The 72089-nt window shown below is 42.8% G+C and overlaps 1 protein-coding gene across 25 annotated transcripts; it reads left to right on the forward strand.

The window, feature by feature from the left end:
• The first annotated feature begins 2373 nt into the window (after nt 1-2373).
• On the forward strand, nt 2374-43252 carry cntrob (centrobin, centriole duplication and spindle assembly protein). 25 transcript variants are annotated; one of them, XR_016483824.1, is made up of 21 exons: nt 2374-2699; nt 3328-3595; nt 3756-3945; nt 4029-4116; nt 9895-9961; nt 10089-10218; nt 10499-10615; nt 12073-12189; nt 12412-12510; nt 12604-12807; nt 13107-13274; nt 13473-13566; nt 15927-16031; nt 16132-16273; nt 16526-16700; nt 17132-17332; nt 27698-27897; nt 41031-41085; nt 41173-41304; nt 41404-41503; nt 43013-43252. XR_016483824.1 is itself a non-coding variant. In XM_036933364.2 (21 exons), the coding sequence occupies exons 2-21, from the start codon at nt 3330-3332 to the stop codon at nt 43179-43181; spliced, it is 2832 nt and encodes a 943-aa protein (XP_036789259.2). In that variant the 5' UTR covers nt 2374-2699; nt 3328-3329; the 3' UTR covers nt 43182-43252. The 25 variants fall into 25 exon arrangements, 19 of the variants coding, with proteins under 19 accessions (XP_036789259.2, XP_036789262.2, XP_036789261.2 ...); XR_016483823.1 differs by having other exon boundaries at nt 41194-41304; XR_016483825.1 differs by having other exon boundaries at nt 27701-27897; nt 41194-41304.
• The last annotated feature ends 28837 nt before the right edge of the window (nt 43253-72089 follow it).

The following is a 72089-nucleotide window of genomic DNA, read 5'->3' on the forward strand; positions in this document are numbered from 1 at the left end:
GCTGGCTCCTCCGTCGCGACGTTACCTGAACGCTCATCTACGGCCCGCTAATCGTTAGATGTCTTATCGGCTGCTATCTGAATAGATCTATAGGACAATTTTTTTTCTTGGACCTCTATAACTATATCTATTTTTTTTTGCGAATTGGATTGATCCCCTCTACCACACGGAACCCCAATAATCCTACTGACAGAAACGCACGAGGTGGCTAAAAACAGACCCCCATCCTATGCTAGCTTGCTACCGATGGCCCGGCTAGCTGTCTGAATCGCCGTGAGCCCAACCAACCTCACTACTCACTGGACACTTTTGATCACTCAACTAAGCATGTCTCTCCTTAATAATGTCAATATGCCTTGTCCATTGCTGTTCTGGTTAGTGTTTATTGGCTTATTTCACTGTAGAGCCTCTAGTCCTGCTCACTATACCTTATCCAACCTATTAGTTCCACCACCCACACATGCGATGACATCTTCTGGTTTCAATTATGTTTCTAGAGACAAAATCTCTTTCATCATCACTCAATACCTAGGTTTACCTCCACTGTATTCACATCCTACCATACCTTTGTCTGTACATTATACCTTGAAGCTATTTCATCACCCCCAGAAACCTCCTTTTACTCTCTGTTCCAGACGTTCTAGACAACAAATTCTCATTGCTTTTAGCAGTACCCTTATCCTACTCCTCCTCTTTTCCTCTGGTGATGTAGAGGTGAATCCAGGCCCTGCAGTGCCTAGCTCCACTCCTATTCCCCAGGCACTCTCTTTTGATGACTTCTGTAACTGTAATAGCCTTGGTATCATGCATGTTAACCTCTCTGAACCACCCATCCCGGATCCGGTGTAATTGTCATCAGCAACGCTGAATAGCATAGCGCCACTGTCAAATAATATTACTAGAAAATATTAATATTCATGAAATCACAAGTGCAATGTTGAAAAACACAGCTTAGCCTTTTGTTAATCCACCTGTTGTCTCAGATTTTAAATTATGCTTTACAGTGAAAGCAATACAAGCGTTTATGTAAGTTTATCGATCGCTTGACAAAACAATAAGTACACTTAGCATCAGGTAACTTGGTCACGAAAATCAGAAAAGCAATCAAATTAATAGTTTACCTTTGATGATCTTCGGATGTTTTCACTCACGAGACTCCCAGTTAGACAACAAATGTTCCTTTTGTTCCATAAAGATATTTTTTATATCCAAATACCTCAGTTCGTTTGGTGCGTTATGCCAAGGAATCCACCGGAAAAACCGGTCATGACAACACAGACAAAAATTCCAAATTATATCCATAATGTCCACAGAAACATGTCAAACATTTTTTATAATCAATCCTCAGGGTGTTTTTCAAATATCTATTCGATAATATATCAACCAGGACAGTTGGCTTTTCACTAGGACTGGGAGTAAAAATGGCCACCTTTCTCTTTTGCGCACAACTCCCTCTGAGAGTGGTCACCATAGCATCACCCACCTGTAGCACACGCTCCAGCAGGTACATCTCTCTGGTCACCCCCAAAACCAATTCTTTCTTTGGCCGCCTCTCCTTCCAGTTCTCTACTGCCAATGACTGGAAAGAACTACAAAAATCTCTGAAACTGGAAACACTTATCTCCCTCACTAGCTTTAAGCACCAGCTGTCAGAGCAGCTCACAGATTACTGCACCTGTACATAGCCCATCTATAATTTAGCCCAAACAACTACCTCTTTCCCTACTGTATTTATTTTATTTATTTATTTATTTTGCTCCTTTGCACCCCATTATTTTTATTTCTACTTTGCACATTCTTCCACTGCAAATCAACCATTCCAGTGTTTTACTTGCTATATTGTATTTACTTTGCCACAATGGCCTTTTTTTGCCTTTACCTCCCTTATCTCACCTCATTTGCTCACATCGTATATAGACTTGTTTCTACTGTATTATTGACTGTATGTTTGTTTTACTCCATGTGTAACTCTGTGTTGTTGTATGTGTCGAACTGCTTTGCTTTATCTTGGCCCGGTCGCAATTGTAAATGAGAACTTGTTCTCAACTTGCCTACCTGGTTAAATAAAGGTGAAATAAATCAAATCAGAGTTGAACCAACCAATAAGAATGCTTTAAATACACCTTTCTTTAGAGGCAAGTGGAAACATAACCAACATTTGGACCCCCGAAGTAGCCTTGGACACCCCCTGGCCACCCCATGTATAAAACTCTAGTTCCGCCACTATTAAGTAGTACTTGAAATTATTTTTACTTGAGTACTTTACACAACTGTTTGTATGAAGGTTCCCCAACCACCACAAATATTTTCAGTTTTTGGGATATTTTCAACATGCGCAGTAGGTGGCGGCATGCACATTCGAACGCCATTATTATACCAGAGAAGAAGAAGGAAACGACTGGTGTGTGGACTTCAATACCGGACGTGTCGTATCTTAAACAAGCGAAGTGCCGTTAGTTAACACAACCAAGCGCTATTTTTTTTATTATTGTTTTTTAAAATCAGGCCCCGGGAGTTTTTTTTATTCTTCTTCTTCCCGTTAGCTAACGTTAGTACTGTACCAAAGAGCATCAATATACTGACTAGATGTTGATAGCCTCCTGGTAACGTTAGCTAGAAGCTACCACTGAAGGATAGCTCGGTACAGTAGTTAGCTATCCACTACCTTTTCGCGCCCGGGAGTTTTCCAATTGTAGCGGGTACGTACACAGCCACTCTCAACCGATAGGTAGGGTGGGATTGTGTGTTTGTTAGCCTAACCAGAGTAATACTAAACTAATGTCGCTTGTTAGCTAGCTGAGCTTGTTTTACCGTTATGCGTCACTATAATCTACAGTACGCTAGCTTGATTTGAAAATGTGAAGCTAGTTAGCTAGTAATGTCTCACTTGTTGGTCTCCCATATATTGCTAGCTGTCGTCATAACTTTATACAGCCAAATCTTAGGGTTAGTCACTTTCCTGTTGCTGGACTACCGACGTTGCCACAACAAACAAACGGCATCAAAATTGCCTAGTTAACGTTAGTTGACTAACATTACCTCTGTGTTATTTGCTCACTAAGTTGGTTAATGTTTTGGTTTATTTTGTTGCTAATTAACTAGCGAATTAAATAGGAACTTTTTTTAGAACAATCAAATGTACTGCAACAGTTAACGTTGGTTAGTTTGCTAGCTAAGTAACGTTAGCTGACGAACGAGTTCACTGCGAAAGTTATTATTTGTGAACATAGGTAACTAGCTCAACTGTAACTAGCTCATGTGGTTGGTGATTGTACAGAAACTCTGACTGATTCAGTATTTTCTACACTGACTGTTTACTCTGTTCAGGGATGGCATCAACCAGGTGTGAAGAACTACTAAGTGACAAAGAACCTTTGCATATATCAGCCCCCACCTCTCCTCCCCCCATTTCTATCCTCACTGCTTCCCTTTCTAAACAAGCCCCCCCCTCCCCCTCTCTGATCCGCTCCTGGCCTTCCTCGCACCGTTCCCCATGGGATGAGTCTTGTGAGGTCACAGCCCGCCTCTACTCCTCGCTGCAACTCACCCGAGATCTCCAGGCCAAAGGTCAACCATCACCAGGCCACACTCACAGGTAACCCTGGCCCTGTCCAGAAACAATCCCTATGCTCCCAGAAACAACCTCACCCCCCTCTTGTCAAGAAATAAGACTGAACCCAACTCAACATGCAAATAGACAGACTGGTTGATGGACAGTGTCATGTCTCACTCTAACTATCTCTGTGTGTCTCCAGACAGGTGTCATTTCAGTTTTCTTCTCCTCAGCTGGGGGGGGAGGAAGGTGGTATGGCTAGATCCCCCCTGAACCTTCACACCCTCTCCCCCGGGGGGAGACAGGAGGAGGAGGGGGAGGAAGATAGGGTGTTGGTAGAGGAGATGGGTGATAATCTCAACACCAGTGTGGACTACAGCAGCAGACTCACTGTAACTAACCCCTTACATCCGACACGTGTTTGTTGTATGTGTGCGATTGTGTGTGTGACTTCATGTTGGTGTGTTGGTTGCAGAATGGCAGGAGACATATCCAGGACATGGAGAATGTCAGAGCTCACCTTCAAACCATGCTGAGAAGCACACCCACATTGGAGACAGAGGGTGAGACCCTGGAGACTCTCCTTCTATCCCAAACCAACCCATAGCCTGTACCCCCCCCCATAGGCACAGATCATAGAGGAATGGATGGATGTCCACAATATGTAAAAAAATATATATATATAAAAAAATCCACCTGACTTGTCAGAGGGCATGATGGAGGTGAAACTAGGGTTGGGCGATATTATGAAGGCATTATCTATTGACGATGATTGACAGCCATCGTCTATGGCGACGACATGTGATCGACGATGGTTTAGCGTATTTGAACTTGACTGGTGCCGTGGAGTAAAAAGTATCGCAGGACAAGTGACATTCTAATTTGCCTATTCCTATTTGCTATAGCCCAGTGGTCACCAACTTTTTCAAGCCTAAGATCACATGCCAAGTCCAAATGTAAACCAAGATCTACCTCTTGCAAAAAAAATTACGGAAAACAAGGCCACAATGGAGTTCCACTTTGACGTTCTATATTTTGTTACCTGTCAGTCACAAGCAAAGTATTCATTTAATTATGTAAATAGTATAATCAGAAGTGCAACTGTCATTGATAAGTCATAATACATTTTTCAATATTTCCACAGGCCTATTACTCATTAACCATTCATATACAGTTGAAGTCGGAAGTTTACATGCACTTGGTTATTAAAACTTGTTTTTCAACCACTCCACAAATTTCTTGTTACACTATAGTTTAATTTTTCATCTTTACAGAAAGATGATTTCACTTATAATTCACTGTATCACAATTCCAGTGGGTCAGAATTTATATACACTAAGTTGACTGTGCCTTTAAACAGCTTGTAAAATTCCAGAAAATGATGTCATGGCTTTAGAAGCTTCTGATAGGCTAATTGACATCATTTGAGTCAATTGGAGGTGTACCTGTGGATGTATTTCAAGGCCTACCTTCAAACTCAACCTGAAGGGACCACGTTCATCTGTGCAAACAATAGTACGCAAGTATAAACACCATGGGACAACGCAGCCGTCATAACGCTCAGGGAGGAGACGCGCTCTGTCTCCTAGAGATGAACGTACTTTGGTGCGAGAAGTGCAAATCAATCCCAGAACAACAGCAAAGGACCTTGTGTAGATGCTGGAGGAAACGGGTACAAAAGTTATACACCTGCATTGCTTGCTGTTTGGGGTTTTAGGCTGCGTTTCTGTAAAGCACTTTGAGATATCAACTGATGTAAGAAGGGCTTTATAAAGACATTTGATTTGATAATTCCACAGTAAAACGAGTCCTATATCGACATAACCTGAAAGGCTGCTCCGCAAGGAAGAAGCCACTGCTCCAAAACCACTATAAAAAAGCCAGACTATGGTGTGCAAGTGCACATGGGGACAAAGATCATACTTTTTGGGGAAATGTCCTCTGGTCTGATGAAACAAGAATAGAACTGTTTGGCCATAATGACCATTGTTATGTTTGGAGGAAAAAGGGGGAGGCTTGCAAGCCGAAGAACACCATCCCAACTGTGAAGCACGGTGGTGGCAGCATCATGTTGTGGGGGTGCTTTACTGCAGGAGGGACTGGTTCACTTCACATAATAGATGGCATCATGAGGAAGGGAAATTATGTGGATGTATTGGAAGCAGAATACTTCCAAAGTTGTGGAAAAATGGCTTAAGGACAACCAAGTCAAGGTATTGGAGTGGGCATCACAAAGCCTTGACCTCAATCCTATAGAAAATTTGTGGGCAGAACTGAAAAAGTGTGTGCGAGCAAGGAGGCCTACAAACCTGATTCAGTTACACCAGCTCTGTCAGGAGGAATGGGCCAAAATTCACCCAATTTATTGTGGAAAGCTTGTGGAAGGCTACCGGAAACATTTGACCCAAGTTAAACAATTGAAAGGTTATGCTACACTCAATTAGTATTTGGTATGTAAACTTCTGACCCACTGGGAATGTGATGAAAGAAATAAAGATTAAATAAATCATTCTCTATTATTCTGACATTTCACATTCTTAAAATAAAGCGGTGATCCTAACTGACCTAAGACATGGCATTTGAACTAGAATTAAATGTCAGGAGTTGAACATTTTTTATGTTGAGCTTGAGGTGATTTTAATCCTTCAACCGCTAAAGAGTGTCCGAAGTTAGGGGGTGTCCGATGTTGGTAAAATTAGCTAGGTGAAAACAAGTAGGTTTGCTGTGTGCCTTCACTCTGTTTTCCTCATCCCTGGGCCTGCTGTTTCAACAGGTTCTTGGCGCTGTCTGTCTTCCTCTTTTCTCACACTTTTTACCTTTTTGTAGTATGTGAAGCTACACAATGTCTTGCAGGAACCTGCACAATTTTATTACAAAACTGAATTTATCAAAATAAAGTACTTTCCCTTATTATGCAAATTAGGGGAGGAGCACAAAAAATAAATAGCTTTGCATGTGTGACTCCTTACCACAATCAATCAGTATGGCAAAAATGATCTCTGCTCAGAGGGCCTTAGAAATTATTTTTGTAGAGAGCGGAGTGTCTTCCACTTTGGAAGATTAAGAATTTTCATGTGTCTGTCAATTCGGAGTCTGACAGTGAGTTGAAAGAATAGGATGAGATTGACCCTCAGCCAGCCCCAGGACCAGCCCGTCAGCAACCAGCTCATCAGCAGCCTGCAGGAGGAGAAATATTGTCATTCCCGGGGAATGAGCCACACTATATGGCGTTGAACCCAGATTGGGACAGAGGGAAGCTCGGCCGACGTGTCTTACGTGCCAAAGAAAGGAGTAATGTGGTACTCATGAGTGCCCTGAAAAAGAAAAAAAAAATCACAATGGATTATAATGCCACAAAAGGTGGGTGGACCATTTAGACAAGCTGGTGACTGGCTACAGCTGCGAACATTGGGTGAATAACAGCATGAACACTACACAAGGGGTAAGCTTATTAAGAAAGAAATCCATGCGGGCTGGGAAAACCCCTACATGCAAGGTTGAAATCCAAATGGCGAATAACCTTGGGGTCCATGGGATCTTAAACACTCTTAAATGAGTTTAAAGGCCTTAAATCTTAAAATGTATTAAATTCAGTTTTCAAAGGTCTTAAATGCGGCAGTGGTGACTGAAGTTTTTCCGTTATATTGTGCTGCAACTTTTGTTTGTTTCCACTGGCAAAAAAAGAGGAAAAAATATACAAAAAATACTCCAGGCACACTTTCAAGATGCCTCTTTGTGTGCCAGTGCTAGTCGGGTGGTTGCCAGAGGAGAGAGCAAGGTAGCCTAAACAATTTGATAGACGACAACACGACATCATTTTTGTGCGAGAGTATGTGCTAGCATTGTGCTAGACTGCTGCTTCTCCTTGTTACCTGTTTAGCAACAGTGTTTACTCGTTAACTTTTATTTGTTAGTTATTCTTCTGTTTTTCATGTAAGTTTACTTTTTTAAATTTTTTTTATAAACTTTTCAGCCTGTTTGAAGTAGGCCTCTGGCTAGTTATAGGGCCTCTCCACCGAAGCGCTTCCCGACCTAGCCTCCACTCTTCTGCCACTTTTTTTTGCAGTATCACTTTAGTGTGCCTTGTTGCAAACAGGATGCATGTTTTTGAGAACCCCCTCACAAATAATCTGTACAAGTTTCCTTTTCACTCTGTCAATTAGGTTAGTATTGTGGAGTTACTACAATGTTTATCCATTTGATCTTATCACAGCCATTAAACTCTAACTCTCTGTAAAGTCACCATTGGTCTCATGGTGAAATCCTTGAGCGGGATATTCAATGCTGCTTTTTTATTTATTTTTACCCATCTACCAATAGGTACCCTTTGTGAGGCATTGGAAAACCTCCTTGGCCTTTGTAGTTGAATTTGTGTTTAAAATTCACAGAGGTCTGAGAGACCTTTAAAAATAAATGGGGATTTCAGCTTTTCATTTTTAATTAATTAGTAAAAAATGTGTTTTTTTTAAACGGAAAAACGTTCCACTTTGGCCTACCCCATAATGTTAATGACAAAAAAATCTCAATCCATTTTAAATTCAGGCTGTAGCACAACAACATTTGGAAAAAGTAAAGGGAATACTTTCTGAAGGCACTGTAATGGTTTTATGAGTTCCCACTTATTCAGGTGGTAAATTATGTAGCATATATGCAAAACCTAGGCCAATATAAAAAAACAAAATGCAGGCAAACGAATCTGAAGAGCCCAAAAATATATTATTCTGGATCCTATTTTGACATGTTGCAAATCAAAATATCGGTCATGCTTTCCCTGAAGATGTTAGATGAAATAGCTAACTACTTCCATGTCTTACTTGGCACTGGAAAAAGTCATTCTAGAGTCCTCGTGCTTAGCTACTTTGCTTAAAAGTAGAGCCATTGATACGAAATTCAGTGAATGAGAATTATTTTTTAGTTGTAGGCCAATGTTCTAATGTTATAGCATAATACCTCCAAGAGAGTTACTGGTTGTGTAGACTTTTGTTCCAGCCCTACTATTTTATATACCCACTTCAACAAATCAAATGCTCAACAGGAACTTGTCAAGCTGACTCAGGTGTGTTTGAGCAGTGCTGGATCAAAAGGCTGCACACCCAGAACCCTAGCTCTCCGGATAGGGTTCTGACCATGTTTTATACAGTAACAGTGCTGTATATTTGACTTTAAGGCATTTTTTACATAGTGGTATTATCATTCTAAGCTGATATTGGTATCAAAGGAAACATTTTGACCACTTAGTTTATCTAGTGAATGATTAGTCATTGGGAAACCCCATGCTTCAGCCATCTATAGTCTAGCCACTATGCTACAACAGGCTATAGGATATTGTTCATTGCTAAAATAGCACACCTGCCTGATATGAGCCATGTAGGCTGTAGCCTTTGGGGAACGAGCCAGCCCTAAAAATACTACTTTTTGCCAACATGGGCTTCTTTCTAGAAAGGAATATAGACAGTTGTGTGGCACACGCAGGCCTGATCATTTTTATTAAATTGCATTAAGTGGCATTAAAAAGGTCTCGTCTTAAATTCAATTTCATGGGACCTGCGAGATATCCTGAAGCTGTTCTCCGACTATCATAAAAGCTTTAAGATAACTTTAACTTATCAATACTAGCTTATTTCCCAAATATTCTAACCTACGAAGATGTCCTAAAGTTGTGGCTTTCAAAAATAACAAGAATGAAAGTTCATAGACTAGGCGTAGTGTATTCTCAATCACAGCTTTATGAAAGATGGAACAAAGCTTTATGAAAGATGGAACAAACAATATTATTATCCAGTTCTGACGACTATAGACCGCTTCTACCCAGCCTGTAGGCCTATAACCTAGCTCACTATGATAAGACAGCCCGTTCCTCGTCGGTCACTGCTGCATCATGTGTGCGCCACACACAAACCTTTTCTGCTCCTCCACAAGAAAGGAATATTAGAAAATATTTGCCATTGCCTGCATTTAGCCTCTGCTCAGGCTTTCAACAACGTTATCTTTCGCCATGATACGTCCAGTTGCATATTTTTTTGCGTTATAGCACAACTGTAGTTTTAGCACACTTTTTGGGGGGTGATCGCATCGTATATAACAATGTTTTATGGGAACATAATCACGATAGGACAGAGGTTGACATCACCCAACCCTAGGTGGAACCACCACCATATTGCTTACACCTATCCAATCCTCTTAGATCTGTGCCTAGGGGGTAGGAGCTGATTTGTATTTGGGATTCAGGGAATGGATTACACACACTGAAGAAAAAGGAGACAGACAGACAGACACGCCACTCTCACAAACACACACACACAAACTTTGCCAATATGGTATTCCCTCTTATTGTCCTGCAGGAGGCAGCAGTGTTACAGAGAGTCCCAACCAGTCATTTAACAGTGACAGCACCTCACAGCTACTTGGGTAACACTATACACCTTCTCTATTTTAGTTTTTTGATACGTTTTTGTGTTCTCTATAATAGCTATGTAGTCGGTACGTATTTGTCTAAATGTAAAACAAATTGCACTTTTCTTATTCTCTTCTCCAGTGGTGGGGTAGGAGGTTTAGAGGAGTTGTTCCCGCGTTATTCTTCTCGTCTGCGTTCTGATGGTGTCTTCTCCTCCCCGGAAGCCACTGTCCTTAGGGAGAGCCTAGACAGGGAGAGGACCAGCCGCAAGGTAAACACATGATCACTGATCCTGATATGATCTTTGGCCCCCAATACCTTCCAATTCCTGAGGATCAGCCCTGCTTTAGCCTGGTGTCTAACCCCTCTCTATGTGCCAGTATGAGGGGCAGATGTGTGTGTGTGGGGCAGGTGCTGCCTGGTGTGTAACTGTGCGTCTGTAGTAGGGTTGTCACGGTACCACTATCCCAATATTGGTATCGGGACAACCCTAGTCAGGAGCAGTGTGACGTGCAGGGGCTGCAGGTTTGTGACGTTAAGTGTGTCTCTAGCAGTGTGAGCGGCACGTACTGGTTTTGCAGAGTAAGGCTCTGGAGCTGCAGCAAAGATTGGCTCTCGCTTTGTCAGCTGACCGGAAGAAGGACGTCATGATCGAGCAGCTGGATAAGGTGTGGACACACCTTACACTCATACACACTCTTGCTCTCTCTCTGTTTCTCTCTCTCTAGCTCTCTCCCACACACATGCAAATCTTTAGGATGGGTGTTATCTACAGTACCTGTCAAAAGTTTGGACACACCTACTCTTTCAAGAATGTTTCTTTATTTGTACTATTTTCTACATTGTGAAGGCCAGGTCATCTGATGCAGCACTCCATCACTCTCCTTCTTGGTCAAATAGCGCTTACACAGCCTGGAGGTGTGTTTTGGGTCATTGTCCTGTTGAACAACAAATGGTAGTCCCACTAAGTGCACACCAGATGGGATGGTGTATCGCTGTGGTAGCCATGCTGGTTAAGTTTGCCTAAATAAATATAATAAATCACAGATGGTGTCACCAGAAAAGTACCATCACACCACCTCCATGCTTCACGTGAGAACCACACATGCAGAGATCATCTGTCCACTTACTCTGCATCTCACAAAGACATGGCGGTTGGAACCAGAAATCTACTAATTAGACTCATCAGACCAAAGGACAGATTTTCACCCGTTTAATATCCATTGATTCTCGCAGTCTTCTCTGAACAGTCGATGTTGAGATGTGTCTGTTACTTGAACTCTGTGACGGGCTGCAATCTGAGGTGCAGTTAACTCTAATGAACTTATCCTCTGCAACAGAGGTAACTCTGGGTCTAACTCTGGGTCTTCCTTTCCTGTGGTGGTCTTCATGAGAGCCAGTTTAATCCTAGCGCTTGATGGTTTTTGCGTCTGCACTTGAATAAACTTTAAAAGTTACTGACATTTTCCGTTTTGACTGACCTTCATGTTTTAAAGTAATGATGGACTGTCGTTTCTCTTTGCTGATTTGAGCTGTTCTTGCCATAATATGGACTTGGTCTTTTACCAAATCTTCTATATACCACCCCTCCCTTGTCACAACACAACTGATGGCTCAAATGCATTAAGGAAAGAAATTCCACAAATTAACTTTTAACATATTTTGATTTGTTTAACACTTTTCTGGTTGCTACGTGATTCCATGTTTGTTATTTAATAATTTTGATGTCTTCACTATTATTCTTCAATGTAGAAAATAGTACAAATAAAGAAATACCCTTGAATGAGAGACACAGGTACAAAAACATGCTTACGCACACATTGATGTTGTATGGTGGTATTGAAAATGTTCTGTTGTGGATATGCGGTGGTGTAGGGTTTTATCTTTAGCTCATTCAGTACAAACATAGTTCACTGTTTTATATTTTGTTTTATATGTAATGTGGGTGCTTTGGTGTGTTTGGACCCCAGGAAGAATAGGCAGCAGCTAATGGGGATCCCCAATAAATACAAATGAGTAGGTGTGTCCAAACTTTTCACTCATACTGTATATGGTGAAAATATCAGAGGCCAAGGTGAAGCTGTCACCATATATTACTAATAACCTGTGTGTGTCTATCTATCAGACCCTGGCTAAGGTGGTTGAAGGCTGGAGGAAACATGAGCAGGAGAAGAGTGAGGGAGTGAAGAGACTACAGCAAGAGAAGGAGCTGGCGGAGAGACGACATACAAAGCAGCAAGAGGTAGCACAAACACAGTATTTATGTGCTTACAAAGATTTAACAAGTTGCTGCCTTGCATCCATAGCTCTGTTTGAATTTGACAGTGGTTACATTTCCACACCACCATCCCACATCTTTATACCAAACCAAGTGGCGCGACTGTCATTGGCTGTTGTTATCATCACATATACATAGGATTCACAAATGTCACTACGAGTGTGTGCGTGCATGTGTGTTTTCCAGACCCTTGGTCAATTAGAGCAGTCTCTGGCTCAGGTTGCCGATGCCCTGGAGCAAGAGCAGAAACGCACTGAGGAACTACAGAGAACCAACAGACAGCTGGTGAGTAACTCACACACACAGTCACATTCTCTCGAACTATCATTTACACCTATCTCTCTGTGTGTCTGTGTGTGTGTGTGTGTGTGTGTGTAGGAGCTGCGGTTGGTGGAGTTGGAAGGGTCTCTGTGTGATTGTAGGCGTGAGTGTGAGCTCTTGTGTGTGGAGCGTGACGGGCTGCATCTACATGCCCAGGAAGCCCAGACTGCTCTGACCTGCCTCCAGGAGCAAACAGCCAATGAGAGAAGATCGCTGGAGGACCAGACAGTCCAGCTAGCCAATCAACTACAAGAGGAAAGGGTGGGTTTGTCTCTCCTGTCCAACATTTTGGAATGTCCGTTTAAATCATTCAACTGAAATTGTTACTAAGTAACATGTTTGCCGCAAACGGAAGCCTTGAAAGCAGCTCTTATTTAGCAACTAACAGCAGTCTCTAACTAGCATTTCCATGTATTAAGTGTTTTTTTTAATTGTGTATTAAGTGTACCTAATGGAATCAATGTCCTTTAAATAACTTTAAATAACTCAAAGCATCTTGAATTGGAGTTCATTCTTCTTGACACCATCCTGTGTGTGTATGTGCATGTGTTTTTTTGAAGGAGTGCAAGCAGCGAGAGGAGCAGCATTTGTTGGAGGTAAGACAGGTGTTGGAGGAGGTGAGGGGAGAGTTGGCCAAAGTGAGGGGGGGACTGCTACAGCTGGAGGAGGAGAAACTGGAGGCGCGGAGAGAGTGGGACACGGAGCGCATGGACTGGGCTCTGGAACAGGTACATATCTATTTGTCTGTGTTTACAAGATCTTATGACTCTGGGGGGTTGTTTACAAATTTGGGGGTCTGGGGGTTTGTTTACAAAGTGTGTGTGTGTGTGTGTGTGTGTGTGTGTGTGTGTGTGTGTGTGTGTGTGTGTGTGTGTGTGTGTGTGTGTGTGTGTGTGTGTGTGTGTGTGTGTAGGCCCGATTTGAAGCCCAGCATTCTCAGTTGGAAGTAAAGCTGAAACAGGAGACTGAGAGACTGTCAGCTTCACAGCAGGAACACATTGCCCTGAAAGAACAGCACAGGTAAACACAAACGCCACTAGGGGGTGATAAAGTCCTAGACCACAGTTATTTTACCCACAAGCAAGCATACAAGGCCCTCTCTCGTCTGTCATTTGGCAAATCAGATCATGACTCTGTACTCCTGCTAACTGTTTACAAGCAGAAACTAAAACAGGAAGTACCCGTGACTTGCTCCATTGATAAATGGTCACCAGAAACAGAGATTATGCCTCAGGACTGCTTTGCTAACGCTGATTGGAATATGTTTTGAGACTGTGCCGATAACATTGACAAGCTAACCACCTCTGTTACAGGCTTTATTAGAAAATGCATCAGCGACGACGTCCCCACGGTGAGGGTTCGCTGCTTCCCCAGTCAAAAACCTTGGATTAACACCAATGTTGGTGCTAAACTAAAGAACTGGGCTACCACACACAGCTATCATAGACAACCCTAAGGCTACGGCCATAGACAGGAATAAGTACAAGAAGTCCTGCTATGACCTTTGCAGAGTCATCAAACGAGCAGGACAATATAGGAACAAAGTGGAATCATATTACACAGCCTCCGACGTCCACCACATGTGGCAGGGGCTACAGTCCATTATGGATTACGAAGGAAGACCCAACCGTGATCTGCCCAACGATGCCTCTTTACCAGACTAACTCAATGCATTTTATGCATGCTTTGTGCTGGGTGTGAGGGCCTTCCCCGACCAAGAGGATTGGGTGATCTCGCTCTCCGAGGACCACATGAAAGGTCTTCAATCAGGGCAACACCCACAATTCCGTGGGGCCCGACGGTATTCCAGGGTGTGTTCTCAGAGCATGCGCAGGACAGTTGGCAGGCATTTTCACGGTCATTTTCAACCTCCTTGTCCCAGTCTGTAATCCCCACATGTTTTAATATGACCACCATCATGTAGCACTCACTTCTGTAATCATGAAGTGCTTTGAGAGGCTGGTTATGGCACACATTAACTCCACCATCCCAGACACCCTAGACCCACTCCAATTTGCATACCGCTCCAACAGATCCATAGATGACTCAATCACTCTACACACTGCCCTCACCCACCTAGATAAGTGGAATACCTATGTGAGAATGCTTTTCATTCTCACATAGGGCGACTCACAATTGGCCCGGCGTCGTCCGAGTTTGGCCTGTGTAGGCCGTCATTGTAAATAAGCTCATCAAGCATAGGACACTGGGTCTGAACACCTCCCTCAGGAACTGGATCCTGGACTTCCTGACGGGCCATCCCGTGGTGGTAAGGGTAGGCTACATCACCTCTGCTATGCTGACACTCAAAAAAGAGCTCCCTCCTGTACTCCCACGCACGACTCTAACACCATAATCAACTTTGCTGACAACACGACGGTGGTAGACCTAATCACCGTCAACAACAAGTCAGCCTACAGGGAGGAGGTCAGTGACCTGGCAGTGTGGTGCCAGAGCAACAACCTCTCCCTTAACGTCAGTAAGACCAAGGAGCTGATCGTGGACTACAGGAAACGTAGTAGTCCACATTGACAGTGGAGCAGGTCGAGAACTTCAAGTTCCTCGTTGTCCCCCTCAGGAGTTTGAAAATGTTTGCATGGGCCCTCAAATCCTCAAAAAGTTCTACAGCTGTACCATTGAGAGCATCTTGACTGGCTGTATCACTGCTTGGTATGGCAACAGCACCGCCCTCGATCACATGGCGCTACAGAGGGTTGTGCGGACAGCCCAGTACATCACTGGGGCCGAGCTCCCTGTCATCCAGGACATCTATATCAGTCAGTGTGGAAGGAAGGCCCGGAAAATTGCTAAAGACTCTGCTTCTGCATAGCAAGCTGTACCGGTGCAACAAGTCTGACACCAACAGATTCTTGAACAGCTTCTATCCCTAAGCAATAAGACTTATAAATGGCTAACAAAATAGCTACACGGACTATGTGAATTAACTTTGTTTTTGCACTGTCTGTGTGCACTCACAGGGCCCTACATACTCACTCCATCATCTGTTCACTCACACATAATATGCACATACATTAATAGTGTCTACACACACGCACACCCACTCACATACAAGCTGCTGCTACTCTGTTGTCTTATATCCTGTTTCCTAGTCACCTTACCCCTATACATATCTACCTCCATCACTCCAATATCCCTGCACATTGTAAATATGCTTTTGGAACTGACCCTGTATATAGTACGCTTATTTACTTACTTATTGTGTTCTCCATACTTCTTCTTTCTCGTGTGTTGTTTATAGTATTTCATTGTTATTGATTGTTGGGTTTTGAGTTTGCAAGAAAGGCATTTCACTGTACTTGTGCATGTGACATTGAAACTTGAACCCACACACTTCCACAGTGTTTGACGTGTGTTTTCAGGAATCAGCTGCTGGATCTGAGTGCTCGCCATGAGAGAGAACTTTCCTCCCAGTTACAGCAACACCAGCAGCACACACTGGCACTCACCCAGGACTACCAGACCAGGTAACACACACACACGGAAAGTTTATCACACCAGGTTGGTTTTTGCACTCGTAGTGGTTTCTGACCATTTTGTGTGTGTGTGTGTGTCTCTCTCTCTCAGGCTGGCCCACTCCAAGCAGCAGTCTGTTTTGTTGGAGGAGAGCAGGAGGAGGCTCGAAGGGCAGAGAGAGGAGCTTGTGAGCAGACTGCAGAGTCTACTACGCTCCCATTGGACAGAAGCACTGAGACTGCTCAGCACACAGGTACATATACTCACACTCAAACAGTGTTTCTACACAGATCATTTATGTCACCTCCTGTTAACAGAGATACTGACTTGCACTTTTGCTTTCTGCCTCTGCAAATGTTGGTTCTGTGTAGCATGCCAAAAACTATACTTATGGGACTCTTGAATTAGGCTTGTGGTGTAGTTGATTTGCTATCATCCGTTTTTTTCAATGGTCAAGGCCTTCTGAGCCAGCCAGCAGAGGTACCTGTGTGTGTTTGTTTTGCAGGCAGAAGGGTCTTCTCTTCCTTCGCTGTGGGACGAGCCCAAAGACTGGATGAACCAACATCTACTACAGGAACCATCATCTAGTTCACACATTACAGTACAGTACAGAGCTGCAGCTGACACGCACATGGTACAGAGAGAGCAGGAGGTGGAGGAAGTTGCTCGCTTGGCACAAGGTAATCAATAGGAACATTTTATGTTTTAAACCACTCTGCTTAAACTCACTGATTGGACCACTCAATTCTGAAAGTGCTAGCTTCTCAAACCTTCACACGGTGCCAGAGATCAAGCACTGATTCTCTATTCCCAAGAATGTCTATCTGAGACTATATTCAAATCAAACATTAACTTTCAAGGTAAATGGAGGCAAATCCACAAGCCCCCATTGCCATCTTTTGTCAGTCACTTTTATTTAGCCATTTCTAAGCTCCAAAATAATTTTGCAAATGTGCTCATGTAACATCAATATGGTTTGCACCGGCCCAAAAGTGTGTATAATGATTGCACGGTAGAGTCCTGCAGTGTCTTTGTTGAGAGAAGTGCTTTCTCTATTGTTATTGTTATTATATTTTTGTTAGTATAGTTATTATTATATTTGTTTCACCAGACGCTCAAGCAGTGGTCCTCCGACTCTCCAGAGAGAGAGGTGAATTAAGTGGAGAGGGTGAAGCAAGAGCGATAACAGAGGGAAGAGAGAGAAGTTGGGAGAGAGGGGCAGGAAAAGAAGAGAGTGGAAACCTCAGCGTGCTGAACCACACTCTCTCCTTCAACCTTCTGGAGCCACAACTAGACACCACCAACATGACAGGTACCCACACACGTCCAGCTAGAAACCACCAACATGACGGTAAGGGCTGGGAATTGCTAGGGACCTCACGATAGGATATGTGCTGTGATTTTTATTGCGATTCGTTGTTCCAATCTTATTGCTCATCATATGTCTGCTGCTCAGGGGCAAAAGAGAGAAAACAAGTTTTGATCAGTCATCGAAATAAAAGTGCTGAAAACAATTATTTAAAAAGATGGAGAACAGGCTATGAAGGAAAAATATTGGAGTTTTTATAGTCCATACAATACGAGATATTGTCAAAAATAGCATCCTTTTATTTTAACCATCACATTCCCCCCCCCCCGATCGGTTACACACATGTTCGCAGGCACAAACACACACTTGCACGTTTTGTTCTTCTATCCTCGTGGGGACATAAAATGAATTTATATTCAACATTTTATTTACCCTAACCTGTAACCCACACCCTAAACCTCTTACCCCTAACCCTCATTGTAATCCTAACCCTAATTTTAACCCTAAACCTAACCACTGAGTTTAAAATAGCATTCCCTACAAGGATATAAGAACCAACCACACACACACAGCCAGAAACTACCAACCTGACAAGAACTCAGGTGTGTATGTATATTGGGTCGGTATCACAAGAGGTTGGTGGCACCTTAATTGGGAAGGACGGGCTCGTGGTAATATATATAGGTATTATAGGTATAGGTATTCAACACATTCAACACATCAAACACATGATTTCCATGTGTTTGATGCCATTCCATTTGCTCCGTTCCAGCCTTTTATGAGTCGTCCTCCCCTCAGCAGCCTCCACTGGTATGTGGTTGGTTCTTGCACTCACACATTCGGGTGTGTGTGACATGACTGTGCAGTAGCCTAATTGTCATCTCACCTCTAATCTGTTAATGTCGGAATTGGATTTATGCAGTCTCCCTGAATCATGCCACCAGAGTCCAAAATATATACAGTAATGCCAACACACTCTTACACACACTATCACAATTTTGTCTGCCCACGTCCTTCTGCTACCAGAGCCAAATATACACTTACACACAATGACACACACTAACACAATTGTCTCTTCTGCAACCTGAGCTAAATATACGATAATGCTGCCCTGGGTGTGACCAGGGTGAAATCAAATGTAATTAGCCACATTCTCCGAATACAAAAGTGTAGACCTTACAGTGAAATGCTTACTTACGAGCCCCTAACAAACAATGCAGTTTAAAAAAAATCAGAATAAGAAATAAAGTAACAAGTAATTAAAGAGCAGCAGTAAAATAACAATAGACTGTACTAGACTATACAGGGGGGGTACCGGTATAGAGTCAATGCGCGGGGGTACCGGTGTCGATGTAATTGAGGTAAAATGTACATGTAGGTAGAGTTATTAAAGTGACTATGCATAGATAATAACAGAGAGAAGCAGCAGCGTTCCAGAGGGGGGGAGGCAATGCAAGTAGTCTGGGTAGCCATTTGATTAGGTGTTCAGGAGTCTTATGGCTTGGGGGTAGAAGCTGTTTAGAAGCCTCTTAGACCTAGACTTGGCACTCCGGTACCGCTTGCCATGCGGTAGCAGAGAGAACCGTGTAGGACTAGGGTGGCTGGAGTCATTGACAATTTTTAGGGCCACGAGTCGGTAGTCATTTAGGCAGGTTACCTTAGTGTTTTTGGGCACAGGCACTATGGTGGTCTGCTTAAACCTCTTAGAGCCCCTCTACTTTTTTCAATTTCTGCCTGAAGACATACCCAAATCTAACTGACTGTAGCTCAGGCACAGAACCAAGGATATGCATATTCTTGGTACCATTTGAAAGAAAACACTCTGAAGTTTGTGTAAATGTGAATTGAATGTAGGAGAATATAACACAATAGATCTTGTTTAGATAATACATTGAAAAAAAACATACGTTTTTCTTTTTATTGTTGTATCTTTAACCTCTCTGCGCACTGAATCCGTTAGCGGGATTAAATTCGACAACATACGGTGATCGCTACATAAATAGTCATATTAAACATTCATGAAAATACAAGTGTCTCACATGGTTCGAAAGCCTAGAATCTTGCTAATCCAACTGCGTTGTCAGATTTAAAAAATGATTTATTGCGAAAGAATACGCTGCGATTATCTGAGCACAGACCCATATCAAACTACTTATTCAACCAGCACTTGCGTAACAAAATCGCATTGCATTGAAATAAATCGTTTACCTTTGAAGATCTTGCTCTGGTTGCAAATCCCAAGGCTCGTTGTTACACAATGAATGGTCTTTTGTTCGGTTAAATCCATTTTTTATAGCCTAACACGAAACATTTTGTGAACGCTTATCTCGTTGAATTTCGTGTTATTCAATTTTCGACGTACCATCCAACATAAAATAGACAGACTTTCCCTGACTTTATCCAGTCATGTTTGGTGTCCTTGCAATCAACTGTTTGTTTGTAACACAACCAAACTTGATGGGTCATTTTGCGGGACGTATTGACCCGGAAAAACCGATTGGAAGACAACAAGTGACGAGCCCATTGTGCACCAATTATATGACCACTGTCTCGTTCATTGACTGTATTTTAACCCAATGACCACTGATCGTCTTGAAATCTAGCTGGGTAGATAGCCAATGAGCAGAGGTAAACGGCAATATCCCATGGTTCTTTGTTTTAAACAAACCTTTCCATTGAACGCTGGCGTAAGGACCGTTCTTTCGCCATTGCCAATTCAACCGTGAAGGAGCGACGCTTATTACTCACAGCAGTATTTCGGTGACTTGCATATTCAGCTGTTTATTTATCCAACATCATGGTGAATAAGTCAAGGAAAGCTAATTCTAAGACTAGATATATGAATGTAGAAACAATTTGATCGTGAAAGTGAGACAAATCTGCTTTTTGAAGACTCCATTAGCTCCCATAGCTTTGATTCTGAAACTGAGGCCTATTTTTTGAACGGAGAGGACATTGTTTTGAACTGGTAACTTGCTCTCATGCTAATGCCATTGTTTGAAATTAATATAAAATATTATTTGTGATTGTTTTTACATTTTATTTGCAATATATAAAGATGTAATGAAATGGGTAAAGTACACGTTAGCTAGTCATTGTGAGTGAGGGTCTGTTTGTTTGTATGAGAACGACCATAGCCTATGTCTGTGTGTGTATATATACACTGCTCAAAAAAATTAAGGGAACACTTAAACAACACAATGTAACTCCAAGTCAATCACACTTCTGTGAAATCAAACTGTCCACTTAGGAAGCAACACTGATTGACAATAAATTTCACATGCTGTTGTGCAAATGGAATAGACAACAGGTGGAAATTATAGGCAATTCGCAAGACACCCCCAATAAAGGAGTGGTTCTGCAGGGGGTGACCACAGACCACTTCTCAGTTCCTATGCTTCCTGGCTGATGTTTTGGTCACTTTTGAATGCTGGCGGTGCTTTCACTCTAGTGGTAGTGTAACAGTACTCTTCTTGCGTTGTGTACAATCAGTCATCGACACGGAACTCCAACATGTAGCACCAGTCATGTAGATTTATTCTGTTAGGAACGGCACAAAATTGCACGTCATGCAATGCACGTCTCACCATCCAACTCTGCACTCACGCATGCTGGTTTTGTGCTTGTTCACTGGGCTAGTTACCAAAATAATACAATTACAATATAATATCTTTAACAATGTACCTGATAAGAACGACACAAAATTGCACGTCATGCAATGCACGTCTCACCATCCAACTCTGCACTCACGCACTGTACAAAATATATGAACCCCCCCACCAGACACAGTAAGTTGCTAGCTAGTACTGGCGGGAATTCTCTACAACAAAATGCACAACAAATATTCTCCAAAAACCGCTGCATCGTATGTGTGATGTTCGAATAACATTTACAAACAATTTGATATAAATTGTACATTTAAATCATCACTTGAGAGTATAAAAATCACTTTTGATGTACAGTGCTTTGCAACCAACAACTTACCGCTGGTTTGGTGCTTGTTCACTGGGACGATTCTAACTGGAACATCCCCCCTCGTAAGCAAGCTACGCAAACCAGCCAATAAGATGCCATGTTGAGTAGGTGAAGGCAAGACAAACTCAAACCAAAAACCCATTGGCTTAACAATAAAGTGGCAAGGGGAATCACCAATATAACCCTGTTACAGTAGCATGAGACGGAGTCTACAACCCACACAAGTGGCTCAGGTAGTGCAGCTCATCCAGGATGGCACATCAATGCTAGCTGTGGCAAGAAGGTTTGCTGTGTCTGTCAGCGTAGTTTCCAGAGCATGGAGGCTCTACCAGGAGACAGGCCAGTACATCAGGAGATGTGGAGGAGGCCGTTGGAGGGCAACAACCCAGCAGCAGGACCACTACCTCCGCCTTTGTGCAAGGAGGAGCAAGAGGAGCACTGCCAGAGCCCTGCAAAATGACCTCCAGCAGGCCACAAATGTGCATGTGTCTGCTCAAACGGTCAGAAACAGACTCCATGAGGGTGGTATGAGGGCCCGACGTCCACAGGTGGGGGTTGTGCTTACAGCCCAACACCGTGCAGGACGTTTGGCATTTGCCAGAGAACACCAAGATTGGCAAATTCGCCACTGGCGCCCTGTGCTCTTCACAGATGAAAGCAGGTTCACACTGAGCATGTGACAGAGTCTGGAGACGCCGTGGAGAATGTTCTGCTGCCTGCAACATCCTCCAGCATGACCGATTTGGCAGTGGGTCAGTCATGGAGTGGGGTGGCATTTCTTTGGGGGGCCGCACAGCCCTCCATGTGCTCGCCAGAGGTAGACTGACTGCCATTAGGTACCGAGATGAGATCCTCAGACATTACATCAAAGTTGGACCAGCCTGTAGTGTGGTTTTCCACTTTAACTTTGAGTGTGACTCCAAATCCAGACCTCCATGGGTTGATACATTTGATTTCCATTGATCATTTTTGTGTGATTTTGTTGTCAGCACATTTAACTATGTAATGAAAAAAGTATTCATTAAGAATATTTCATTCATTCAGATCTAGGATGTGTTATTTTAGTGTTCCCTTTATTTTTTGAGCAGTGTATATACAGTGTATCACACAAAAATTATCAATGGAAATCAAATTTGTCTGGATTTGGAGTCACAATCAAAATTAAAGTGGAAAACCACACTACAGGCTGATCCAACTTTGATATAATGTCCTTAAAACAAGTCAAAATGAGGCTCAGTAGTGTGTGTGGCCTCCACGTGCCTGTATGGTCTCCCTACAACGCCTGGGCATGCTCCTGATGAGGTGGTGGATGGTCTCCTGAGGGATCTCCTCCCAGACCTGGACTAAAGCATCCGCCAACTCCTGGACAGTCTGTGGTGGATGGAGCGAGACATGATGTCCCAGATGTGCTCAATTGGATTCAGGTCTGGGGAACGGGCAGGCCAGTCCATAGCATCAATGCCTTCCTCTTGCAGGAACTGCCGACACACTCCAGCCACATGAGGTCTAGCATTGTCTTGCATTAGGAGGAACCCATGGCCAACTGCACCAGCATATGGTCTCACAAGGGGTCTGAGGATCTCATCTCGGTACCTAATGGCAGTCAGGCTGCCTCTGGTGAGCACATGGAGGCCCCCCAAAGAAATGCCACCCCACTCCATGACTGACCCACCGCCAAACCGGTCATGCTGGAGGATGTTGCAGGCAGCAGAACGTTCTCCACGGCGTCTCCAGACTCTGTCACATGCTCAGTGTGAACCTGCTTTCATCTGTGAAGAGCACAGGGCGCCAGTGGCGAATTTGCCAATCTTGGTGTTCTCTGGCAAATGCCAAACGTCCTGCACGGTGTTGGGCTGTAAGCACAACCCCCACCTGTGGACGTCGGGCCCTCATACCACCCTCATGGAGTCTGTTTCTGACCGTTTGAGCAGACACATGCACATTTGTGGCCTGCTGGAGGTCATTTTGCAGGGCTCTGGAAGTGCTCCTCCTGCTCCTCCTTGCACAAAGGCTGAGGTAGCGGTCCTGCTGCTAGGTTGTTGCCCTCTTACGGCCTCCTCCACGTCTCCTGATGTACTGGCCTGTCTCCTGGTAGCGCCTCCATGCTCTGGACACTACGCTGACAGACACAGCAAACCTTCTTGCCACAGCTCGCATTGATGTGCCATCCTGGATGAGCTGCACTACCTGAGCCACTTGTGTGGGTTGTAGACTCCGTCTCATGATACCACTAGAGTGAAAGCACCGCCAGCATTCAAAAGTGACCAAAACATCAGCCAGGAAGCATAGGAACTGAGAAGTGGTTTGCACAACAGCATGTGAAATTTATTGTCAATCAGTGTTGCTTCCTATGTGGACAGTTTGATTTCACAGAAGTGTGATTGACTTGGAGTTACATTGTGTTGTTTAAGTGTTCCCTTTATTATTTTGAGCAGTGTATAAACAGCTGAATCTGCGCGTTTACCAAACAATGCTGTGCGTAATATGCGTAGCTCCTTCCGGTATAAAACTTCAATAGCGATTGACTCTCTTTACGCCGGAGTTTACTACATGGGTTGATCTTCCAACACATGACCATTGCATATTGCCGTTTACCTCCGCTCATTGGCTATCTACCCAGCTAGATTTCAAGACGATCAGTGGTCATTGGGTTTAAAAAGTAAATCAATCAGTGGTCATATCATTGGTGCACAGTGATGTCATTACTTGTTGTCTTCAAATCAGTTTCTTTCAGTCAATACGTCCCGCGAAATGGCCCATCAGGTTTGGTTGTGTTACAAACAAACCAGTTGATTGCAATGAAACCAAACATGACTGGAAAAGTCACGTTTTGTGTGGGTATTTACCCTGGAATGTGTCGTCGAAAATGGAATGAGACGGAATTCACGACACAAGCGGTTCACAAAATGTTTTGTGTTAGGCTATAAAAACAGATTTTATCAAACAAAATATAATTCATTGTGTAACAATGAGCATTGGGATTGCAAACAGACGAAGATCGTCAAAGGTAAACGATTAATTTTAATGCAGTTTGTGATTTTGTTACGCCTGTGCTGGTTGAATTTTTTTTTTTTTTATGGGGCTCTATCCTCAGATAATCGCATCGTATTCTTTCGCAGTAAATCCTTTTTTAAACCTGACAACGCAGTTGGATTAGCAAGATTCTAGGCTTTCGATACATGTGAGACACTTGTATTTTCATGAATGTTTAATATGACTATTTATGCAGCGATCACCGTATGTGGTGGAATTTCAGCCCGCTACCAGGTTCCTTGCACAGGGAGGTTAAAACATGTTGGTATTAAAGACTTGAACAGGGAGTGGTTGTAAATGTCAGTGAAGACACTTGCCAGTTGGTCAGCGCATGCCTCCAGTACACGTCCTGATAATCCGTCTGGCCCTGTGACCTTGTGAATGATGACCTGTCTAAAGGTCTTACATCGGCTGCAGAGAGCGTGATCACACAGTCTTTCGGAACAGCTGATGCTCTCATGCATGTGAGAGCATAGAAGTAGTTTATCTCGTCTGGTAGGTTTGTGTCACTGAGCAACTCTCGGCTGTGCTTCCCTTTTGTAGTCTAATGCCACATCCGACGAGCGTCATAGCCGCTGTAGTATGATTCGATCTTAGTCCTGTATTGACGGTTTGTCAGAGGGCATAGCGGGATTCGTTATAAGCTTCCGGGTTAGAGTCCCGCGCCTTGAAAGCGGCAGCTCTAGCCTTTAGCTCTGTGGATGTTGCCTGTAATCCATGGCTACTGGTTGGGGTATGTACAGTGGGGCAAAAAATGATTTAGTCAGCCACCAATTGTGCAAGTTCTCCCACTTGAAAATTACAGGCCTGTCTCATCTTTTTATCATAGGTACACTTCAACTATGACAGACAAAATGAGAAAAAAAATTCCAGAAAATCACATTGTAGGATTTTTAATGAATTTATTTGCAAATTATGATGGAAAATAAGTATTTGGTCACCTACAAACATGCAAGATTTCTGGCTCTCACAGACCTGTAACTACTTCTTTAAGAGGCTCCTCTGTCCTCACTCGTTACCTGTATTAATGGCACCTGTTTGAACTTGTTATCAGTATAAAAGACACCTGTCCACAACCTAAAACAGTCACACTCCACTATGGCCAAGACCAAAGAGCTGTCAAAGGATACCAGAAACAAAATTTTAGACCTGCACCAGGCTGGGAAGACTGAATCTGCAATAGGCAAGCAGCTTGGTTTGAAGAAATCAACTGTGGGAGCAATTATTAGGAAATGGAAGACATACAAGACCACTGGATAATCTCCCTCGATCTGGGGCTCCACGCAAGATCTCATCCCGTGGGGTCAAAATGATCACAAGAACGGTGAGAAAAAATCCCAGAACCACACGGGTGGACCTAGTGAATGACCTGCAGAGAGCTGGGACCAAAGTAACAAAGCCTACCATCAGTAACACACTACGCCGCCAGGGACTCAAATCCTGCAGTGCCAGACGTGTCCCCCTGGTTAAGCCAGTACATGTCCAGGCCCGTCTGAAGTTTGCTAGAGTGCATTTAGATGATTCAGAAGAAGATTCGGAGATTGCCATATGGTCAGATGAAACCAAAATAGAAATTTTGGGTAAAAACTCAACTCGTCGTGTTTGGAGGACAAAGAATGCTGAGTTGCATCCAAAGAACACCATACCTACTGTGAATCATGGGGGTGGAAACATCATGCTTTGGGGCTGTTTTTCTGCAAAGGGACCAGGACGACTGATCCGTGTAAAGGAAAGAATGAATGGGGCCATGTATCGTGAGATTTTGAGTGAAACCTGCTTCCATCAGCAAGGACATTGAAGATGAAACGTGGCTGGGTCTTTCAGCATGACAATGATCCCAAACACACCGCCCGGGCAACGAAGGAGTGGCTTTGTAAGAAGCATTTCAAGGTCCTGGAGTGGCCTAGCCAGTCTCCAGATCTCAACCCCATAGAAAATCTTTGGAGGGAGTTGAAAGTCTGTGTTGCCCAGCAACAGCCCCAAAACATCACTGCTCTAGAGGAGATCTGCATGGAGGAATGGGCCAAAATACAAGCAACAGTGTGTGAAAACCTTGTGAAGACTTACAGAAAATGTTTGACCTCTGTCATTGTCAACAAAGGGTATATAACAAAGTATTGAGAAACTTTTGTTATTGACCAAATACTTATTTTCCACCATAATTTGCAAATAAATTCATTAAAAATCCTACAATGTCATTTTCTGGATTTTTTTTCTTCTCATTTTGTCTATCATATTTGAAGTGTACCTATGATGAAAAGTACAGGCCTCTCATCTTTTTAAGTGGGAGAACTTGCACAATTGGTGGCTGACAAAATACTTTTTTGCCCCACTGTACGGTCACTGTGGGGACGACGTCATCGATGCACTTACTGATGAAGCCAATGACTGATGTGGTGTACTCCTCAATGCCATCAGAGGAATCCTGGAACATATTCCAGTCTGTGCTAGCAAAACAGTCCTGTAGCTTAGCATCTGCCTCGTCTGACCACTTTTTTTATTGATCTAGTCATTGGTGCTTCCTACTTTTAATTTTTGCTTGTAAACCGGAATCAGGAGGATAGAATTATGATCAGATTTGCCAAATGGTAGGAGAGCTTTGTATGCGTCTCTGTGTGGAGTAAAGGTGGTCCAGAGTTTTATTTTCCCCTCTGGTTGCACATTTAACATGCTGATATAAATTTGGTTAAACTGATTTAAGTTTCCCTGCATTAAAGTCCCCTGCTACTTGGAGCGCCACCTCTGGGTGAGCGTGTTTTCATATGGCGGAACACAGCTCATTCAATGCTGTCGTAGTGCCAGCCTCTGACTGTGGTGGTATGTAAAACAGCTATGAAAAATGCAGATAAACTCTCTAGGTAGGTAGTGTGGTCTACAGTTTATCATGAGATATTCTACCTCAGGCGAGTAATAGCTCGAGACTTCCTTAGATATCGTGCACCAGTTGTTATTTACAAAAATTCATAGTCCGCCGCCCCTTGTCTTACCAGATGCCGCTGTTCTATCCTGCCGGTGCTGCGTATAACCAGCCAGCTGTATGTTGATAATGCTTCACAGCGACGTGGCTGAATGAAGACACTAAGATATTACAGTTTTTAATGTCCCTTTGGTAGTTTAATCTTCCGCGTAGGTCATCTATTTTTACTGTCCAAAGATTGCAAGTTTGCTAGCAGAATGGAAGGAAGTGTTTTTTGTTGATCACATACGAATTCTCAGAAGGCACTCCGACCCCTTCTTCTTACAAATGCAAATAAATTAACAAAAAAGCACAATCGTACACATCCTGGGTTAATCTCTCTACACAGCTAAATATACTCTATGCTTGTGTCTACATTGACACTTTTCTGTGTGTTTGTGTAGCAGGACTTGAGGAGCTGTGTGACAGAGGGGGAGATCTGAGGGGATGTGTGGCGGAGGAAGAGGAGCATAAGGGACAAAGACAGAGAGCTGAGAGTGGAGAGAGGCAACAGTGGGCGGAGAGGGGTCCCAGCCTCACCTCTGGCCCCAGCCCTAGCTTTGACCCCGGAAGGAGGAGTGAACTACAGTACTATGTCGCCATGGTGAGTACCTCTCTCTTGCTATCTGTGACACACACAAACTCACACACACTCTGTCTGTGTTCTCTTTACTTTCACTTACACACAGTTCTCTAAAACTATGAACTAGGTTTGAATATTTCCCTGTTATTTTACAAAAGTTCCATCCCGAGAATTAGTCACTTTTCTCCCTGTATTTTCTGCCAAAACTGTAAGTGTATTTCTAAAGCATATGCAGTGCATTCGGAAAGTATCAGACCCCTTGACTTTTTCCACATTTTGTTACGTTACAGCCTTATTTTAAAGTTGATAAATAGTTTTTATCCCTCATCAATCTACACACAATCTACCCATAATGACAAAGAAAAAACAGGTTTACATTTTTTCTTGCAAATTTATACAAAAAAGCATAGGAAATATCACGTTTACATAAGTATTCAGACACATTACTCTGTACTTTGTTGAAGCACCTCTTGCAGCGATTACAAGCTTTGCACACCTGTATTTGGGGAGTTTCTCCCATTCTTCTCTGCAGATCTTCAAGTTCTGTCAGGTTGCACAGCTATTTTCGGGTCTCTCCAGAGATGTTCGATCGGGTTCAAGTCCGGGCTCTGGCTGGGCCACTCAAGGACATTCAGAGACTTATCCCGAAGCCACTCCTGCTTTGTCTTGGCTGTGTGCTTAGGGTTGTTGTCCTGTTGGAAGGGGAACCTTCGTCCCAGTGTGAGGTCCCGAGCACTCTGAAGCTGATTTTCATCAATGATATCTCTGTACTTTGCTCTGTTCATCTTTCCCTTGATCCTGACTTAGTCTTCTGGTCCCTGCCGCTAAAAAACATCCCCACAGCCTGATGCTTCCACCTTCTGGAAGGTTCTCCACAGATGAACTCTGGAACTCTGTCAGAGTGACCATCAGGTTGTTGGTCACCTCCCTGTCCAAGGCCATTCTCCCCCAATTGCTCAGTTTGGCCAGGCAGACAGCTCTAGGAAGAGTCTTGGTGGTTCCAAACTTCTTCTATTTAAGAATGATGGAGGCCACTGTGTTCTTGGGGACCTTCAATGCTGCAGAAATGTTTTGGTACCCTTCCCCAGATCTGTGCCTCGACACAATCCTGTCTTGGAGCTCTATTCCTTTGACCTCATGGCTTGGTTTTGGCTCTGAAATGCACTGTCAACTGTGGGACCTTACATGTACAGTTTTACATAAACTGGTTTTACTGTTAATTTTTTTTTTATACATTTGCAAATATTTCTAGACTTGTTTTCACTTTGTCAGTATGGGGTGTTTATTTGTTATTTAATCCATTTTAAAATAAGGCTGTAATGTAGCAAAATGTGGAAAAAGTCAACGGGTTTGAATACTTAACGGATGGACTGTAAATGTCTGGATTTGATTAGCGCTTTGATTTAAGCCTGATGCTGATCCATACATTAACCTGTTAAACTCTGGTGGAATTTTCTAAACAACTCCTAATATTGTATAATACCCTCAAAGTACATTTTGGTTTTAAAACTGTCTTACAAACCCATGCTTAGTACTGTTAGAAAGGTAATAACTGTGTTTCTGACACCTTTATCTGAATCCCAATGTGACGACGACAGAGCCCAAGATGCAGCAAACCAAATAAAAACATACATTTACAGTTTTTTTTTGTAGGGGGTGCCTAAGATATTTAAAAGTCTAGGTTTGAGATATAATATGTCACCAACTACTGTTCCACTATATATAAATAATTTATATATATATATATATATATATATATATATATATATATATATATATAAATTATCTTTCTCAGATCTTAACTAATGGTGGCACCCTAAATATGCAAATTCCCATTGAGTAACGGCCGTTTTAAAAATGCAGGGCTTGTGCAACATTCCATACCTTTTACAGGAATAAAATATACTGAACAACAATATAAATGCGACATGCAACAATTTTAAAAAATGTACTGAGTTACAGTTCATATAAGGAAATCAGTCAATTGAAATACATTTTTCAGGCCCTAATCTATGGATTTCACATGACTGGGAATATAGATATGCATCTGTTGGTCACGGATACGGCAGGGTAGCCTAGTGGTTAGAACGTTGGACCCCCGAGCTGACAAGGTACACATATGTCGTTCTGCCCCTGAACAGGCAGTTCTGTTCCTATGCCGTCATTGAAAATAAGAATTTGTTCTTAACTGACTTGCCTAGTTAAATAAAGGTACAATAAAATACCTTTAAGCTCTCTAGGGTAGGGGGCAGCATTTGGAATTTTGGATGAAAAGCATGCCCAAATTAAACGGCCTGCTACTCGGACCCAGAAGATATGATATGCATATAACTGGTATAACTGATTTGGATAGAAAACACTCTAAAGTTTCCAAAACTGTTAAAATAGTGTCTGTGAGAATAACAGTACTGATTTAGCAGGCGAAAACCTGAGAAAAATCCATTCAGGAAGTAGATTTGTCCGGTTGAAATATTATAGATCATTTAGGCTAAAAAAAAAAAACAACCTGACAATTGAATATAAACATTGTTTGACATGTTTCTATGAACTTCACGGATACAATTTAGATTTTTTGTCTGATTTGTTTTAACTGAGTTTGAGCCTGTGGATTACTGAAGAAAACGCGCTAACAAAATGGAGGTTTTTGGATATAGAGAGACTTCATCAAACAAAAGGAACATTTATTGAGTAAATTAATGTCTTGTGATTGCCACCATATGAAGATCATCAAAGATAAGGGATCTCTGTATCTCTATTTCTGAGTTTTTTAGCGCTTCTGCTTGGCTGGTTACTGTTTGTAATAATTTGTCAACTGGGCTATCTTCTGGGCTAGGTATGTTCTGGGCTAGGTATGCTTTCGCCAAAAAAGCATTTTATAAATATGACACTGTGGTTGGTTTAACAAGAAGGTAATCTTTAAACCTATGTAAAATATGTTTTGTTTTCAGAATTTTTATAATGAGCATTTCTGTAATTGAATTTGGCGCTCTGCAACCTCACTGGATGTTGGCCAGATGGGACGCTAGCGTCCCACATACCCTAGAGAGGTTAAAAAAGGTCAATATCTGGTGTAACCACCATTTACCTCATGACACATCTCTTTGTGTAGAGTTGGTCAGGCTGTTGATTGTGGAATGTTGTCCCACTCCTCTTCAATGGCTTTGCTGGATATTGGCGGGAACTGGAACATGCTGTGTTACACGTCTATCTAGAGCATCCCGAACATACATGCTCAATGGGTGACATGTCTGGTGAGTATGCAGGCCATGGAAGAACTGGGACATTTTCGGCTTCCAGGAACAGAGCCTTGTGACATGGGGCCGTGCATTATCATGCTGAAACATGAGGTGATGGCTAAATGGTATGACAATGGACCTGAGGATCTCATCACGGTATCTCTATGCATTCAAATTGCCATCGATAAAATGCAGTTGTGTCCATTGTCCGTAGCTTATGCCTGCCCATACCAGAACCCCACCACCACCTCACCATCTGTTCACAACATTGACATCAGCAAACCGCTTGCCCACACGATGCTGTCTGCCATCTGCCCGGTAAAGTTGAAACTGGGATTCATCTGTGAAGAGCATACATCTCTAATCAAATGTATTTATTAAGCCCTTTACATCAGCTGATATCGCAGTGCTGTACAGATACCCAGACTAAAACCACAAACAGCAAGCAATGCAGGTGTAGAAGCACGGTGGCTAGGAAAAACTCCCTAGAAAGGCTAGAACCTTGGAAGAACCCTAGAGAGAAACCAGGTTATGAGAGGTGGCCAGTCCTCTTCTGGCTGTGCTGGGTGGAGATTATAACAGAACATGGCCAAGATGTTCAAATGTTCATAGATGACCAACAGGGTCAAATAATAATAATCACAGTGGTTGTCGAGGGTGCAACAGGTCAGCACCTCAGGAGTAAATGTCAGTTGGCTTTTCGTAGCCGATCACATTCAGAGTATCTCTACCGCTACTCTGCTGTCTCTAGAGAGTTGAAAACAGCAGGTCTGGGACAGGTAGCACATCCGGTGAAGAGGTCAAGCAGGCAGGTGCGCTGTGGCCCCATCCAATGATAACCCCACCTGCTTTGCCAAAGCACAGCCCCCACACCACTAGAGGGATATCTTCAACCACCAACTTACCATCCTGAGACAAGGCCGAGTATAGCCCACAAAGATCTCACCACAGCACAACCCAAGGGGGGGCGCCAACCCAGACAGGAAGATCACGTTGATTTGTCACATGTGCCAAATACAACCTTACAGTGAAATGCTTACTTATAGGCTCTAACCAACAGTGTAATTTTAACCCCCCAAAAATGAGGTATTAGGTTAACAATAGGTAACTATAACAGTAGGGAGGCACCGGTTAGTCGGGCTGATTGAGGTAGTATGTACATGTAGATATGATTAAAGTGACTATGCATATATGATAAACAGAGTAGCAGTAGCTTAAAAGAGGGGTTGGCGGGTGGCGGGACACAATGGTGGTAGCCCGGTTAGCCACTGATTAGTTGGGCTAATGGAGGTAGTATGTACATGAATGTATAGTGTACTCCCTGTTCACCCACGACTGCGTGGCTACGCACGCCTCCAACTCAATCATCAAGTTTGCGGACGACACAACAGTAGTAGGCTTGATTACCAACAACGACGAGACGGCCTACAGGGAGGAGGTGAGGGCCCTCGGAGTGTGGTGTCAGGAAAATAACCTCACACTCAACGTCAACAAAACTAAGGAGATGATTGTGGACTTCAGGAAACAGCAGAGGGAACACCCCCCTATCCACATCAATGGAACAGTAGTGGAGAGGGTAGTAAGTTTTAAGTTCCTCAGCGTACACATCACAGACAAACTGAATTGGTCCACCCACACAGACAGCATCGTGAAGAAGGCGCAGCAGCGCCTCTTCAACCTCAGGAGGCTGAATAAATTTGGCTTGTCACCAAAAGCACTCACAAACTTCTACAGATGCACAATCGAGAGCATCCTGCCGGGCTGTATCACCGCCTGGTACGGCAACTGCTCCGCCCACAACCGTAAGGCTCTCCAGAGGGTAGTGAGGTCTGCACAACTCATCACCGGGGGCAAACTACCTGCCCTCCAGGACACCTACACCACCCGATGTCACAGGAAGGCCATAAAGATCATCAAGGACAACAACCACCCGCATTAACATCTGCTAACACATGTGACAAATAAAATTTGATTTGATTTAAAGTGACTGCATACAGTGGGGCAAAAAAGTATTTAGTCAGCCGCCAATTGTGCAAGTTCTCCCTCTTAAAAAGATGAGGCCTGTAATTTTCATCATAGGTACACTTCAACTATGACAGACAAAATGAGAGAGAAAAAAATTCCAGAAAATCACGTTGTAGGATTTTTAATGAATTTATTTGCAAATTATGGTGGAAAATATGTATTTGGTCACCTACAAACAAGTAAGATTTCTGGCTCTCACAGACCTGTAACTTCTTCTTTAAGAGGTTCCTCTGTCCTCCACTCGCTACCTGTATTAATGACACCTGTTTGAACTTGTTATCAGTATAAAAGACACCTGTCCACAACCTCAAACAGTCACACTCCAAACTCCACTATGGCCAAGACCAAAGAGCTGTCAAAGGACACCAGAAACAAAATTGTAGACCTGCACCAGGCTGGGAAGACTGAATCTGCAATAGGTAAGCAGCTTGGTTTGAAGAAATCAACTGTGGGAGCAATTATTAGGAAATGGAAGACATACAAGACCACTGATAATCTCCCTCGATCTGGGGCTCCACGCAAGATCTCACCCCGTGGGGTCAAAATGATCACAAGAACGGTGAGCAAAAATCCCAGAATCACACGGGGGGACCTAGTGAATGACTTGCAGAGAGCTGGGACCAAAGTAACAAAGCCTACCATCAGTAACACACTACGCCGCCAGGGACTCAAATCCTGCAGTGCCAGACGTGTCCCCCTGCTTAAGCCAGTACATGTCCAGGCCCGTCTGAAGTTTGCTAGAGAGCATTTGGATGATCCAGAAGAAGATTGGGAGAATGTCATATGGTCAGATGAAACCAAAATATAACTTTTTGGTAAAAACGCAACTCGTGTTTGGAGGACAAAGAATGCTGACTTGCATCCAAAGAACACCATACCTACTGTGAAGCATGGGGGTGGAAACATCATGCTTTGGGGATGTTTTTCTGCAAAGGGACCAGGACGACTGATCCGTGTAAAGGAAAGAATGAATGGGGCCATGTATCGTGAGATTTTGAGTGAAAGCCTCCTTTCATCAGCAAGGGCATTGAAGATGAAACGTGGCTGGGTCTTTCAGCATGACAATGATCCCAAACACACCGCTCGGGCAACGAAGGAGTGGCTTCGTAAGAAGCATTTCAAGGTCCTGGAGTGGCCTAGCCAGTCTCCAGATCTCAACCCCATAGAAAATCTTTGGAGGGAGTTGAAAGTCCGTGTTGCCCAGCAACAGCCCCAAAACATCACTGCTCTTGATGAGATCTCCATGGAGGAATGGGTCAAAATACCAGCAACAGTGTGTGAAAACCTTGTGAAGACTTACAGAAAATGTTTGACCTCTGTCATTGCCAACAAAGGGTATATAATAAAGTATCGAGATAAACTTTTGTTATTGACCAAATACTTATTTTCCACCATAATTTGCAAATAAATTCATTAAAAATCCTACAACGTGATTTTCTGGATTTCTTTTTCTCATTTTGTCTATCATAGTTGAAGCGTACCTATGATGAAAATTACAGGCTTCTCATCTTTTTAAGTGGCAGAACTTGCAGTCTATAACAGTCTATGACTGGGGTGGCTGGGGTCATTGACAATTTTTAGGGCCTTCCTCTGACACTGCCTGGTGTAGAGGTCTGGGAATGCAGGTACGCACTACCTGTAGTGCCTTGCGGTCGGAGGCCGAGCAGTTGCCGTACCAGGCAGTTATGCAGTTATGTTCTCGATGTTGCAGCTGTAGAACCTTTTGAGGATCTGAGGACCCAAGCCACATTTTTTTAGTTTCCTGAGGGGGAATTGGCTTTGTCGTGCCCTCTTCACGACTGTCTTGGTGTGTTTGGACCATTCTAGTTTGTTGTTGATGTGGACACCAAGGAATTTGAAGCTCTCAACCTGCTCCACTACTGCCCCGTCGATGAGAATGGGGACGTGCTCGGTGCCCCTTTTCCTGTAGTCCACAATCATCTCCTTAGTCTTGGTTACGTTGAGGGATAGGTTGTTATTCTGGCACCACCCAGCCAGGTCTCTGACCTAGTCCCTATAGGCTGTCACGTCGTTGTTGGTGATCAGGCCTACCACTGTTGTGTCGTCTGCAAACTTAATGATGGTGTTGGAGTCGTACCTGGCCATGCAGTCGTGGGTGAACAGGGAGTACAGGAGGGGACTGAGAACGCACCCCTGAAGATGCTCTCGGAGGATCAGCGTGGTAGATGTGTTGCTACCTACCCTCACCACCTGGGGGTGGCCCGTCAGGAAGTCCAGGATCCAGTTGCAGAGGGAGGTGTTTAGTCCCAGGGTCCTTACCTTATTGATGAGCTTTGAGGGTACAATGGTGTTGAACGCTGAGCTGTAGTCATTGAATAGCATTCTCATGTCGGTGTTCCTTAGTTGTGAATGTTGACCTGTTTAAAGGTCTTACACACGTCTGCTACGGAGAGCGTGATCACACAGTCGTCTGGAACAGCTGATCCTCTCATGCATGCCTCAGTGTTGCTTGCCTCGAAGCGAGCATAGAAGTGATTTAGCTCACCTGGTAGGCTTGTGTCACTTGGCAGCTCGTGGCTGTGCTTGCTTCCCTTTTATAGTCTGTAATAGTTTGCAAGCCCTGCCACATAAGACAAGCGTCGGAGCCGGTGTAGTACGATTCAATCTTAGCCCTGTATTGACGCTTTGCCTGTTTGATGATTTGTCGGAGTGGCCATTGAAGGTATGCATTTGCCCACTGAAGTCGGTTAAGATGCCGAAATGCAGTCCGGTCAAGATCCTGGTGAGGACGACGAGCACGCAGATTAGCTTCCCTGAGAAAGTTTCTGATGGTCAGTGCAGAAATTCTTCAGTTGTTCAAACCCAGTTTCACCAGCTGTCCGGGTGTCTGATCTCATAGGAGATCCTGGGCTGTGGTTACACTTGGTTAGCCAAAGTCTCTAAAATGATGTTAGAGGCGGCTTACTTTGTCCCTTTTGCTGTACTTAACTCCTTACAATGCATACAACTATTAAATACTGATTAGCAGGCTATAATAATAATAATAACAAAAGGAAAACTAATATAAAAACCATCTGCTCTGTAAGAGAGCATTTAAAAACATTAATACCAGCACTAAATAACAATACATTATTGTTATTATCAACAAAACTAAGGAGATGATTGTGGACTTCAGGAAACAGCAGAGGGAACACCCCCCATCCACATCGATGGAACAGTAGTGGAGAGGGTAGCAAGTTTTAAGTTCCTCGGCATACACATCACAGACAAACTGAATTGGTTCACTCACACAGACAGCATTGTGAAGAAGGCGCAGCAGCGCCTCTTCAACCTCAGGAGGCTGAATAAATTTGGCTTGTCACCAAAAGCACTCACAAACTTCTACAGATGCACAATCGAGAGCATCCTGGCGGGCTGTATCACCGCCTGGTACGGCAACTGCTCCGCCCTCAACCGTAAGGCTCTCCAGAGAGTAGTGAGGTCTGCACAACGCATCACCGGGGGCAAACTACCTGCCCTCCAGGACACCTACACCACCCGATGTCACAGGAAGGCCATAAAGATCATCAAGGACATCAACCACCCGAGCCACTGCCTGTTCACCCCGCTATCATCCAGAAGGCGAGGTCAGTACAGGTGCATCAAAGCTGGGACCGAGAGACTGAAAAACAGCTTCTATCTCAAGGCTATCAGACTGTTAAACAGCCACCACTAACATTGAGTGGCTGCTGCCAACACACTGACACTGACTCAACTCCAGCCACTTTAATAATGGGAATTGATGGGAAATGATGTAAATATATCACTAGCCACTTTAAACAATGCTACCTTATATAATGTTACTTACCCTACATTATTCATCTCATATGCATACGTATATACTGTACTCTATATCATCGACTGTATCCTTATGTAATACATGTATCACTAACCACTTTAACTATGCCACTTTGTTTACATACTCATCTCATATGTATATACTGTACTCGATACCATCTACTGTATCTGCCTATGCTGCTCTGTACCATCACTCATTCATATATCCTTATGTACATATTCTTTATCCCCTCACACTGTGTACAAGACAGTAGTTTTGGAATTGTTAGTTAGATTACTTGTTGGTTATTACTGCATTGTCGGAACTAGAAGCACAAGCATTTCGCTACACTCGCATTAACATCTGCTAACCATGTGTATGTGACAAATACGATTTGATTTGATTTGATTTACATTCTCTGGTAACAGCTCTGCTGGACATTCCTGCAGTCAGCATGCCAAATGCACACTCCATCAAAACTTGATACATCTTTGGCATTGTGTTATGTGACAAAACTGCTCATTTTAAAGTGGCATTTTATTGTCCCCAGTTCAAAGTGCACCTATGTTATGATCATGCTGTTTAATCAGCTTCTTGATATGCCACACGTCAGGTGTATGCATTATCTTGGCAAAGGATAAATGCTCACTAATGTAAACAAATTTGTATACACAATTTGAGAGAAATAAGCTTTTTGTACATATGAACAATTTCCAAGAGACTTTATTTCAGCACATGAAACACAGGACCAACACTTTACATGTTGCGTTTATATTTTTGTCTAGTGTACACATGAGGAGAAAGCTGATTCAGCTAAAAGCTGAAATAAAATATCTCAAATTGTTCATTTGTACAAAAAGCAAATTGTGTGTACAAATGTGTTTACATAGTGAGCATTTCTCCTTTGTTGTTAATATATCCTCAGTCTGATTCCCAGTTCTTTCACTAGATGGCATGCCGTCTCTTGGCCACTTGAAACCAGTTGCGTCTGGTTTGGGTACTGGGTCACTGCGCAAAATGGCTAAATGAATTTTCAAGCCTTTGCATAGTTTTAATTGAAAATAAAACTTTTTTTCCCCATTCACCTTTCCTATTGTAAATAATGAGCTAGCTAAACGGCGCATATGAAGGATGCATAGATGGTAATGTGGCTGGGGAAGGAAATGCATTGCTTAACAATGACCATCAGGGTGTACCCTTTCAATGATTACTATTAAATTTGAGTTACATTTTTAAATATTATAGTCTATTTTTTTATCTTTAGAATTACTAGTCTGACGCATATACCTTATACCTTCCCCTAATGTGCGACGTGCGTAAACTATACAAGTAACTCAAAAATGATACTTACAATTTGCTGCACGCACAAAACAAATATTTAGCTAACAGCTAGCTCTGTTTTTACCAAGCAAATGCTTGATTTTGTAAGAAGCTAACCATTTAGCTAGATAGCTTACTAGTTACTAAATTAGCAATCCAAATGCATTTAGCACATTTTAGACAGTTAACTTAATAGTTATAAGATATTGAGCTGGCAAACATTTAGTTGTGAATTCCATACTGTAATTAGATCACCTGGCGCATGCTGCACAACAGTGAGTGACTCCCAAGTCTCCATTCCCTCATCGTTGTGCGCTTGTAAACAAACATCAAGCTTACGGTACGGGGACTACCGTAAGCTTCATAATAATGTGACGGGTGAAATGAAGAACACAATGATCTTTATCTCCTAACATATTGCACAAGTTGACTGAAGATATTTAATTAAAAAGTAGCTACAAATATTACATAGTTTTGACGCTTTTGAAAAACCATTCCGAGGCTTTTTCCAAATACCCCGGCCCATGCTTAGCTGCTGTATTTAATATTAAGCAAACAAGAGCTCGTATTCCTCTTCAAATAGTCTATTAGTTTAAACCTGTTATGGCAAGGCAATGCCCTAGGGGAACCCCCCCACCCCCCCATTCAGCTGAAAAGGTGGCGCAAGGAATTCAAAAATATTATTTTGAAATATTTAACTTTCACACTAACAAGTCCAATACAGCAAATGAAAGATAAACATCTTGTTCATCTACCCATCATGTCCGATTTTTTTTTTAAATGTTTTACAGCGAAAACACAACATATATTTGTTAGACCACCACCAAATAAAAAAAAACAGCCATTTTTCCCAGTTAGAGAGAGCCACAAAAGCAGGCTTAGAGAGAAAATGAATCACTAACCTTTTGAAAATCTTCATCAGATGACACTCATATGACAAATGACATTCTTCCAGAATGGTCCTGTATTTGGCTCCATCCATCTTCCCATCAATTTTAACCATCTTCCCTGTCCCTGCTGAAGAAAAGCAGGCCCAAACCATGATGCTGCCACCACCATGTTTGACAGTGGGGATGGTGTGTTCAGCTGTGTTGCTTTTACGCCAAACATAACGTTTTGCATTGTTGCCAAAAAGTTCCATTTTGGTTTCATCTGACCAGAGCACCTTCTTCCACATGTTTGGTGTGTCTCCCAGGTGGCTTGTGGCAAACTTTAAACGACACTTTTTATGGATATCTTTAAGAAATGGCTTTCTTCTTGCCACTCTTCCATAAAGGCCAGATTTGTGCAATATACGACTGATTGTTGTCCTATGGACAGAGTCTCCCACCTCAGCTGTAGATCTCTGCAGTTCATCCAGAGTGATCATGGGCCTCTTGGCTGCATCTCTGATCAGTCTTCTCCTTGTATGAGCTGAAAGTTTAGAGGGACGGCCAGGTCTTGGTAGATTTGCAGTGGTCTGATACTCCTTCCATTTCAATGTAATCGCTTGCACAGTGCTCCTTGGGATGTTTAAAGCTTGGGAAATCTTTTTGTATCCAAAGCCGGCTTTAAACTTCTTCACAACAGTATCTCGGACCTGCCTGGTGTGTTCCTTGTTCTTCATGATGCTCTCTGCGCTTTTAACGGACCTCTGAGACTATCACAGTGCAGGTGCATTTATACGGAGACTTGATTACACACAGGTGGATTGTATTTATCATCATTAGTCATTTAGGTCAACATTGGATCATTCAGAGATCCTCACTGAACTTCTGGAGAGAGTTTGCTGCACTGAAAGTAAAGGGGCTGAATAATTTTGCACGCAATTTTGCACGCAAAAACTTTTGCACGCAAAGTTTGAAATATCTAATAAATGTTGTTCCACTTCATGATTGTGTCCCACTTGTTGTTGATTCTTCACAAAAAAATACAGTTTTATATATTTATGTTTGAAGCCTGAAATGTGGCAAAAGGTCGCAAAGTTCAAGGGGGCCGAATACTTTCGCAAGGCACTGTAAGTCCAGAACAGACTTTAGGAGGCGCACAGTACTACATAGAGCCATGACTACATGGAACTCTATTCTACGTCAGGTAACTGATGCAAGCGCAAATATAGGCACAGACACATGCATAGACACACGATAACATACATACATTCACATGGATTTTGTGTTGTAGATATGTGGTAGTGGAGTATGGGCCTGAGGGCACATTTTTTTTAGCAGTTTTACTTTAGTGCCTTGTTGCAAACAGGATGCATGTTCTGGAATATTGTTATTCTGTACAATTCTGTCAATTGGGTTAGTATTGTGGAGTAACTAATATGTTGATCCATCCTCAGTTTTCTCCTGTCACAGCCATTAAACTCGAACTGTTTTAAAGTCACCATTGGCCTCATGGTAAAATCCTTGAGTGGTTTCCTTCCTCTCCGGCAAGGGAGTTGGGAAGGACGCCTGTATCTTTGTAGTGTTGGGAAACTGCCCTGGTCTTTGTAGTTGAATCTGTGTTTGAAATTCACTGCTCAACTGAGGGATCTTACAGATGTATGTGTATGGTATGAGGGGATGAGGTAGTCATTCAAAAATCATATTAAACACTATTTTTGCACACAGAGTGAGTCCATGCAACTTATTATGTGACTTGTTAAGCTTATTTATCGGCTTTTCACAGTTATTTATTCGTAGAAAGCGAGTGGGTTTGGGTGTTAAATCTTAATAAGTCTCGGTAACCCGGTTCCCACTTTTTAACCCTGCTATGAACTGTCTATTAAGGAAAACCAATGAGACCCCTCTCTCCATCTGTCTTTCTATCAGTTGTTAGATCGTTCTCCAGGAGAGCCCGTGGAGAGTCCAGCTCAGGACAACACAGGTAACCTTGGCAACTAGTATTCTAATATTACAAGGTATATTTATCTCAAGGGTGGTGAAGCATAATGTGTGTTTTATTTACCTGGAGGGGGGGGGTGTGTGTGTTTAGGTCTGGGGTCATCGTGGGACAGTGTGAAGATTCAGCTTCACACCCCTCTGGAAACTCCCTCCTCCCCTGGAGCCCAAACCAGACACCCCACATGCAATCCAACTAACACAGGTGTGCTGCATACACACAAATATACAAACACAAAAATAGCCTGGGAATATATATATAATTTCAGTTTATAAACCCACCTCCACCCCTGTGTGTTTGCAGGTCAGGTGTCAGCCCAGCTCAGGTCTCTCCTGGTGCAGTTCCCCTCCCAGCCTGACAGGGCGGCGCGCTCTCTGCAGTTGCTCTCTAAGCTGACCCATGGGTAAACCACAGACACACACCCCTTATGAACCTACCTTTCCACAACAAACATTTAACAAGCTGTATTTCAGAATGTTATTGGAGCTCTGAGCATTCAGACTGCGGTTTATTGTGGCTGTATATTGTGTGTGTATTAAGGTTTGTGTTTCATATTGTCTATTTTTTAATTTACCTTAATTGAATCAAGGAGTCACCATTGTGACCAGTGTCTCTTTGGAGGGAGACCTGTATATACATTACCAGTCAAAAGTTTTAGAACACCTACTCATTCAAGGGTTTTTCTTTATTTTTACTATTTTCTACATTGTAGAATAATAGTGAAGACATCAAAACTATGAAATAACACATATGTAGTAACCATAAAAGTGTGAAAGAAATCCAAATATATTTTATATTTGAGATTCTTCAAATAGCCACCCGTCCATATTATTGCAAGAACAGCTCAAATAAGCAAACAGAAACAACAGTCCGTTACTTTAAGACATAAAGATCAGTCAATACGGAACATTTCAAGAACTTTGAAAGTTTCTTCAAGTGCAGTCGCAAATAGCATCAAGCTCTATGATGAAACTGGCTCTCATGAGGACCGCCAACAGGAGTGGAAGACCCAGAGTTACTTGTGCTGGAGAGGATACGTTCATTAGAGTTACCAGCCACAGAAATTGCAGCCCAAATAAATGCATCACAGAGTTCAAGTAACAGGCACATCTTCACATCAACTGTTCAGAGGAGACTGCATGAATCAGGCCTTCATGGTCGAATTTCTGCAAATAAACCACTACTAAAGGACGAAGAAGAGACTTGCTTGGGCCAAGAAACAAGAGCAATGGACAATAGACCGGTGGAAATTTGTCCTTTGGTCAGGTGTCCAAATTGGAGATTTTTGGTTTCACCTGCCCGTGTCTTTGTGAGATGCAGTGTGGGTGAACGGATGATCTCTGCATGTGTATTTCCCACCGTAACGCGTGGTGGTGTTATGGTGTGGAGTTGTTTTGCTGGTGATAATGTCTGTGATTTATTTAGAATTCACGGCACACTTAACCAGCATGGCTACCACAGCATTATGCAAACCATCTGGTTTGGGCTTAGTGGGACTATGATTTTTTTTTCAACAGGACAATGACCCAAAACACACCTCCAGGCTGTGTAAGGGCTATTTTACAAAAGAGGAGAGTGGTGGAGTGTTGCATCAGATGACCTTGATTTGTTTAACACGTTTGGTTTCTACATGATTCCATATGTGTCATTTCATAGTTTTGATGTCTTCACTATTATTCTACAATGTAGAAAATAATTAAAATAAAGGAAACCGCAAGAATGAGTAGGGGTCCTAAAACTTTTGACCAGTATTGTCCAATTTCATGAAATACATAAAAAGTAAAGTACAATATCAAACAAATAAAATACAGCACACTACCTATTGAACAGAGAAACACAAATGTACACAATATTTACAAAACAAAGTGAACACATTCTTAATTTATAAAAATCCTCTGTCCGGTCTGTATAGGTCTGATGGTGAGTGTGAGGAGAAGCCGAGCCGCCTGAAGAAGAGCGAACCACTCCTTCAGAACTCTGTAGTGTCCCGGGTAACTAGTCAGGGGTCCGGGGTGAGGGGTCAGGTGCCGGGTATGAGGGGCAGAAGGGGGTGGCAGGGAAGGGGGGGAGCGTGGAGATGATGTTTTTGTTAAAAAGCTGTTTTACCACATCACATATGTTTGTGACTGTTATTAAAATCTACTTTTTCTTATTCATGAGGTTCTGTGTGTATTCTAAACAACTTTTTAATAATATCTTTTAAAAATGTAACCTCTAGAGGAACGATATCCTGTCCTCGAGATGATTGCGCTAATGTGATTAGCATGAGGTTGTAGGAAACAAAAATAAATCCCAGGACATAGACATAACTGATATGAGCAGATAGATTAACAAGAATTTAAGCTAACTGCACTGTCCAATTTACAGTAGCTATTACAGTGAAAGAATACCATGCTATTGTTTGAGGAGAGTGCACAATTATGAACTTGAAAATGTATGAATAAACCAATTAGGCACATTTGGGCAGTCTTGATACAACATTTTGAATAGATATGCAATAGTTCATTGGATCAGTCTAAAACTTTGCCATACACTCCTGGCATCTAGTTGCCAAAGTCTATATTGCGCCTGGGCTAGAATAATTCATTATGGCCTTTCTCTTGCATTTCAAAGATAATGGTACAAGTATTATTTTTTAAACATGTTTTTTTTTGTATTGTCTTTTACCAGATCTAATGTGTTGTATTCTCTCCTACTTTAATTTTACATTTCCACAAACTTAAGTGTTTCCTTTCAAATGGTATCAAGAATATTTATAGCCTTGCTTCAGGTCCTGAGCTACAGGCAGGTAGATTTGGGTATGTAATTTTAGGCGAAAATTGAAAAAAGGGGCGGATCCTTAAGAGTTAACCTTTATATAACTAGGCAAGTCAGTTAAGGACAAATTATTATTTTACAATGATGGCCTACCCTGGCCAAATCCTCCCCTAACCAGGACGACAATTGTGTGCCGCCTTATGGGTCTCCGGATCATGACCGGTTGTGATACAGCCTGGGATCGAACCAGGGTCTGTAGTGATGCCTCTAGCACTGAGATGCCATGCCTTAGACCACTGCGCAACTCTGAAGACCAAGTGAGAATAGAAATATGATCTCCCTCGTCCCTCTTACTCACATTAGGGAGTGTGTGAGGCCACTTGGAAACGAGTACGGTCTAGTTAAGATCTAGTTTCGATCACTTAAATGTTTGACAATCTCCACTCACTCACTGATTCTCTGACACTTATCCTCTGATCCCACAACATAGGAAAAATAAGGTAGAGAAGCCACCTCTTTCTGTCCCTCTCATTCTGATGATCATAGAGATTGGTCTGATGCATTTATTATGGGTCCCCATTAGCCAAAGCAGCAGCTACTCTTCCTGGTGTCCAGCAAAATTAAGACAGTTTATACAATTTGAAAAAATTACAATCCATTCAGATTTCACAGCACACTGTGCCATCATGCCCCGACTCCACCACTATCACATATCTACAGCTAATGGATATCCGTCAAAAATACAAAATCTTGCATAACACGTTTGTTTAACAGGTACGGAAGGCTGCTTAGACTGACCCCTGTAATCTTAGAATGCATGTTGACTACCCTAGCTGCAGTTTAGTTCATATCATAGAAAACATTAAGATGGACTCAACTTGTTTGACATATATTAAAGATACAAATTGGCTGAAAATAATTGGCATAAATAGAAAAATATACCAGTTACATTTGAGGACAAAAAGGTTGACAGCTGCACCATACAGGTTGCAAAATAAATGGGAAAAGATTTACAATGTTCTGACACATGGTTTATTAACTTTTAAAAGTTTTTCAATTTAAATTATTATAAATTCTTGCCACCAACAGAATGCTATATACAGTGGGGAGAACAAGTATTTGATACTCGATTTTGCAGGTTTTCCTACTTACAAAGCATGTAGAGGTCTGTAATTTTTTATCATAGGTACACTTCAACTGTGAGAGACGCAATCTAGAACAAAAATCCAGAAAATCACATTGTATGATTTTTAAGTAATTAATTTGCATTTTATTGCATGACATAAGTATTTGATACATCAGAAAAGCAGAACTTAATATTTGGTACAGGAACCTTTGTTTGCAATTACAGAGATCATACGTTTCCTGTAGTTCTTGACCAGGTTTGCACACACTGCAGCAGGGATTTTGGCCCACTCCTCCATACAGACCTTCTCCAGATCCTTCAGGTTTTGGGGTTGTCGCTGGGCAATACGGATTTTCAGCTCCCTCCAAAGATTTTCTATTGGGTTTAGGTCTGGAGACTGGCTAGGCCACTCTAGGACCTTGAGATGCTTCTCACAGAGCCATTCCTTAGTTGCCCTGGCTGCGTGTTTCGGGTTGTTGTCATGCTGGAAGACCCAGCCACGACCCATCTTCAATGCTCTTACTGAGGGAAGGAGGTTGTTGGCCAAGATCTCACGATACATGGCTCCATCCATCCTCCCCTCAATATGGTGCAGTCGTCCTGTCCCCTTTGCAGAAAAGCATCCCCAAAGAATGATGTTTCCACCTCCATGCTTCACGGTTGGGATGGTGTTCTTGGGGTTGTACTCATCCTTCTTCTTCCTCCAAACACGGCGAGTGGAGTTTAGACCAAAAAGCTCTATTTTTGTCTCATCAGACCACATGACCTTCTCCCATTCCTTCTCTGGATCATCCAGATGGTCATTGGCAAACTTAAATCGGGGCTGGACATGTGCTGGCTTGAGCAGGGGGACCTTGCGTGCGCTGCAGGATTTTATTCCATGATGGCGTAGTGTGTTACTAATGGTTTTCTTTGAGACTTTGGTCCTACTCTCTTCAGGTCATTGACCAGGTCCTGCCGTGTAGTTGGGCTGATCCCTCACCTTCCTCATGATCATTGATGCCCCACAAGGTGAGATCTTGCATGGAGCCCCAGACCGAAGGTGATTGACCGTCATCTTGAACTTCTTCCATTTTCTAATAATTGCGCCAACAGTTGTTGCCTTCTCACCAAGCTGCTTTCCTATTGTCCTGTAGCCCATCCCAGCCTTGTGCAGGTCTACAATTTTATCCCTGATGTCCTTACACAGCTCTCTGGCCTTGGCCATTGTGGAGAGGTTGGAGTCTGTTTGATTGAGTGTGTGGACAGGTGTCTTTTATACAGGTAACGAGTTCAAACAGGTGCAGTTAATACAGGTGATGAGTGGAGAACAGGAGGGGATTCTTAAAGAAAAACGAACAGGTCTGTGAGAGCCGGAATTCTTACTGGTTGGTAGGTGATCAAATACTTATGTCATGCAATAAAATGCAAATGAATTACTTAAAAATCATACAATGTGATTTTCTGGATTTTTGTTTTACATTCTGTCTCTCGCAGTTGAAGTGTACCTATGATAAAAAAATCCAGACCTCTACATGCTTTGTAAGAGGGAAAACCTGCAAAATCGGCAGTGTATCAAATACTTGTTCTCCCCACTGTGTATATATATATACAGTGCCTTGCGAAAGTATTCGGCCCCCTTGAACTTTGCGACCTTTTGCCACATTTCAGGCTTCAAACATAAAGATATACAACTGTATTTTTTTGTGAAGAATCAACAACAAGTGGGACACAATCATGAAGTGGAACGACATTTATTGGATATTTCAAACTTTTTTAACAAATCAAAAACTGAACAATTGGGTTGTGCAAAATTATTCAGCCCCCTTAAGTTAATACTTTGTAGCGCCACCTTTTGCTGCGATTACAGCTGCGATTACAGCTGTATCAGTTTTGCACATCGAGAGACTGAAATTTTTTCCCATTCCTCCTTGCAAAACAGCTCGAGCTCAGTGAGGTTGGATGGAGAGCATTTGTGAACAGCAGTTTTCAGTTCTTTCCACAGATTCTCGATTGGATTCAGGTCTGGACTTTGACTTGGCCATTCTAACACCTGGATATGTTTATTTTTGAACCATTCCGTTGTAGATTTTGCTTTATGTTTTGGATCATTGTCTTGTTGGAAGACAAATCTCCATCCCAGTCTCAGGTCTTTTGCAGACTCCAGAATGGTCCTGTATTTGGCTCCATCCATCTTCCCATCAATTTTAACCATCTTCTCTGTCCCTGCTGAAGAAAAGCAGGCCCAAACCATGGTGCTGCCACCACCATGTTTGACAGTGGGGATGGTGTGTTCAGCTGTGTTGCTTTTACACCAAACATAACGTTTTGCATTGTTGCCAAAAAGTTAAATTTTGGTTTCATCTGACCAGAGCACCTTCTTCCACATGTTTGGTGTGTCTCCCAGGTGGCTTGTGGCAAACTTTAAACTACACTTTTAATGGATATCTTTAAGAAATGGCTTTCTTCTTGCCACTCTTCCATAAAGGCCAGATTTGTGCAATATACGACTGATTGTTGTCCTATGGACAGAGTCTCCCACCTCAGCTGTAGATCTCTGCAGTTCATCCAGAGTGATCATGGGCCTCCTGGCTGCATCTCTGATCAGTCTTCTCCTTGTATGAGCTGAACGTTTAGAGGGACGGCCAGGTCTTGGTAGATTTGCAGTGGTCTGATACTCCTTCCATTTCAATATTATCGCTTGCACAGTGCTCCTTGGGATGTTTAAAGCTTGGGAAATCTTTTTGTATCCAAATCCGGCTTTAAACTTCTTCACAACAGTATCTCGGACCTGCCTGGTGTGTTCCTTGTTCTTCATGATGCTCTCTGCGCTTTTAACGGACCTCTGAGACTATCACAGTGCAGGTGCATTTATACGGAGACTTGATTACACACAGGTGGATTGTATTTATCATCATTAGTCATTTAGGTCAACATTGGATCATTCAGAGATCCTCACTGAACTTCTGGAGAGAGTTTGCTGCACTGAAAGTAAAGGGGCTGAATAATTTTGCACGCTCAATTTTTCAGTTTTTGATTTGTTAAAATCAAATTGTTGAAATATCCAATAAATGTCGTTCCACTTCATGATTGTGTCCCACTTGTTGTTGATTCTTCACAAAAAAATACAGTTTTATATCTTTATGTTTGAAGCCTGAAATGTGGCAAAAGGTCGCAAAGTTCAAGGGGGCCGAATACTTTCGCAAGGCACTGTATAGAGAGTGATACTTTCCTGCAAAGAGATGGAATCGCTTAATCATTTATTCTGGTAATTCCCCCATGTAGCTTGTTTCTGATCACAAGTTCAGGAATAGTTAGAAAATCACAACATTCCCTTAAAATGAACCTTACAAATAGCAGTGGTGGGCAATTTGGAAAGCCAAGTCGGTCAATAATAATACTCGTAGGAAATGTTTTTGTGCAATTAGAATGGTTCAAAATGTATGTAAAACATTTACAGCACAATTAAAAAGTATATGGCACATGGAAACCAAGGGTGGTCTATGGTGATAGGTGGGACTAAAGTGCTTATGTTAGTTAAATATTATTGTAATGTGATTGCTGTATATAAAAGTACCATGTTTGTCAAAATTATATGTAAAATGTACAGTACCAGTCAAGTTTGGACACCTACTCATTCAAGTGTTTTTCTTTATTTTTTACTATTTTTACTATTAATTGAATATTATATTGAAGAATAATAGTCAAGGCATCAAAACTATGAAATAAAACATACGGAATCATGTAGTAACCAAAAACGTGTTAAACAAATCTTCAAAGTAGCCACCCTTTGCCTTGATGACAGCTTTGCACACAATTGGCATTCTCTCAACCAGCGTGAGGTAGTCACCTGGAATGCAATAACAGGTGTGCCTTGTTAAAAGTTAATTTGTGGAATTTCTTTCCCTAATGGGTTTGAGCCAATCAGTTGTGTGCCTCGCTTCCAGACCCAAGTCAGGACAGCCCAGGGGAGCCTTCACTAGCCTGCTCCAGGGCCAGATGTTATGGTGTAATTCCCACATTTGAGGATCTTATCAAATCAAATCAAATTTTTTGTCACATACACATGGTTAGCAGATGTTAATGCGAGTGTAGTGAAATGCTTGTGCTTCTAGTTCCGACAATGCAGTAATAACCAACAAGTAATCTAACTAACAATTCCAAAACTACTGTCTTGTACACAGTGTGAGGGGATAAAGAATATGTACATAATGATATATGAATGAGTGATGGTACAGAGCAGCATAGGCAAGATACAGTAGATGGTTTTGAGTACAGTATATACATATGAGATGAGTATGTAAACAAAGTGGCATAGTTAAAGTGGCTAGTGATACATGTATTACATAAGGATACAGTCGATGATATAGAGTACAGTATATACGTATGCATATGAGATGAATAATGTAGGGTAAGTAACATTATATAAGGTAGCATTGTTTAAAGTGGCTAGTGATATATTTACATAATTTCCCATCAATTCCCATTATTAAAGTGGCTGGAGTTGAGTCAGTGTCAGTGTGTTGGCAGCAGCCACTCAATGTTAGTGGTGGCTGTTTAACAGTCTGATGGCCTTGAGATAGAAGCTGTTTTTCAGTCTCTCGGTCCCAGCTTTGATGCACCTGTACTGACCTCGCCTTCTGGATGATAGCGGGGTGAACAGGCAGTGGCTCGGGTGGTTGATGTCCTTGATGATCTTTATGGCCTTCCTGTGACATCGGGTGGTGTAGGTGTCCTGGAGGGCAGGTAGTTTGCCCCCGGTGATGCGTTGTGCAGACCTCACTACCCTCTGGAGAGCCTTACGGTTGAGGGCAGAGCAGTTGCCGTACCAGGCGGTGATACAGCCCGCCAGGATATTCTCGATTGTGCATCTGTAGAAGTTTGTGAGTGCTTTTGGTGACAAGCCAAATTTCTTCAGCCTCCTGAGGTTGAAGAGGCGCTGCTGCGCCTTCTTCACAATGCTGTCTGTGTGAGTGGACCAATTCAGTTTGTCTGTGATGTGTATGCCGAGGAACTTAAAACTTGCTACCCTCTCCACTACTGTTCCATCGATGTGGATAGGGGGGTGTTCCCTCTGCTGTTTCCTGAAGTCCACAATCATCTCCTTAGTTTTGTTGACGTTGAGTGTGAGGTTATTTTCCTGACACCACACTCCGAGGGCCCTCACCTCCTCCCTGTAGGCCGTCTCGTCGTTGTTGGTAATCAAGCCTACCACTGTTGTGTCGTCCGCAAACTTGATGATTGCGTTGGAGGCGTGCATGGCCACGCAGTCGTGGGTGAACAGGGAGTACAGGAGAGGGCTCAGAACGCACCCTTGTGGGGCCCCAGTGTTGAGGATCAGCGGGGAGGAGATGTTGTTGCCTACCCTCACCACCTGGGGGCGGCCCGTCAGGAAGTCCAGTACCCAGTTGCACAGGGCGGGGTCGAGACCCAGGGTCTCGAGCTTGATGACGAGCTTGGAGGGTACTATGGTGTTGAATGCCGAGCTGTAGTCAATGAACAGCATTCTCACATAGGTATTCCTCTTGTCCAGATGGGTTAGTGCAGTGTGCAGTGTGGTTGAGATTGCATCGTCTGTGGACCTATTTGGGCGGTAAGCAAATTGGAGTGGGTCTAGGGTGTCAGGTAGGGTGGAGGTGATATGGTCCTTGACTAGTCTCTCAAAGCACTTCATGATGACGGAAGTGAGTGCTACGGGGCGGTAGTCGTTTAGCTCAGTTACCTTAGCTTTCTTGGGAACAGGAACAATGGTGGCCCTCTTGAAGCATGTGGGAACAGCAGACTGGTATAGGGATTGATTGAATATGTCCGTAAACACACCGGCCAGCTGGTCTGCGCATGCTCTGAGGGCGCGGCTGGGGATGCCGTCTGGGCCTGCAGCCTTGCGAGGGTTAACACGTTTAAATGTCTTACTCACCTCGGCTGCAGTGAAGGAGAGACCGCAAGTTTTTGTTGCAGGCCGTGTCAGTGGCACTGTATTGTCCTCAAAGCGGGCAAAAAGTTATTTAGTCTGCCTGGGAGCAGGACATCCTGGTCCATGACTGGGCTGGATTTCTTCCTGTAGTCCGTGATTGACTGTAGACCCTGCCACATGCCTCTTGTGTCTGAGCCGTTGAATTGAGATTCTACTTTGTCTCTGTACTGACGCTTAGCTTGTTTGATAGCCTTGCGGAGGGAATAGCTGCACTGTTTGTATTCGGTCATGTTACCAGACACCTTGCCCAGATTTAAAAGCAGTGGTTCGCGCTTTCAGTTTCACGCGAATGCTGCCATCAATCCACGGTTTCTGGTTAGGGAATGATTTAATCGTAGCTATGGGAACGACATCTTCAATGCACGTTCTAATGAACTCGCACACCGAATCAGCGTATTCGTCAATGTTGTTGTCTGACGCAATACGAAACATGTCCCAGTCCACGTGATGGAAGCAGTCTTGGAGTGTGGAGTCAGCTTGGTCGGACCAGCGTTGGACAGACCTCAGCGTGGGAGCCTCTTGTTTTAGTTTCTGTCTGTAGGCAGGGATCAACAAAATGGAGTCGTGGTCAGCTTTTCCGAAAGGGGGGCGGGGCAGGGCCTTATATGCGTCGCGGAAGTTAGAGTAACAATGATCCAAGGTCTTTCCACCCCTGGTTGCGCAATCGATATGCTGATAAAATTTAGGGAGTCTTGTTTTCAGATTAGCCTTGTTAAAATCCCCAGCTACAATGAATGCAGCCTCTGGATAAATGGTTTCCAGTTTGCAAAGAGTCAAATAAAGTTCATTCAGAGCCAACAATGTGTCTGCTTGGGGGGGGATATATACGGCTGTGATTATAATCGAAGAGAATTCTCTTGGTAGATAATGCGGTCTACATTTGATTGTGAGGAATTCTAAATCAGGTGAACAGAAGGATTTGAGTTCCTGTATGTTTCTTTCATCACACCATGTCACGTTAGTCATAAGGCATACGCCCCCGCCCCTCTTCTTACCAGAAAGATGTTTGTTTCTGTCTGCGCGATGCCTGTTGGCTGCACCGCCTCGGATAGCGTCTCTCCAGTAAGCCACGTTTCCGTGAAGCAAAGAACGTTACAGTCTCTGATGTCCCTCTGGAATGCTACCCTTGCTCGGATTTCATCAACCTTGTTGTCAAGAGACTGGACATTGGCAAGAAGAATGCTAGGGAATGGTGTACGGTGTGCCCGTCTCCGGAGTCTGACCAGAAGACCGCCTCGTTTCCCTCTTTTTCGGAGTCGTTTTTTTGGGTCGCTGCATGGGATCCCCTCCGTTGTCCTGTTTGTAAGGCAGAACACAGGATCCGCGTCGCGAAAAACATATATTTGGTCGTACTGATGGTGAGTTGACGCTGATCTTATATTCAGTAGTTCTTCTCAACTGTATGTAATGAAACCTAAGATGACCTGGGGTACTAATGTAAGAAATAACACGTAAAAAAACAAAAAACTGCATAGTTTCCTAGGAACGCGAAGCGAGGCGGCCATCTCTGTCGGCGCCGGAAGTAGTATCAGCTGCTAATGATGAGTTACTCTGGAATTCCACTGAAGTAGTTAACTTTCATTAAAACTTCTACATCATTTGAGGTAGTCCGAATGACAAATAAAATAGTGGTCTAATGGAGCAAAAAGAGCGTGGCTCACAGTTCAGCTTCATCCCCGTCACAATTGCATCAAAACCGAAAGTTACCTTACTACGTTACCCATAATGCACCAACACTACCCCCACTCTGGATGGTGATTAGATCTAACACCACTCCAACACTCATACAAAGGCACAATACCCAATGGTTTTCATTTCAGTTACATGGACATTAGATATGTTACCCCTTTGGGTTCTTGAAAGTTAACATTTTCTCCTCTTCTTTTCAGTCCACAAAGTCCTCTGAACTTGTCCTGTTCAGTAATAACTCCACTTGAAGGAGCAAGTAGTCCATTTTCCCTAATTTCCCGAAAGCACATGGAGCGGTGGGTAGCACCATACAAGGGCTGTTGGTTTAAGAGGAGGATACCTAGAGAAAAGGAAGGCAAGTCAGTGGTTCCAGTACCTAGCAGTACATTATGTTGTTCCAGTATCTCTTCTGAAAAAGTAAGAAGGTTAACACTGTTCTATTTCAAGAATGTTACTTTCCGTTTACAGAAATACCTGGCTTTCTTCCCATACAAAATTATGGGAAGAAAGTTCCCAAAACATAAATGGCCTACGTCTCAATGCATAGAATATAAAACTGTCACAATTTACAGTCCCAACTACAACAGTGTGTTTTGTTCTTTTTTATTTTTTAACACACACATATATATTTAAATATTGTATATGGAATTCCAGTCTGATTCATATATATATTTTAGCAAAAACAGCAAATTGTTTACGTCCCAGAACAGTTTGTTTGTACAGTTCAGTTCAACATCAACACCCAATCAACTAACCGGTTCGGTGGCCTTTTGTTCCTCTTTGGCCCCCCTGTGGGAGTCTGACCAAAGCAGGGTGAGTAACAGTCCATCCTTGGTCTTGTTGCATTATGCTACCCCCACTAGACTGAACTCCATCTGTTGTCGCAGACCCACTCACAAAATAAGTGGTATCAGAAGCAAGCTCTGCGTCCTTCTCACTACCTTTGTCACTTTTGTTCATCCATGATCAGGTTGGGTAGATCCAGATCAGAATCGTGGAGGCCTGCATCCAAATCAGGCTACAAGATCTCTGCAGGTTGCCATGCTTCGGCGTGTGTGAACACCCAGCTGTTGTCTAGAGTCGTCCTGGAGTTGTACTGCTTGAGTTTGTATGACGTAAGGACCCTTATAGGATGGTAGGGGCTTCATAACTTTGTCCCGCACCCACTTTATACGATTAATTAAGTACCATACTGTGTCACCAACGTTGTTGTGTATCCTTGCAACATTCTTGTCATACTGCTTTTTGGCATGCTCCACAGACTGACCCAGCTCTTCCCTTGCATTCTGGTGAGTAAGTTCCAATCTGTCTTGTAGCTGTGTCACATACTGTGGAGGGGTCTTGGTGTGCTCATGATCGGGTGGCAAGCCAGCCACCAGGTCGATGGGTTCTGTTACTTCACTTCCAAAGGAGCGTCATGTTCGGAGTGAACTCTGTTGAGCTGTGCTTTGTTGCTCTATAGACCATCACGGAGAATGGAATCATGAGGTCCCGGTCCCAATGACAACGTTCTGTGGTGGTGGCTAAGATATTCTGTAGAGTGGCATTAAATCTTTCGATTTGCCTTTCTGATTGTGGTCTGATTCCTATTCCACACATTCTTTGGAAGACTTCAGACTCGAAGTTGGAGCCTTGATCGCTGTGGAGTGTCTGTGGGGCTCCGTAGCGACACCACCATTCAGCTGTCAGAACTTCAGCCACTGTCACAGCTTGATCGTTTTGCAGAGGGTAGGCTTCCACCCACTTTGTGAAATAGTCTTGAACCACCAATATGCAGCGATTGTAGCATTCTGTCTCATTCATGGGGCCCATGAGATCAATGGCGATCCTCTCCATGGGTACTTCCATGCAGACAGTGCCCATGGGTGCTTGGGGCTTCCTCGGAGGTCTGGCTTTAGCTGCACAGCTGGTACATGTACGAGACCATAGTGTGACATCCTCTCTCATTCGGTACCAGTAGTATCTTGTCTGCAGCCGGGCAAGTATGCGTTCCACGCCAAAGTGACCGGCTACTGGGCCGTCATGCATCTGCTTCATGATGTCCGACCAGAACACAAGAGGTCTGAGTATCTATGGGTAAAACACTGCACCTTCGGTACAGTAGAAGTGTCGTAAGAGAATGCCGTCTTTGGCACGAAAGGCGACACATCTCCCCATGATGGGCGGTCCTTCCTCGAGTCATCTCTTGACGGGGCCTATATCAGAGTCAGCCATCTGAGCTTGACATAATTCCTCAGTAGTCCATCCATGGAACAGAACAGTGTCACTTGCTTCAGTGAGGCAAATCTTTTCCATGTCCGATGTGTCATCTTCACTCTCCCGAACACCTGACTCCACGGCAGCTCCAGGGAGTGTAGGCTGGGGTCTTCCCTTACCCCCCTGAACAGAGCTCCGTAGAAGTAGCTTCCACAGCATTATCTGCTATGCTGGAGCCGAAGTCACAGTGCACTTCCTGGTTCCTGAAACTGTCATTGTTCTGGGTAGGGTCCTGTATAGTGCAGGGGCAAGTCTGGCGGCAGGGCCTCCTGGACAGGACGTCAGCATTTTCGTGGTGGCGTCCTAGACGATGCATGACCGTGAAGCAAGACCAGGCTTCTCGAGCCACCCCGCCAGTTGACCTTCTGGTTCCTTCATCCTTATGAACCACCGAAAGCTGCTGTGGTCGGTGCGCACGATGAAGGGTCTTCTGAGCAGGTATTGACGACCGCCGGCTCCCATACGCTAGTACGCGTTCCTCACTGTCCTGCATTTGGGACAAGACGGCTCCAATACCGAAGTTGCTGGCGTCTGTATAAAGTTTGAGGTCACCGCTGTTGAGTGGATAGCCCAAATTGGGCGTGGTGGTGAGTAGCTTCTTTAATTCTTTGAACGCCTCCGGGCACTCTCAAGTCCACTGGAAACGAGCATGTCTCTTTGTAAGCTCATGAAGGGGCTTGTCTACAGCAGCAAAGTTTTTGACAAATCGTCGGCAGTACGAGGCCAGGCTACGAACTGACGGACTACTGAAACACAGGTAGGCTGGGGGCATTCTTGGACAGATTTTTCTGGTGATCTGTGGCGATGCCATGTTCAGAAACTATGTGTCCAAGGTAGGTAACCTGTCGGAACCCACTTGGAGGGTTTCAATTTCAGGTTGGCTTGGCGACACCGATCAACCACTTGTGCCAGGCATTGGAACATCTCCGGGACATCCCTTCCCAGGATGATGATGTCATCAACATATACGAGGCAGGTCTCCCATTGCATTCTAGCCAGGACGCCCTCAATTAGATGTTGAAACGTCGCTGGTGCGTTGCAGAGCCCAAAAGGCATCACATTCCACTCAGAGGCCCTTCCTGCTGCAGAAAGCGGCCGCCTTACGGGCCCTGGGGGTAAGCTCTACCTGCCAATAGCCTGACGCTAGGTCCAATGTGCTAAACCATTTGGCCGTTGACAGGGTATCGAGGATACGAGGAAGAGGATATACATCCTTAACAGTACGCTCATTTAGAGCCCTGTAAGTCCACACATAGACGGTATGTCTGGTCCTTTTGTGGCTTGGAGAGGCTACTCCAGTTTCAAGACTTTGCTGGATCTACTGGTCAGTTACTGCATCACAGGGGGCCCAGGAAATGTCTAAATGTCATGCTGTACAAGACTAGTGCGACCAATATCAGTGGGAAGAAGAAGAAATCCCCGTAGGTACTAAGGAGTTGAGCCAGCCCACAACTTTGTCTGCACTTAGCGCAGTAGAGTTTTCTGTTTACACAGGAATCAGGAACTGCTGGGGAGACGAGACTAGTTTGTGGTGGCATGGAGGAAATATCAGTGGGTTGAACAACATCTGCAGCCTGGAAGAATCCGGCAGAGATGGTCGCCTCGCTTCGCGTTCTTAGGAAACGATGCAGTATTTTGTTTTTTTTATGTATTATTTCTTACACTGTTACCCCAGGAAATCTTAAGTCTTATTACATACAGCCGGGAAGAACTATTGGATATAAGAGCAATGTCAACTTACCAACATTACGACCGGGAATACGACTTTCCCGAAGCAGATCCTCTGTTTGGACCACCACCCAGAACAATGGATCGGAGGCGACCCAAAAGGGGCAGACGGAGCGTGGTCTTCTCATATGCCTTATGATTAACGAGTCGTGGTGTGTTCATAACAACATTCAGGAACTCAAGTCATTTTGTTCACCTGACCTAGAATTCCTTACAATCAAATGCCGGCCGCATTATCTACCAAGAGAATTATCGTTGATCATATTCACAGCCGTGTATATCCCCCCCCCCCCCCCCCCCCAAGCAGCCCCCTCGGCGGCCCTGAAAGAACTTCATTGGACTATGCAAACTGGAAACCACATATCCTGAGGCTGCATTTATCGTAGCTGGGGATTTTAACAAAGCTAATCTGAAAACAAAGCTCCCTAAATTTTATCAGCATATCAAATGCGTGACCCGGGCTGGCAGCATTTCTGGATCATTGTTACTCTAACTTCCACGATGCATACAAAGCCCTCCCTTGCCCTCCTTTCGGCAAATCTGACCACGACTCCATTTTGTTGCTCCCAGCCTATAGACAGAAACTAAAACGGGAAACTCCCGTGCTCGGTTCTGTTCAACGCTGGTCCGACCAATCTGATTCCACACTTCAAGATTGTTTCGATCACGTGGACTGGGATATGTTCCGGATAGCCTCAGACATTGATGTATACACTGATTTGGTGAGCGAGTTTATTTTGATGGCAGCATTCGCACAGAACTGAAAGCGCGAACCCAATGCTTTTATTCATGGCAAGGCGACCGAAAACAACATAATCGAATACAAAGAGTGTAGCCATTCCCTCCGCAAGGCAATCAGACAAGCTAAGCGTCAGTATAGAGACAAAGTAGAGTCGTAATTCAACGGCTCAGACACGAGACATATGTTGCAGGGTCTACGGTCAATCACGGATTACAAAAGAAAACCAGTCCCGTCGCGGACACCGACGTCGTGCTCCCAGACAAAGTAAACAACTTCTTTGCTCGCTTTGAGGACAATACAGTGCCACTGACACGGCCCGCTTCCAAAACCTGCGGGCTCACCTTCACTGCAGCCAACGTGAGTAAAACATTTAAACGTGTTAACCCTCGCAAGGCCGCCGGCCCAGACGGCATCCATAGCTGCGTCCTCAGAGCATGCGCAGACCCAGCTGGCTGGTGTGTTTACGGACATATTCAATCAATCCCTATCCCAGTCTGCTGTTCCCACATGCTTCAAGAGGGCCACCATTTTTCCTGTTCCCAAGAAGGCTAAGGTAACTGAGCTAAATGACAATCGCCCCGTAGCACTCACTTCCATCATCATGAAGTGCTTTGAGAGGATCATATCACCTCCACCCTACCTGACACCCTAGACCAGTCCTTCTCAAATAGTGGGGCGCGCCCCCCCTGGGGGGGCTCGGCGCCATGCCAGGGGGGGCGCGTGTGATCCCAGGGAACATGCTTTTTTTTGCCGCAGGGAGTATGGTTTTTTGCACCGAATAAGAACACACAGCAGGAGATATGAAGTGCAGATAACAAACCCTTAAGAGACACCATGGAAAAATATTTAACAGGGATGAAAAGAAAGGTGGAGGGAGACGGAGATAATGAGACAAACGTAAGTCTCCCGAAAGCTAAGACGAGGAAATATGACGAAGCGTATTGGCTTCACTGTGACTATGGTGGGAGACGAGGAAGACCGGTATGTTTACTGTGTCTAAAAATGTTGACAGCGGACAGCATGAAGCCAAATAAATTAAGGCGTCACTTAAAGACATTACACCCCAATCACGCTGATAAGCCGCTTGAGTTTTTTCAACGAAAACGTGCCGAATATTCCCGCTTTGTGAACACAACTTCAGTAAACCAGCAAGCACTGTTAGCATCATATAAGGTGGCGTACCAAATTTCTCAGTGCAAAAAAAAACACTCCATAGCAGAGGAGCTGATACTGCCTTACAGCATTAGACATGGTCTCTGTCATGCTGGATGACGCAAGTGCTGCAAAAATAAGAAACTATCCCTCTGTCCAATGACACTGTCGCCAGATGTATAAATGACATTGCTAACGATCTTAAAGAACAGCTGGTAGATTAACTCAAAGACAAATGTTTTGCCTTACAGTTCGATGCTGAGTGGACACACTGTGTTATACACACAGAAGCACTGGCATCAAGGCACCTTTCCTCTGAATTAAGTGAGGTTATGATTGACATTGTAGGTGTAGTCAATTTTATAAAGATCAGACCACTAAAATAAAAACACGAGTCTTCTCTGCTATCTGTGAGGAGATGGGAGCTGAACATCAAGCTGTGCTGTTTCACAGTGAAGCAAGGTGGCTGTCACAAGCAAAAGTATTGTCTCAAGTTTTTGAGCTCAGAGAGCAGATGATGTTTTTGGAGCAGGAGCACGACCTTGCAGAAAAATTTAGTGATTTAGTTGACACTACTGACTATGATGCCACCTCAGTGATTCCATATATTAAGGAGCATCACTGATGGGATTCTTTAAAAAGTACTTCCCTGAAAACAGTTCCCAATATGACTGGGTGAGAGATCCTTTCATTGCACCAGCTCCAACTGGTTTCAGCTCTGCAGAGGAGGACCAGTTCATTGATATGACGTCTGACACCACATTGAGACTGAGGTTCACATCACAGACACTGAGTGAATTCTGGCTGAGTGTAGAGAGGCAGTATCCACTCCTAGGGCAGAGGGCCATGGGCATTCTTCTTCCTTTTGCAACATTATCTTTGTGAGACTGGCTTCTCTGCTGTTGCTGCACTGAAGACCAAGTGCAGGTCCCAGCTAACGTTGAGCAGGAGCTGAGAGTTGCAGTATCATGCTTCAAACCCCGCTTCGAAAAGCTGTGCTCTGCAAAACTTGCTCATTGTAGCCATTAATCCTGCACAAATTGTTTTATTCATTTTTGTTTTATAGGTCAGTGTTTCATATATTGTGCTCCTGAGTTAATGTTGCTGATCAATTTGAATGTATTATTATTATTTATTGATTATATTTCTTTTTTTTTTTCAGGCAAATTGATGCACTTTGTCTTTTCTGTTACAGACTAAAAAACAACGTTAATAAAGTTATTATTTGTTGTAAGTTGATCTATATTTCTTTCTTTGTTTTTTTGTTTTCTTTAATGTTAATAAGGATACAATGTTATGCAGAGGTGTACTTTTAACAATTTTATAGACAAATTATACTATTTACAGTCGTGGCGGAGAGTTGGGGGGCGCGAAATGTTCACTTCTTCCTGGGGGGGGGGGGGGGGGGGTAACAGAAAATGCCCTAGACCCACTCCAATTTGCTTACTGCCCCAATAGGTCCACAGACGAAGCAACTCGCAATCACACTGCACACTGCCCTAACCCATCTGGACAAGGGGAATAGCTATGTAAGAATGCTGTTCATCGATTAGAGCTCAGCATTTAACGCCATAGTACCCTCCAAACTCGTCATTAAGTGTGAGACCCTGGGTCTCGACCCCATCCTGTGCAACTGGGTCCTGGACTTTCTGACGGGCCGCCCCCAGGTGGTGAGGGTAGGAAACAACATCTCCACCCCGCTGATCCTCAACAATGGGGCCCCACAAGGGTGCGTTCTTTGAGCCACTTCCTGTTCACCTCGCTATCATCCAGAAGGCGAGGTCAGTACAGGTGCATCAAAGCTGGGACCAAGAGACTGAAAAACAGCTTCTATCTCTTGGCTATCAGACTGTTAAACAGCCATCACTAACATGGGTGGCTGCTGCGTGGCTGCTGCCAACACACTGACTCTAATCTAGCCACTTTAATAATAAAAAAATTGGATGTAATACATGTATCAAGTTCAAACAGGTGCCATTAATACATGAAATGAGTGGAGGACAGGAGCCTCTTAAAGAAGAAGTTACAGGTCTGTCATAGTTGAAGTGTACCTATGATGAAAATTCTCATCTTTTTAAGTGGGAGAACTTGCACAATTGGTGGCTGACTAAATACTTTTTTGCCCCACTGTACATATTCTTATTCATTCCTTTGTGTGTATAAGGTAGTTGTTGTGAAATTGTTAGATATTGCACGGTCAGAACTAGAAGAACAAGCATTTCGCTACAATCGCATTAACATCTGCTAACCATGTGTATGTGACCAATCAAATTTGATTTGATACTGCCCTTTTTTACTTTCACTGACTCGGTTGTAGAGCCTGATTGGGGATTTGATTATTGGTCTGTTCGTCAACCACAAACCTTTTCAATTAATCATTTAGTTGGGTTTAGTACCACGTTGCCTCTGACAGGTTCACGGAAGTGTGCGTTCCCAGGCACAATGTACTCACACCCTGATTAGAGAACGGCTGCGCATGCTATTCTTATGACATGCACCTTTGGTCTGTTCTTTGCGTTGAAGTAGGGCACATGTTCACCAAACAGCACAGTCCTCTGGCTCCCGAAATCAAGGCATGCCCGTGACTGCTCCTTCTGAGTAGTTTATTCGTCTTCACTGTCAGATGAGATATCTTAATGTACACGCCTGGTCTGCCTACCACGTAAACTGGATCTTGCTCACTTGGGGCGAGACTGTTTTCATCATTACCTTCAGTGTGCAGAGCATCACTACGGATACATCCATGGCTGTCCTGCGACTTTGAGCGGTGGTTTTCCACAGGAGGCATGACTGGAGAGGAGGGCAGAGCTGCTGGCATCCTGTGTGGGTAATGGGAGTAAACAGCATTAGAGTTGAAAGGGTTAGTGCATCGAGTATACAGCATTTCAGTAATTGGCTGAAACACATTTCCAGAGATAGCATTTTTAGGTGAGCATCTATCATGCCAGCTGGCATAGTTTTGGTTCTGACTTAGCTGTGATTCGATTCCACTGTCACCCCCAATTCCGTTTTTCACATGAGACTTGAATGGATTCGTTTCTCTCCTTGGCTGTTTAGCTGATATCTTTGACTCACAGCATGAGCATGAGCCATATTAGCTGCGGTGAGCTGCATATTAGCTACATCTGAACTTGGCATACAGTTACTGTTAGCATTTGCAACATCATTCGCTCATCCAGTCGGCAAATGAGATTTGTGATTGCCTTTCATCAGTCGCTATTTAGCGACATGAATGGGCTTGAGTAGCACATTGAATCCTCAGGCAATTTATCTCTCGTAATAACACATTTCCTGTGTGAAGTCACCATTTTACAACTTTAGCTAGAACATCAGCCACCACTCAGACAATGATGATTAACTTTATTAGCCGTTGTCTCGTGAAAGTCAAATTGGAGATTTTTGGTTTCACCCGCCGTGTCTTTGAATGATCGGATGATCTCTGCTTGTGTATTTCCCACCGTAATGCATGGAGGTGGTGGTGTTATGGTGTGGGGTTGTTTTGCTGGTGACACTGTCTGTGATTTATTTAGAATTCAAGGCACACTTAACCAGCATGGCTTCCACAGCATTATGCAGCAATACCCCATTCCATCTGGTTTGGGCTTAGTGGGACTATCATTTGTTTTTCAACAGGACAATGACCCAAAATACACCCCCAGGCTGTGTAAGGGCTATTTTACAAAGAAGGAGAGTGGTGCTGCATCAGATGACCTTATTTTTGTTTAACACTTATTTGGTTTCTACATGTATCCATATGTGTCATTTCATAGTTTTGATGTCTTCACTATTATTCTACATTGTAGAAAATAGTAAAAAATAAAATAAAAACCTTGAATGAGTAGGTGTTCTAAAACTTTTGACCGGTACTGTCCAATTTCATGAAATACATAAAAAATAAATGAAAGGTGGACTCAATAATAAAGGATCTGTAAAATGTAGTCTGGGTGAACTTGTCCACCTCAAAAGAGCTCTATCCGTTCTCCCCAATTAAGGTGCCACCAACCTCCTGTAATTGAGACACAGACCATTCAAATATCTCTATCTTAAACAGATGCTTTTTTATGGGGATTTTTTTAATGCTAATTAGATTTCCACAGGGGAGTGGACATTGACTCTAGGGGTATCAGACCGTGATACAGTGTCTTGGGAAGTTTTCAGACCCCTTGACTTTTTCCACATTTTGTTAGGTTACAGACTTATTCTAAAATTGATTTAACCTTTATTTAACTTCTTGGTGACAGGGGGCAGTATTTTCACGTCCGGATAAAATATATGCCCAAATTCAACTGCCTGCTACTCATCCCCAGAAGTTAAGATATGCATATTATTAATAGATTTGGATCGAAAACACTCTGAAGTTTCTAAAGCTGTTTGAATCATGTCTGTGAGTATAACAGAACTTATTTTGCGAGGACAAACCATTCAGATTTTTTTTTTTGAGGTCACTCTCTTTTCAATGGGTTTTCATTTGGAATCCATCATTTAGACCTTCTTGCAGTTCCTATCACTTCCACTGGATATCAACAGTTTTTAGAAATTGGTTGAGGTTATTCCTTTGTGTAATGAAGAAGTACGGCCATCTTGAACGAGGGTCACTTGAAGTGTACTGTTAGATCAGAAAGCATGCTTCAGTTTGTTTTCTTCCTGTATTGAACACAGATCATCCCGTCTTCAATTTGATTGATTATTTACGTAAAAAAAATACCTAAAGTTGTATTACAAAAGTAGTTTGAAATGTTTTGGCAAAGTTTAAAGGTAACCTTTGAGATATTTTGTAGTCACGTTGAGCATGTTGGAACCAGTGTTTTTCTGGATCAAACGTGCCAAATTAATGGACATTTTGGATATATATCGACAGAATTAATTGAACAAAAGGACCATTTGTGATGTTTGTGACATATTGGAGTGCCAACAAAAGAAGCTCGTTAAAGGTAAGGCATGAATTATCATTTATTTCTGCGTTTTGTGTCGTGTCTGCAGGGTTGAAAAATACTTTTCTCTCTTTGTTTACTATGGTGCTATCCTCAGATAATAGCATCGTTTGCTTTTGCCGAAAAGCCTTTTTGAAATCTGACTTGTTGGCTGGATTCACAACAAGTGTAGCTTTAATTTGCTATCTTGCATGTGTGATTTAATGAAAGTTAGATTTTTATAGTAATTTATTTGAATTTGGCGCTCTGCATTTTCCCTGGCTTTTGGCCATATCCCAGAGAGGTTAACTTGGCAAGTCAGTTAAGAACAAATTCTTAATTACAATGATTGTGTGCCTCCCTATGGGACTCCCAATCACGGCCGGATGTGATACAAACTGGATTTGAACCAGGTACTATAGTGACGCCTCTTGCACTGAGATTAATTACGTACCTTAGATCGATGAGCCACTCAGGAGCAAAAACTGGTTTTCAGAAAATTTTGCAAATGAATAAAAAATAAAAAAACTGATATCACATTTACATACAGTTGAAGTAGGAAGTTACATACACTTAGGTTGGAGTCATTAAAACTAGTTTTTCAACCACTCCACACATTTCTTGTTGACAAACTATAGTTCTGGCAAGTCGGTTAGGACATCTACTTTGTGCATGACAAAAGTCATTTTTACAACAATTGTTTACAGAAAGATTGTTTCACTTATTGTTTCACTGTATCACAATTCCAGTGGGTCAGAAGTTTATATACACTAAGTTGACTGTGCCTATAAACAGCTGTGATGATGTCATGGCTTTAGAAGCTTCTGATAGGCTAATTGACATAATTTGAGTCAATTGGAGGTGTACCTGTGGATGTATTTCAAGACCTACCATCAAACTCAGTGCCTCTGCTTGACATCATGGGGAAATCAAAATAAATCAGCCAAAAATTGTAGACCTCCACAAGTCTGGTTCATCCTTGGGAGCAATTTCCAAACGCCTGAAAGTACCATCTGTGCAAACAATAGTACACAAGTGTAAACACCATGGGACCACGCAGCCGTCATACCGCTCAGGAAGGAGACCTGTTCGGTCTCCTGTGGATTAATGTATTTTGGTGCGAAAAGTGCAAATCAATCCCAGAACAACAGCAAAGGACCTTGTGAAGATGCTGAAGGAAACATGCACAAAAGTATCTATATCTGTCACACCCTGACCTGAGTATTCTTTGTTTTCTTTATTGTTTTGGTTAGGTCAGGGTGTGACATGGGTGATGTATGTGTTTTTTGTACTGTCTAGGGGTTTTGCAGGGTTTTGGGGTTGTTTACTATCTAGGTGTTTTTATACTGTATGTCTATGGTTGCCTACATTGGTTCTCAATTAGAGGCAGGTGTGTATCGCCTCTGATTGGGAACCATATTTAGGCAGCCATCTTCTTTGGGTATTTTGTGGGTTATTGCCTATGTCTAGTTGCCTGTGTCTGCACTGTTTATATAGAGCGTCACGTTCGTTTGTTGTTTTGTAAGTTTGTTTTAGTGTTCTTTCTTCATTAAATATAGAACATGTATTCATATCACGCTGCGCCTTGGTCTCCTTTTTACGACGATCGTGACAATATCCACACCAAAACGAGTCCTATATTGACATAACCTGAAAGGCCGCTCAGCAAGGAAGAAGCCACTGCTACAAAACCTCTATAAAAAAGTCAGACTATGGTTTGCAACTGCAAATGGGGACAAAGATGGTACTTTTTGGAGAAATGTCCTCTGGTCTGAAACCAAAATAGGACCGTTTGGCCATAATGACCATCGTTATGTTTGGAGGAAAAAGGGGGAGGCTTGCAAGCCGAAGAACACCATCCCAACCTTGGAGCACAGGGGTGGCAGCATCATGTTGTTGGGGTGCTTTGCTGCAGGAGGGACTTCACTTCACAAAATAGATGGCATTATGAGAAGGAAAATTATGTGGATATATTGAAGCAACATCTCAAGACATCAGTCAGGAAGTTAAAGCTTGGTCGCAAATGGGTCTTCCAAATGGACAATGACCCCAAGCATGCTTCCAAAGTTGTGGCAAAATGGCTTAAGGACGACAAAGTCAAGGTATTGGAGTGGCCATCACAAAGCCCTGACCTCAATCCTATAGAACATTTGTGGGCAGAACTGAAGAAGCGTGTGCGAGCAAGGAGGCCTATGAACCTGACTCAGTTACACCAGCTCTGTCAGGAGGAATGGGCCAAAATTCCCCCAACTTATTGTGGAAGGCTACCCAAAACGTTTGACCCAAGTAAAAACATGTGAAGGCATTGCTACTAAATACTAATTGAGTGTATGTACATTTCTGACTCAATGGGAATGTGAGGAAAGAAATAAAAGCTGAAATAAATAATTCTCTCTACTATTATTCTGACATTTCACATTCTTTAAATAAAGTGGTGATCCTAACTGACAGGGAATTTTTACAAGGATTAAATGTCAGGAATTGTGAAAAACTGAGTTTAAATGTAATTGGCTAAGGTGTATGTAAACTTCCGACTTCAACTATTTAGGTATTTAGACCCTCTTCTCAGTATTTTGTTGAAGCGATTACAGCCTTGAGTCTTCTTGGGTATGATGCTACAAGCTTGACACACCTGTATTTGGGGAGTTTCTCCCATTCTTCTCTGCTGATCCTCTCAAGTTCTGTCAGGTTGCATGGGGAGCTTTGTTACACAGCTATTTTCAGGTCTCTCCAGAGATGTTCGATTGGACTCAATTCTGGGCTCTGGTGGGGCCACTCAAGGTCATTCAGAGACTTGTTCCGAACCCACTCCTGCATTGTGTTGGCTGTGTGCTTAGGGTCATTGTCCTGTTGGAAGGTGAACCTTCACCCTCGTCTGAGGTCCTGAGTGCTCTAGAGCAGGTTTTCATCAAGGATCTCTCTGTACTTTGCTCAGTTCATCTTTCCCTCAATCCTGGCAAGTCCGTTAAGAATAAATTCTTATTTACAATAACGGCCTTCCGGGGAACAGTGGGGCTACAGGTAGCCTAGCGGTTAGAGCGTTGGGTCAGTAACCGAAAGGTTGCTGGATCTAATCCCAGAGCTGACTAGGTAATAATCTGTTGTTCTGACCCTGAACCCACTGTTCCCTGGTAGGCCGTCATTGTAAATAAGAATTTGTTCTTAAATGACTTACAGCTGTAATCGCAGCAAAAGGTGGCGCTACAAAGTATTAACTTAAGGGGGCTGAATAATTTTGCACGCCCAATTTTTCAGTTTTTGATTTGTTAAAAAAGTTTGAAATATCCAATAAATGTCGTTCCACTTCATGATTGTGTCCCACTTGTAGTTGATTCTTCCTGAAATGTGGCAAAAGGTCGCAAAGTTCAAGGGGGCCGAATACTTTCGCAAGGCACTGTATGTATATAACATTCTATTGGTTGCAAGATTTTGTATAATCATTTAAATTGAAAAACTCAAAGTTTTGTGTATCAGTACATTAACCATGTGCCATGAAATCGGTACATCAAAAATCTCTTCCCAACTATTTAGCTATCTATATGGCCCAGCTGTCAATTGTTTTATCCTTAAATGAAACTGGTATACTTTTTTATTCATCACAATTATCTTTAACCAATTTTGGTCTTTAATGCAGGGCCGACAGACAAGTTGCCTTTTCCATTTTTGCAGTAATGCTGCAATTAGTTGGTTGTAATTTTGGGTGGAGCTGCATGTATGAAATAACTCCACCAGTCCTATTTATGATATAATTTACAAAGATTATTCTGTTATTTAAAATTCAATTAGTACATTTGAGTTTAACCATAATTGTCACGCCTGCTCCCGCTCCCCCTCTCTGGCGCTCGAAGGTGCCAGGTGGCCCTTCATTGCGCACACCTGTCACCTTCGTTACACGCATCAACCTTCAGCATCAGTTTTTTGTTTTGGTTGGTGACGTAGTGGGGACTGGGGGTGCTTCATGCTGGCTCGAGAGGTTTCCTTGCATCGGTTGGCTCGGCAGGTTCGTACCCCACGTCATGCCTCAGCCAGTTGGTCAGGCTCCCACGCTTCAGCCGGCTTGTCAGGGTTCCATGCCTCGGTCGGCCAGTCAGGCTCGCCCAGGTGGGATGCCGGATGTCTGTTCCCACTCCCCCTCTGGCGCTCGAGGGCGCGTATCAGCGCTCCATTGGACTCACCTGGACTCCTTCGTTTTGCTGATTGCCCCTCTATATATGTCCTTACAATAATAGTTGTTGTAATATTTGTTCTGTCTTTTGTGGTGGATTAAACTGAAATTGAAACCAACTTTTGATGTATTACAATATACAGTGGGGCAAAAAAGTATTTGGTCAGCCACCAATTGTGCAAATCACATTGTAGGATTTTTTAATGAATTTATTTGCAGATTATGGTGGAAAATAAGTATTTGGTCAATAACAAAAGTCTAACAAAACAACCCCCCCAAAATATGTTATCATCAATATCTCTCTTCATTTGTGTAAGTGCTGTGCTTGTTGAATGTCCTTCCCTATAAGTGTGCTGAAAGTCTGTTGTGAATTTGTTTCCTGAAAAATAGCATTGTATCTGGTCAAATGCATTTTTTTTCCCAGAAGTTTTCTAAGGGTTGGTAACAGGCTGATTGGTCAGCTATTTGAGCCAGTAAATTGGGCTTTACTATTCTTAGATAGCAGAATTACATTTGCTTCCCTCCAGGCCTGAGGGCACACACTTTTTAGTAGTTTTAAATTGAACATGATATGCCATTGATGGGTTCGGATTTCTAAACTTTAAATATTATTAATCATTAGTTAAGTTAGAGACATGAGGGGTGCTATAGTCTAGGGTCTACACCAGAAGTGAATGGGTATCTGTAGGAGGAATGTATGTGATCAGTGCAATTAAGTTTGGAATGTACTGAGTGTAGGGAAAATGATCACATGTGGCAGCACTGATAAGGGGAGAGAGCCGTGGATTAGTGATGAAGGGGATCGAGGTCAGTTCAGGTCACATTAAGGGAGAAGGAAGAGTGTATTGCCCGTATCACTTAATTTCCTGCCTAGCAATAAATTGGGATATATGGGTAATTCTGCAACTACGGGAACTTTTATGTCCACAGGGTCAATTTTGTGGATGTTATAAAATTCTTTATTCGTTAAGTTCACACTACAATCACGCCATGTTTTTTTCAACACCTCTCTATCAAGTATTTTAGCTACTTTTCAGATGCATTTTATACCTCAATTTCACTTTTTTGCCCTTGTCCCTGACAGACTTTCGAGCTTCTACTGTGTTTTTCTATGAAAAAACATGAATAATTACACATTAATGTAATGTTATCTTCTAGAGAAAGAGTCAATTAAATAAAATCTATATCAATATTTATTGTGCGTATGCCCTTTATATTGTTATTTACACAAAATATACCCGTCCTTTGGTAGTGGTGTCATTTCCACCACTGAGAGCAAATTCCTCTTTAATAAAGTTTTGTCAAGAGAATGTTAATTGAGTTACCATGGAAACATTGCGACACTGACGCACATGGCTGCAGAGGACAGTTGTTCCAGATGTGATGTCCAGAAGTTGAAGAAAAATCTAGGTAAATGTTGCTTGTGTAGAGAATATTTTTATTATCAGTCATTTCCAACCGGGCTGTAATTTGTGGTAGAATTGAGATTTTTAAAATATATATGATGTATTTAGTCTAAACCATATGCTAGCTGTAATACTGGCCAAAGCATGCTAAGCAGTCTGTCATTTTTCTCCAAAAACAGCAGAAGTTTCATTTCCATCACAAACTTAACTGTGATGGAAATGACAGAACGTGGTGGTAATGACAAAAATCCATTTTTTTTTAAAATTTTTTTTATTTAGGCTTATTTAATCATGTTTTAAATGACTTTAATCTAGAAAATGCACCAAGGTGTGCACAATTGCAAACCTTAAGTAGTATTTTTCTTTGTTTTTAGAAGATGCCACAAAAAACAGCATAGAGGTCACAGACATAAAAACGAAATAAAAAATGATCCAGAAACATCTGCAAAAAGACGGGGAGAGATACTGGAAGAAAAAAGAGAAGGGATAAGTGATATCTATCTATGAACTTACAAAGCGAGAACAAAGAAGCAAGAGATGGCAATGGAAATGCAACCAACGGAATAGAAGACAGACTTTAAAGAGAACAGTTGCATTGGAGATCTACCTATCAGGCAACGCAACACCTTAGTCACCAGATGACTTGCAGCCAGAACATGAGGCCATCTTACCTGCCCTGATGCACGCCCTGATTTATTTATTTTTTTCACCTTTATTTAACCAGGTAAGCTAGTTGAGAACAAGTTCTCATTTGCAACTGCGACCTGGCCAAGATAAAGCATAGCAGTTTGACACATATAACAACATAGTTACACATGGAATGAACAAGACATACAGTCAATAATACAGTAGAAAAAAAGAAAACAAAGTCTATATACAGTGAGTGGAAATAAGGGAGTTAAGGCAAGAAATAGGCCATGGTGGCGAAGTAATTCCAATATGGCAATTAAACACTGGAATGGTAGATGTGCAAAAGATGGATGCGCAAGTAGAGATACTGTGGTGCAAAAGGAGCTAAATAAATAAATACAGTATGAGAATGAGGTAGATAGATGGGCTGTATACAGATGGGCTATGAACAGGTGCAGTGATCTGTGAGCTGCTCTGACAGCTGGTTCTTAAAGCTAGTGAGCTGCTAGCTGATACCCCTTCCTCATCATCTACAACAGGAATGAGAAGTCTAATACTTGCTGGAAGGAAAAAGGTTGGAAGAGTTTGCTCAAAAACATAGAGATCTTTGCATGACATATGTCAAACTTGATAAAGCTTAACGGAAAACTGAGAAATACAAAAAAAGGTATGATCAACTGATGAAGAAAATGGATAGACAAGATTCCCTAAAGACAAAACAGAAAAAAAAGGGAACTCCGAAGATCTTGAGAAGGATTTTATGGTTTTAAAATGACATCATTGCAGAGTTTAAGCAAAAGTATCAAAAAATGTGCAGTGCCAACGACAAACAAGTGGCTTCAAAAATGCTTAGAGGCAACATCCTGAGAAAGTATGGCCTGGTCAAAGCTGCAAACAGAGAATTTGGATTTTCAGTAAAAGCAATGAGAGCAAATGAAAACAGGCCAACAAGTCTTCAATATTCTAGGAAAAAGCAGTGTAACATAATTAGCACAGCCACAGAAGAGAAAATCACTAGATTCTATGAACATGATGTCAACAGTAGAGCAACAATTGGGAGAAAGGACACACTAACGAGGAACAAGAAAAAAAATCAGAAGCTCTTCTTGAATGGCACAATTCAGAACCATTATCAGGATTTTAAGAGGGAATATTCAGAGATTAAAATGTACTACTATGAATCCTTTAAAATACGTATTTTGGGGTTGTCAAGACAACAATCCAGGATAGGGACACATGCCTCTGCAAAACCTACGCCAACCTCCAATTCATGGTGGGCAAACTACAACATCACAAGTGATCAGCTGCAGCAACAATCAAACCTTATTGAGTCTTTGTGCTGTGAGAACCTGAAGAAAGAGTGCATGTACACAGAGTTCTCCCTTTGCCAAGCCAAAGAGCTTAAACATTTTCCTTTGATGCTGTTGAGCAGACATGGTGGTTTGAGTGGAAAAATAAAGCTGAAGAGAGAGAGAAGGAAAAACAAAGAGGGAAACATGGAGAAGTTTACTGTCCATTTGACACTATAAGAAAAGGTGTGTGGCACACTCCATATTCTACTGGAGGACTTCTCCAAAGGATTGAAAGAGAAGTTAGGGAAACACATGTACAACATTCGACACCAATACTCCAAACTGATAGAATTAAAAGAGTATCTGTGGAAAGAGATCATTGTGCATATTGACTTTGCAGAGAACTCAGGGTTGCAACTTTCACTGGGAATGGGGGGGGGCATGTCCCCCTCACATTCTGAAATTGTATTTTTGTCCCCTCCAGTTTTATCCTTTGAATGAGATGCAAAATGAGGCAACGGTGTGCTTTAGGACCATACAGACACCTCCGAGTGGTCCGGTAGGCTGTTTGGAGTGTTTATTCAACTGGATAAAACAAATTCTAATAATTACTTCAACCCCACTTCTAAAACCAAAGTTGTGCCAAAGAGAGAACTACCTGTGTAAATACACCAGTGAAATCCAGGCCGTTCACTTTGGTGATTCTCACATGCAGGTGACCCTCCACACCTGTGTTGGACATACCACAAATGATACAGTTTCACTTTGCTCACTGAGCTCTTCTATGCGGATGACCCCTCTGCAATCTGGGCTCATCTCTCAAAAACACTGGCCTACTTCCTTGACCTCTGCCCACGTTTGGAATCTTACTTTTTCTTAAATTAATTAAATGTTCTACAGTGGTTGTTCAAAATGTTTGCAGTAAAATATTGCTTTCAAGTTTTTTTGTTTTTTCATAGATTTCATTTCCACCACACTTTGTCATTTCCACCACACCCACAATTTTACGTAAATTAGTATATTGTGTATAATTTACATTGATTGATTTGTTTTAGATAGGGAAATTATATGGTTGTTATCATAATCTCACAAAAAGGTTAGGTGGAAATATCTTCTTTTTTTAATGCTAAATATTTTCAACTGTCTCAAAGACAAGTTTATATATTCAAGCATTGTGTTGAAT

This window comes from Oncorhynchus mykiss, chromosome 10, assembly GCF_057628025.1.
Source record: "Oncorhynchus mykiss isolate SJ-2025 chromosome 10, ASM5762802v1, whole genome shotgun sequence".
NCBI classification, from domain to species: Eukaryota; Metazoa; Chordata; class Actinopteri; order Salmoniformes; family Salmonidae; genus Oncorhynchus; species Oncorhynchus mykiss.

Coding starts and splice junctions, on each gene's coding strand:
- cntrob (XM_036933364.2), top strand. CDS start 3,330: ATGGCATCAACCAGGTGTGAAGAACTACTAAGTGACAAAGAACCTTTG. Junction 16,032..16,131: donor ACCCAGGACTACCAGACCAG/GTAACACACACA, acceptor TCTCTCTCTCAG/GCTGGCCCACTCCAAGCAGC. Junction 41,504..43,012: donor CTCTCTAAGCTGACCCATGG/GTAAACCACAGA, acceptor CGGTCTGTATAG/GTCTGATGGTGAGTGTGAGG.